The sequence below is a fragment of the Contarinia nasturtii genome, unplaced genomic scaffold (assembly GCF_009176525.2).
Source record: "Contarinia nasturtii isolate CC-2019 unplaced genomic scaffold, AAFC_CNas_1.1 Cnas_scaffold_928, whole genome shotgun sequence".
Taxonomy (NCBI): Eukaryota; Metazoa; Arthropoda; class Insecta; order Diptera; family Cecidomyiidae; genus Contarinia; species Contarinia nasturtii.
In genome coordinates, this window is record NW_022198275.1 from 3,848,837 (window position 1) to 3,920,925 (window position 72,089).

General features: G+C 33.9%; 7 protein-coding genes across 14 annotated transcripts; 4 read left to right on the plus strand and 3 right to left on the minus strand.

Annotated features, from left to right (window-relative positions):
• The first annotated feature begins 20,582 nt into the window (after positions 1–20,582).
• LOC116342949 (transport and Golgi organization protein 2) lies at positions 20,583–23,888 on the plus strand. 3 transcript variants are annotated; one of them, XM_031770779.1, is made up of 4 exons: positions 20,583–20,661; positions 22,830–23,228; positions 23,291–23,608; positions 23,669–23,888. In XM_031770779.1, the coding sequence occupies exons 2-4, from the start codon at positions 22,837–22,839 to the stop codon at positions 23,784–23,786; spliced, it is 828 nt and encodes a 275-aa protein (XP_031626639.1). In that variant the 5' UTR covers positions 20,583–20,661; positions 22,830–22,836; the 3' UTR covers positions 23,787–23,888. The 3 variants fall into 3 exon arrangements, with proteins under 3 accessions (XP_031626639.1, XP_031626640.1, XP_031626638.1); XM_031770780.1 differs by lacking the exon at positions 20,583–20,661 and adding an exon at positions 22,625–22,639; XM_031770778.1 differs by lacking the exon at positions 20,583–20,661 and adding an exon at positions 22,684–22,711.
• Positions 23,889–24,043: 155 nt separating this feature from the next.
• On the plus strand, positions 24,044–24,907 carry LOC116342926. Of its 2 annotated transcripts, none has more exons than XM_031770743.1 (2): positions 24,044–24,547; positions 24,607–24,907. In XM_031770743.1, the coding sequence occupies exons 1-2, from the start codon at positions 24,101–24,103 to the stop codon at positions 24,826–24,828; spliced, it is 669 nt and encodes a 222-aa protein (XP_031626603.1). In that variant the 5' UTR covers positions 24,044–24,100; the 3' UTR covers positions 24,829–24,907. The 2 variants fall into 2 exon arrangements, with proteins under 2 accessions (XP_031626603.1, XP_031626604.1); XM_031770744.1 differs by having other exon boundaries at positions 24,626–24,907.
• Positions 24,832–36,989, minus strand: LOC116342925 (reversion-inducing cysteine-rich protein with Kazal motifs). Of its 5 annotated transcripts, none has more exons than XM_031770742.1 (10): positions 36,961–36,989; positions 34,011–35,508; positions 29,456–29,511; positions 28,421–28,544; positions 28,125–28,336; positions 27,899–28,052; positions 27,444–27,842; positions 26,272–27,378; positions 25,999–26,196; positions 24,832–25,934 (listed from the first exon to the last, which is right to left on the minus strand). In XM_031770742.1, the coding sequence occupies exons 2-10, from the start codon at positions 34,189–34,191 to the stop codon at positions 25,345–25,347; spliced, it is 3,021 nt and encodes a 1,006-aa protein (XP_031626602.1). In that variant the 5' UTR covers positions 34,192–35,508; positions 36,961–36,989; the 3' UTR covers positions 24,832–25,344. The 5 variants fall into 5 exon arrangements, with proteins under 5 accessions (XP_031626602.1, XP_031626599.1, XP_031626601.1 ...); XM_031770739.1 differs by having other exon boundaries at positions 34,011–35,644; positions 36,961–36,984; XM_031770741.1 differs by lacking the exon at positions 36,961–36,989 and adding an exon at positions 36,832–36,949.
• A 1,068-nt stretch (positions 36,990–38,057) lies between these two features.
• Positions 38,058–45,701, plus strand: LOC116343106 (squamous cell carcinoma antigen recognized by T-cells 3-like). The gene is made up of 16 exons (XM_031771003.1): positions 38,058–38,363; positions 38,432–38,607; positions 38,694–38,850; positions 38,918–39,255; positions 39,332–39,890; positions 39,957–40,280; positions 40,386–40,805; positions 40,883–40,985; positions 41,057–41,157; positions 41,234–41,377; positions 43,267–43,358; positions 43,424–43,929; positions 44,002–44,193; positions 44,264–44,736; positions 44,804–45,306; positions 45,381–45,701. Exons 1-16 carry the CDS (start codon positions 38,155–38,157, stop codon positions 45,569–45,571), a joined length of 4,488 nt encoding a protein of 1,495 aa, XP_031626863.1. The 5' UTR covers positions 38,058–38,154; the 3' UTR covers positions 45,572–45,701.
• Positions 41,451–43,050, minus strand: LOC116342772 (something about silencing protein 10). Its single transcript, XM_031770508.1, has 2 exons — positions 42,761–43,050; positions 41,451–42,683 (listed from the first exon to the last, which is right to left on the minus strand). The coding sequence occupies exons 1-2, from the start codon at positions 42,951–42,953 to the stop codon at positions 41,497–41,499; spliced, it is 1,380 nt and encodes a 459-aa protein (XP_031626368.1). The 5' UTR covers positions 42,954–43,050; the 3' UTR covers positions 41,451–41,496.
• On the minus strand, positions 45,616–47,728 carry LOC116342773 (elongation of very long chain fatty acids protein AAEL008004-like). The gene is made up of 7 exons (XM_031770509.1): positions 47,585–47,728; positions 47,297–47,517; positions 47,042–47,232; positions 46,490–46,633; positions 46,315–46,420; positions 46,111–46,247; positions 45,616–45,983 (listed from the first exon to the last, which is right to left on the minus strand). Exons 2-7 carry the CDS (start codon positions 47,355–47,357, stop codon positions 45,813–45,815), a joined length of 810 nt encoding a protein of 269 aa, XP_031626369.1. The 5' UTR covers positions 47,358–47,517; positions 47,585–47,728; the 3' UTR covers positions 45,616–45,812.
• Positions 47,729–49,987: 2,259 nt separating this feature from the next.
• On the plus strand, positions 49,988–51,626 carry LOC116342852. Its single transcript, XM_031770631.1, has 4 exons — positions 49,988–50,118; positions 50,249–50,683; positions 50,749–50,910; positions 50,991–51,626. Exons 1-4 carry the CDS (start codon positions 50,049–50,051, stop codon positions 51,503–51,505), a joined length of 1,182 nt encoding a protein of 393 aa, XP_031626491.1. The 5' UTR covers positions 49,988–50,048; the 3' UTR covers positions 51,506–51,626.
• Positions 51,627–72,089: the final 20,463 nt, after the last annotated feature.

The following is a 72,089-nucleotide window of genomic DNA, read 5'->3' on the forward strand; positions in this document are numbered from 1 at the left end:
ATGAATTTCGGGTGGATAGACACTCTGAGATTTCTTTTTTTTCTCGTTTAAATTCCCTATCACAGAGTTTGATTGTCTCTTTGCATGAATAATTATGAGATGAGGTGAGGTCATGGATTTGTATCACTGTTCATACAATAGGAGAAATTATAATCAATTTTACACTATTGTCTTATCTAAGCGTTCATTTCTTATGTGTGTCTCTCTCTTTCTGTGTATCGAATTTATCAAGTAGACGTCGTATTTGTGACGTTGTTTGGTTGATTAAATTTTATGAATACTGCATCAATTTAAAGGGATTTCTTACAAGGTCCCTTCAAAACCATTCTTCGATGTTTCTATTGATGCGGAAATGGTTTGCATGAAAAATTCAAATTGAATGTTATCCAAAATGCGGTAAAACAACAATTGCGTCCATCGCACCGAAAATAAGTCATAAAAACTTTCTCTATTGTGTCTACGATATGAGTTTTAAAAAAATGCATTGTGATTCAATGTAAAGTCATGCCAAAAACTTTCTGTTATCCGCATAGCCGATGTTGCACCTCAAATTGCAAATACATGCAATACGTGTGTCATAAAAACATTCATTCAATATTCATCTGGTGGTGTTTGGAGAAAAGTTAACCTATGTTTATACCAATATTATTATTTGAAGACAATTCCAACGAAATTCATTAAAAACATACGAATTTAGTAGGCTTCAATCTGTATTTGAATAAGGAAATGAATGAAACAATCAGCATTTAATTAAATATTTGAAGATGAAAAAAAAAACAACAACAACCGATATTCAAATGTGGTGTAGAATGAAGAAAACCAATAGAGAAATGAAACGCCGATCAATCGACCGTATGGTATAATGGTGATTCAGACAACGATAAAAATGTATTGGAAAAAGAACACATGACAAAAGAATACATCGAAAAACAGCTGATTCAGCAAAATGAATGAAATACGGAGTTTGTCACATATTTAATCCATACAAAATACTAATTTGTAACATATGTTTGTTTGTTTATTGAAGAGATACAGCTAAATATAAAAAGAATGGCTCATTGATTCAAATTGAATTGAAAATAAAAATGAACGTTTTGTACGTGGAAGTGTTCACGATGCGATGACATTTACATGTCTAAGGTTTAATAAACTTTTGTCATCCAAAAAGGTGATATATTCAACTTTCATATGCATATATTCATTTGAGATGTTTACTGCACCGCCGGTCTCCGATATCAGACACAGTTGTTTTGACCATTTTCTGCATGTTTTGCAACGAAGCTAAGATTACGAAGAAATTGAACGCGCTATCGTCGCAGTTCATTGACTGTTGTTTTTGGGCAAAATGTTTGATCAAAATTAAGCATTCGTCAAATTTCACATTTTTGTATTCTCTATCTCTTTTTATTTGCAATAAAACACCGTACGAACCGGTTAAATTGCATTTAGCTAATTAACATTTTGTGTCTGTGCTAAATGGTGGAAAGGTGCACATGGGTTCTGAAATGCTCTAATTGTGTCGTTCATTGAGAGAGAAAAAAAAACCACGCCAATTTATATGCAAAAGTGATACCATAACCAAAACTAATGGGAGACGAAAAAACAGACTTTTAAAAAATGCGAAAAACGCCAAAACAAAAACTAAAATGAAATGAGCATGCAGATTGCGGACACAAAAGTCACGACGAGGTGAATGGACTAATTTTTTTTTTCTTAGCTTTGCACATATCTGCTTATCGTACAGTGGACCGATTTAGCGGCCTCTTTTTATGCATCTGTTGCAGATTTATGTGAAGATTATCATATCGAAGTAGCTGATTTTCTTTTGTTATTTCGTTCGATTTGTGTATTTGAGAAATTGCTTGATTTATCGATTAATTTCGAACATTTTCTCTGCAGTGATATGATCATCGAAGGCCGCTGACTGGGTCCACCAAATAAAAACAAAATCGTATAGAGTGCATACATATTTATATGAGACGACGATCACACAGCATTGCTTTATGTATATGTGGTACACTTACACACATACCCACGCCATCTCATATCTTAATCTATGTATCCATATGACTACAGTGACGACGACAGCCGATTGTATCGTTGTATCCATTTCTTATATATGTATGTATATGATAAGTACAAGTATATGTAAATAGAAAGTTCAACGACACGTTATCAAAACGAGCATAAAAAAAGCCAGCAAAATCAACGAGAGATGAATAAAAGAAAATATACAAACATCAGAAACATATTCTTGCACAGATATATCTCATTGTATAAAAGACAGACAATATTAACGTGCAAATGCAACAACATAGTATTTGAAAAGAAGAAAAAAAACCATATGCACGAAAGAATGCAAAACAATAGCGTTGTGATAGTTTTGATAATATACACAAAGAGCATTTAATATCTGAATAATGATCGTTGATAAAATTGTGTGAAAACAATGAGAACCATTTTAGTTCAGCTTGAAAACTGACAATGACTGTTTGTTAAATCATCATTGAAAAATATACACGCAACAATAACAAACAACAATATTGTATATATTTATTTACTATTGTTTTCTTAAATATGTTTGTCATGAGGATACTTGATATCAATATTCTTATTTGAATCGCCATAACTTTTCATAAAACAGATAACCACCATTTGAACGTGAATAAATGCATAAGGCGACAAAATAATCAAAGTGCCAAGAGAAAATTCGAATGATTTTCTGATGTTTTTGTCTATTTTCTCAATAAATAAATAATTTCAATGCGAATCAACAAAATAAACTTGATGAGTAATGAGTAATCTCACAAATTGTATAATGGAAATTTTGAAGGAAAAACCACATTTATGAAATTTAAACATTGACAGAGACCATGTCAAATGAATCATTTTGTTGGGTGAGAATATTTCAATACGCAATTTGTCGAGGCTCACGTTTTAAATGTCAAATTTATTTATGCAATGCAAACCGACACCAGTTATACTCGATGTCGTCGTCGTTGTTTGTTGCGCTTTGATTTAGTCAAAATGAAATTGAATCACCTTACAAGTCATTTATTGCATTTTATATGAAATTTGATGCGATTTCATTGAAAATTTAACGCATTGTGACTTTATCAAATCCGCAACATATTAGCTGCAAACGATCTTTGTTTTAGTAATTATTTGTTTTTGATATACTTATCACCTTGTGTGACAGAAGGTGACGGACTTACAAACAATTCTATCACAATTTGATACGATCGACATCGAAAATACGATATATTCTTTTGAATGGCAAATTTTTATATATGATGTATGCAAATCGATGTGAAAATATTATTATTGGAATTTTTAAATCACAAATGGAATTCCAATTATTTCAAAAACATTCGCGTATCAATATTAAATGTTTTAATTGCAATCACAAACGCATAAACATTCAGTGCATTGTAACCAATAAGCAAAATGAATCATTAATACACGATATTTAATCGAATGGTTCAATGAGAAAAACTATATAAACAAATTAATACAATATGAACGGTTCTAGTGTAGAACGATTTGTGCATTTGAGAATTTGTAAAAGTAAGCAATTCAATTATTAGTATTACATTATAGTTAGCAAATATGCAAGCATTAAATCGAAGAGTTGAGATAGAGAAGAAGTTTTTTTATTTAAAAAAAACCAGACCAACATCCATTCTTAATGATCGTTCGAAAGATTATTCGAATGCAAATATTTATGCCAAATGTGTATGAGTTCGCAGCGGCAACAGGTAAAATAAAACGAACACACATACACATACTTAATTGAGCTGATTGCAGCGCTATTTCAAATGAAATACCATGTGCATTCAGTGCTAGATTTTGCAACATGCGATAAACATCTAACTTATTTTTACGATTTTTCTATTGCAAAAGTCAATGAACTGATTCAAGTAATTGTAATTTTTATGGTTTCCTTTTCGTTTGATCTCTTACACTCTGCTTTACAACAGAGCGTGGCAATAGAAAAAAAACGTGCCATTCGCAGATTTTACATGTACGAAAAAAAGAGCTTCAATTGATGTATTTTGCTTGCATAAAAAGTGCAAGATTATTAACATTTCCACATTTGCTTGAGCAAATAAACGATTTACGATTGTTAGCACAGTTCCGTAGTGTGTTTACATTTTGATGATATGTTTGGCTGCAACCAAAAGTGTTCTCTTCTAAGCAAGTCGCACTACACATTTGAAAGTCATTGAAGTTTTAAAACGCAATTGAAATTTCGCACATAACACATTTTTATTACACATTTGAGTAGGTTTAATTTGTCTTCATTTTTTAATTTAACACCTTTCAAACTATGTCCTCTTATACAAATGCATTTTACTGCTGCTACATGATTAATTCTTTCTCAAACATAGTTTTTGTTATATTTTTTTTTTAAATTAATCACACGTTATTCTTTTTCGTTTCGTTTGCTAAATGAGGCATGAGCTCACTTTGTCAATTTTTTAGCAAATTAAGCAAAGCGGGAAAATACGAGACATTCAATTTTTTACCTTTAATACGTTCTATTGGCGATGACACCTGACATAAATTTCAACATTCGATCGTGTTGTTGTTCATTTTTGTTATATTCACAACGAAAATAAAACAGAATATTGCATTTGTGTTATATATTTGTTCAGCTGGTGAGAACCATTAAATCGGGCGTCATCATTCGACGACATTCAGTCGCTGAACTCCGACGTTTTTGTTCAGAACATTCTTGTGCGCTTGAATGTGCTTTCGTTTGGACGTAAATAAAATAAAATATCTTTTAACTTTTCGTTTTAACTATGTAAAATGTAAATGTCAATTTCTGTGAACTGAGTTTGTTGGCATACAATGAAAGCAACCAAATTTCAACCTAGTTTTGGTCAAGCGACTGAAAATTCGGCTAGAAAGGTGTGCGTACGTGCTACAGCTACCATTGTTGTTGTTGTAGAGCAACGGCTGCGACGTCGGTTGTGTGGCTGTTACTACGAGCGACATTCATGATGTTTTGCAAAGCATTACATATAACTCAGAATCACAGAGTGTATTGCAATCGATTGATCATCCGTATCCCGGTTCCATGGCTGGCAAGAAGAAACGATGTTGAAAATGGAGAGCAAAAAGTAGGTAACTCTGCGAAAGGTTAATAATCTCTAATTGGTTTCTGGGTTCGTTCATTTCTTTCTGTTTTGTGTGTGTGTGTGTGTTTTTTTTTGTCCTCTCAGTTGGAAATGCGGTAAGAGCGTGATAGTCTGGTTTTCATTTCGTTTTTATACTTCGATATATTTCGTACACACCATACACGCTCAGTTCACATAAATACGCATAAAATGCAACGACAAAACAAAAAGACGCTTGCATGAACGATCGTAAGAAACTCTTATTATGAATAGTAAATGTTGATCGTAAAATGCAACGAACGATGCACGATGCTGATGTGTTGTGCCGAACCGAATTCGATTGGTAAAGCATGATGTATTTTTTTTCTTTTCTCCGTGCACATAACATGTATTGTAATAAAGGAAAAGTGCGATAAAAAAATTTCATTTTGAATGAGTACGTTTTTGAATTGTCGTTTTTTATTATGCGATTTAGTTTTGAATCCAAATCGTTTTCCATTTTTTTCATTCGCTGCCCATTTCGGCCCAAAATATGCACTCTGTGAGTGGCTAGCTAGCCAACTGTGAACATGCTCGATAAAGTTGCATGGTACAGCAATCAGAAAGAGAGCCACTTGAAACAAAGGGAAACAACATTAAACACGCATACAAACATAAATACGATTTTGGTTGCTTTAATCGTATGCGGTTACTTCAAAGCTGAACCAATGAATTTACCGTTACTTTTCCAATTGAAACGATGACGAAAATGTTCTTTCTTTTCGCTTCTCTACGCGTGTGTACCGTTTATAACAACAATCATACAAGAAAAAGAAAAAAAAAAGAAGAAAAAAGAGTGTACGCATCTCTCTATTCTATTCGCTTTGCTTTTATGTATGTGGACCTAGAAAGCAAAATCCCTTATGAAAATATGACCAATTTTCTACTTCGATCGTCTATCAAAAGCGATCGTATTTCGTCAAATTTCACAAAACTTTGTAACATACTCAAGTGACTTTGGTCAATTGACGGGTTTCTTTGTACAGAAAAAAGACATTTATAGATAGTTATGTCTGCACCGAGTCATTTTATTTGCATACGGGATGGTTTCTGGAGTGAATTGATGAATTTCTAAAATTTAGGTAGCGATTATGAATGATCTGGGCATTTTTACATGAAATTCTTTCGCCACCAGAACTTTCTAAGTTTAAGAGAGAGAAAAAAAGAATTGAGCCTCACTCGGCTGATTACTTCAAACATAACTACTTTCGGAACCAAAGCACATGAATCACATACCACAATATATACCATAGCTGTTCGTATTCATCAAGAGATATCACATAAATTATGATGTTTTATTGTTGTTTGCAACAATAACATATAACTTATGGGCCATAAGTAATTTGCAATACCTTCGGCAATATTATTCGATACCAAAACATTTTGCAAAATTCATTCGAATTCGATAAAATTTCTGTCAATGTAAAGAAGAGAAAGAGCAGAAATGAATGGTATATCCATAATTTATCCGAACAAATAGCAATAAATAGTTGATTTTAAGTGCTAAATGAAAAATATACGATGATGGATTTTAACCCTCTAATGCATTAATTTTTTTCGACATGAGAACTATTTTTCTATGATTATTTTGGTTTCAAAATTCCTTAAAAAATTAATCAAAATTCAAAAATTTGCTTAGTTTACTCAAAAAATGCTATTGACAAAATTGGAGAACAATCGAATCCATTGTTTAAACTGCTATAAAATTGCTATAAACGAATGAAGAGATAATTTTTTTTTGTCAAATTTCTGTTTTCGCGTACATCTGTGTTTATAATTAAACAACTGCTTTATTTTCACTTGTCAAATGACCGGCAAATGAAAGCCTGAACCCTGCTGAATATATTTTAATTCATAAATAGAATCATTTGTTTTTAATTATATATTTTAGACAATAATTTATACACCCTGCCTAAAGGCAGGGCTATGCACTAGAGGGTTAAAGAGAAAAATTTAACACAACAAGCTATCGTTTGGTCGGTCAATTGACTGTCAGAAAATTGCATTCTAAAAATAGATATATGTATGTAATCCAGATTTTCCAAATACACGTACACACGAATTGGCGTACAGTACAAACGATTTGTCGTTGCTCTGACCACTTTTTCATCATTATATGGTTGTAGTTGTCGTTGTCGGAATCGAGTGCTTAATATATTTACATACATGCTTGATTCTGTTCGTAAAGTATTCAACATGGTCCACATGTAACCGCAACAACATCCAGAGCAACATCAACAGCAACAGCATCACACACAGCATCAAACCGTAAAAATAAGTGAATTGAATCAAGTCAATGAACTTTTTCACATGATCGTCGTCGTCGCCGTCGTCGCATTCGTTTCAGGTAGGCGTCAATGTGTTTGTAAATCAACATATGCACGAATATGTGTCAATGTGTATTTTACATTTTTATGGCGATATTCTTATCTCTTCTTTTTTTCCTTCTTACCGCCTGAACACAAATGCATGAGGAAAATGATGAAATAAACACAACACGTAGTAATATGTAACATATATCGGGCACCAATACTTACGCGACAGCATGAACATTTTGAATTTATCCGTAACAATGGCTTTTAAACAGTTTAAAGAAACCATTGTTTTATCACCAAAAAAGTATTGAGGCTGTGTTCAGAGAGAGAGTATGTAGTTTTCAATTTACATGCAATTCCACGGTACATACTCGTTTATTATTACTTTTTACATCTCTTCTTTCTCTCTCTCTCTCTCTCTTTCTCTCTCGCTCACTGAAATTGTTGAAAGTATACTCTTTCAATCAAACTGTGCCAACCAATTCAACGGCGGAAAAATCAATCTCATTCGTTCGCTCTCTCCCATTCTCCGAAGTATAAAATACACAAAAAACAATAACGACAACACAAAATTATGACTTTTCAACAATTTGGAACAGTTTGCCGATTGATTCGGATTTTTAGCAAATATTTGCTTTCTCAAAACATTTTAAACCAGTTTCCGCCATCATCTATATGGAAAGATGAGAGGGAGAGAGATAGATATACAGAGAGAGACCTGTTAGTAGACTTAGTGGCGCACGCAACATTTCCATTTTAGTTGTGAACTGAGAACCAAATGGTTTTTGTTTTAAATAGTTTTTATTGTTACAAAGAAATGATCTCAAAACATTTTACTCAATATACGGAAAGAAAGACAAGAAAAATCATTCAAAGCGTGATTCGTCTCTATTTGTTTGAATCAAGTTGAGTGTGCTACACGGCACACCACATTCAATTATCGTGTGCGCTAAAAAATCACAGAAGTCGCTGACTTTATGAGTGTGTGCGATTGTGTGTGTGTCTTGATGAATTTAAGTATTAAACGTAATGCAATTTATGCATCGACCGCTTTGCATCATACACAAAGCGAACAACATTCACTGTAAACATCGAATGAATGGAAGCCAAGCAGAAAATAATGACAGTTCCCCTATGATTGTGACCAAGCCTTCTCCGCTATTGACTTACGTTGAGAAAAATGGTGAGATAAATTGATTGCATAATATTACATATACGTTGTATCGTATGCGTACGAGCAAGATAGAGACGTATTCATTTGCAACATCTGAATGGATTTTATGGTTTACGCACGTGTAAATGCCGCTAACGATTCAAAACAATCTTTCAATTTTTGCCACTATTAGATCGCGTAACAAAAAATCACGCGCGCCTCGCCATACACATAAACTCTAAATATATACAAACAACGGCACACATATAGACATTGAGTAGCATGTACTGCGCTCAATTTCATCCAATTGACTCACTTACCGAATGCCGATTCAGGATTTTGCATTTGAGCGTTTAGTTCACGTCGCAACTGTTTTCTATTGATCGAACAATAGATTTGATGCACTGCACATCGCACAGCTTCACACAGCTGGTCGAGGGCATCATAAGAAAGAAATAGATTTTTTTAAACGGATGAAACAAACAATTCGTAACGAGTAATGTTAACAATGAAAGAAGTTTCATATACATGCACTTAATCGCATCAGACGGAAAGAGTGCGAACCAAAATGGAGAGAGAGAAAATGTCGAAAAGTAATGCAAACAAATAGAGAAATGAACTCTGCACAAAGTACAAACTTGTAGCACATAAACGAGTAAGTACATACAGCATCACACGACCGACATTTCGTTATGTTATACATGCACTCTTTTCGATGTGGCCGCTTCTTTCTCTTTTCTTTCCACACTTCGTTTTGTGTACGCTCTCTCAGCGAATACGCTGGCGGTTGTACTTTTCCCAAGCATTGTAACGACATTCCTTCATTTTAACTTTGTCTTATTGTCGTGCCAAAGCTTTATAAATTACAAACTCAAACCGTTGCATTTTAAACATTCATTCAGTCGACGGAATTCAAGAACCATTTTTTTAAAAATAGTTTTACTGTTAAGCTGTGAATTGATCTCAAAATAAAAATTATTCCATGTGAAAACATAATTCTTAGCTCAAACCAAAACATTTTATTTGTTAAATTACATTCGTTGCCTCTTGAATTTTGAGCTTTTTCATTCAAAAACGTTTTTTAAAAAAATCGTTCAAATTGTATACAAAGTTCGAATAGAGTAATGAGAAATTCCTTTCATCAATACGATGTCATTCTATTTAAAAAAAAAAAGCATTAAAAATATGTCTAACGAAGGTTTGTTGCAATCATTTTGCAGTGCATGCACAAACATAAACATGGCACTTGATAACACGATTCCCGTCAATCAAAAAATTTCTTGGCATTGAAATTCATTCCGTCAACACGAGTGTAAATAATAATAATAAATAAATCGGTGGATTATTTATTCGGATGTGAGATGTGTGATTGTCATTGTCATCAATAAATTAGCATTTGTTGTGGGTGCTTCTGCCTGCTTCTGCAAATTGGATTTTATGATTTTCGACGCGACAAATTTAATAGCTTTTATTCTTCAACGAAAAGAATGATTGAATAACCGCTTGTTAACTATTTACGGTGTCTATCAAATCTCTTTCATACACATCAATTTCGTCCTTGGTAGACGAACCCCTATCAATTGTGCCAATAGCCTAATCAATATTTGTGTGCACTATTCTGCAAAAAAAAATGCTTCCCATGCAACTGGAATGCGAATTTATTGCGAACAGGCATACATCCAATGAACTTTCTTATGATTTGCGGCAGGAGAAAAGAAAGAGAAATAAAAGTACTGCAATGAAATCGGAAATAAACGGCGACATCAACAAAAAGACAGTAGAAGTGCATATTTGAATTCACAAAACCGCACGCACATCTGTTTCCACTTTCGTTAAAGTTTTTATTGAGTTCTTTCGACAATGATTTGCAAAAGATCACGTAGTCACGATGTGTGTAGACAAAGTGTTGTCGGGTTTATGACGTCTGTTCTCATGTCGATTGTCGAAAAAAGCAACGAAATGTGCCATTTTTTCTCTTCGTCGTTGCTCAAAAGCTATGAAAAAAAACTGCAGCATTTTATTCAAGAAGCGACTATGGCAGGAGAAAGACGGAGAGGGAGAGAGTAGAGAAAGAAAAGGCTGCTCACTGAAACATATCAATATCATTCCTGGCTTTCTTCACATCGATGTGCAAAGCGAATCGATGATTTGTTCATTTCTTTTCTTTTTTGCTTCACTTATTTGCTCATTGTGACTCAAAGCGATCAGAATATTTTTGAAATCATTGACTAGGGTTTTTGTGAAACCGAAAAAAAAACAATAACATACATTTTTTTTATAATAAAGGAACCAAAAAGCTACATTGCTTTTTATTGCTCGGTTATATGAGTGGTTCTTTTATGCCTAACTGGCGAATAGAAATGCATGCACGGAGCGGACACAAAACATAAGCGTACGCCAAAACAAATGCGATAAATTGTGATTACAACTTGAATATCCTGTTCGATGATTTGACTTTTAGTACGCACAGTGTGGCACATACAGCAAGCACGATTACGAGTATGTCTGTACATATGGTTCAACAAACCTTTTACGAAGAGAAGTTTTACATGTCCATTTGTTTATGCCAGTCGACATTGTTGCCGTTGTAATACAATTTATTCGAGTCAATACGATCAATGCAGGCAAAACATATTCATATTTTCTGTTCGTTTGTTTCGTTTTGTTTTCACATTTTTTGTGCACTCACTCTCTCTCTGCCTCCTTGTGCTGATGCGTCTGTTGCTTTTTAAAATATGAATATTGACAGACGACATTTTTTTATACAATAGGTTCATCGCCGTAAAATAAAATTATATGAAGAAGAATAAAAAAAAAAAGCATCAGCAGAAGCAGCCCCATAGCGTGCGTTGTGCGCACATATATATACTTAAATGCAGTACAAATATCGCGGAGTCATCGGCCGTATCACTTTTTTCGTTCTCTCGGCACTGTTCTCATTGGTGCATACTTCTGGTACAAATGATTGAAATTTATATGCAATATATTGATTCGCATGTCATACATTGACCGGTCGTGCACCGATACACAATTGAATGGGGCAACAAACCTCTTGACTTTTGCAACCAGAGATTTTATTTCGTATTGATTCATTTTTAGCGAATGAAGCCGGAGATGATGGGAGAGTGAAAAGAACACGACGGAAAAAAGTGAAACGATCTTAACGGGAGACATTGAATGAAAGTGAACGATTTGCACTGATTCGCCGAATAAAAACAACAAATATATTTTTATTAGTTTGAATGCAAGGGGCTTATGACTGACTCGAGTCAGTGTCTTATAAAAATACTCCTCACTCATTATTTTTCATAAAAAATGATTGAACGTCTTCACTCTTCCGGCATTAGTACTTAAATTTACATGAGATTGGGCGGTTTCCATGAAGCATTTTAATAAATACGGAAATTGCGACAAATTCATGTTCTGTTCGATGTTTGATTCACAGTTTTTTTAGTTCGATGTAATGTTCTGAATAAGAAATTTTCCTTCAACAAATTGTTACGATTTGACATTCGCTTAAAACCTGTGATTGAGACTTTTTACTGTCTCGAAAATCATAAGGGGACTCGCAAATCACATACAGACTCTTATTGATTAGTATAATTTACATGAGACTCGTGCGATTCACATATGTCATAAGCCCCTTGTTTGAATGAAAGGAATTTTACGTCTCTCGACAACTCATGGGAATTTTTTTTTCATCAAAATCGGGAAGAAACAAAGATGGCTCAGTCTGCCACCAATGATTCAAAGTAGGAAAAACACACACACACACACACAAATATTATCAACCACAGACATGTATGAAATTTAATCGGAATTCCTTTGTCTATGAATAGAACGAGACGATCAAGTGTAAAATTGGTACAACAAAGTTTTTGATACAGAGAAGTTCAAGGGCAAATTTGAATGCACACATACACACACAACACACATTGAACTATCCGATCGTGTTTTGTTCATATTTCTAAGCAACGAGGAAAACAAAGTGTGATAGAGAAAAAAACCAAACACTATTTCCTATTTGTTGGCATTAAACAGACAATCAAATAGAATGTTCTTTTTTAAAACTATAACTCGTTCCATTATCGCTGTATTATGGAAACTCAAATATAGAATTGAAGGTTAACAAATTCCATTTATTGCTTATGGCTCAACGTGCACGTAGCTTTGTAAATGATTTCATTAATTAGAAGCGACCAAACACGATCGTGAGTGATGACGTCTTTGTCAACAAAATTGCATAATTTTCTCGCCCCTAATGTATTCAGATCGGTGTACTATTGTGATCAGGTTTCATTTTTTTATTGATAAGATCACGTCAGGTCTGATTTATTCAATCAAATACAGATGATTACTAAAAATAATTCGAAATGTTGAAAGATGTTATTGTCACCTTTGTCATTTTAAATGTTATTTACGATTTAAAAAAATGTTAAGCCGAAAATGTTAAAAATGCAATGAACTCATTTAAAATTCCACTCGAAAGCCGAAGCAAAAAAATAATTCCATCCACAGACGGTTATTATTTGATTTGCATTTTTAACACATCAATAATAATAATGAGAATTTTATTTGTTACACAAAACAATGTTCACTACACTTCTTGGAATTGTTTTCGAAAATATTTCCGAAATGCACTTTGATAACGTTTTTAACAGGAATTGCAACACCCGAACCTTTTGTCAAATAATTCAATTGATCTGTCAATTTGTTGTTGTGCAATGGAATAAAGAAAATGTTGTTTTTTTAACATTCGATGAGTCACGTATAGTGTTAGTGTAGAGCCGATCAATGTATGACCGATTGTTTATGCCATACAACAGTATATAAATATTCATTATTCTGTTAATTGGTCGTTGTGTTATCACTTGGGGTATGTAGCACCGTATCATTATTCAACGGAGATTTTAACACATATTTTGTTGTTGTTGCTGTATTCGTTGATGTTTAGCAACGAAAATGTCTCGTCGTACTGTCGACAATTTGACGTGACAGCGCAAAGATACCAAGTCCTTGAAAATGATTTATAATTATGTTGATTTTTCGAAAGCTGAATAAATGTACAAACACATTGATTATTTACGGTGTTCCTTTCTCCGTTTATTATATTGATAAAAAGTTTTAAAGCGATCTATACATCAAAGTTCGACGATATGACGATATTTTTCTGTTCCGATTGAAGACATTAATTAATTATTTGTATAAATTTATTTAAATGGTTCCGAGTAAAATAAAATCATGTGTATGTGCCATATTTCGACCGTTTATTATCAGAGCGTTCTATTTTTCTTGTAAAAGTTTATCAAATGTGTTAATTGTAATGGCATTTATAAAATGCATACTTCTCGTATCTCTTTCTCTTTCGATGACTGAAAAATCTGGGTTAAATTCATATTTTTAGTTGAGAAGGTCGGCCATCGGTACCGTTTTATCCGAAATCTCGTTAAAGTTTACGATTAATTTTCTTTCATAATCTACGGATTGGAGTCAATTAACAAAATGAAAAAAAAAAAATCACCAAAAAAATACAATAAAATATACATGTGATATGGTTTATGTTGAAATTTAAGCAGAAAAAGTCAGTCCATTGAGGTTGACCGATAATATTCGTCGTTTTGCTCGCCTTTGGCCCAAATTTTCTTCGATTGCCAACCAAAAATTGAAATTTATCATCGAATTAACGACATCGAACAGAGCCGACAATGAATGGTAATGTTGATTTGAACCGAGATAAACAAAAAGGTGCAAGAATTTCGATAGACATTACTGATACGTGATTAACCTTGAAAACAACGCGTTGATTTCGATTTTTCTCTCTTCACTTTAAATATCACATTGTGGCCGCATTAATGTTCACAAAAGTAAATCTGCAAGCGATCACCTGATCATTGTGAAATTTCAAGCCAATATAATTTAACCGTTGTGATAAGCCAACCAACCTTGATTACACTGCACGCCTCAAACTAGAACAAGCTTTACTGACACTCGAAAAATTGACACACAAAAAAAAATCAGCCGTTATATGTTTATTTTGAAGAATCATCGTCTATATGTGTCTATCGATGGGTGCAACAATTTATCGCGCTCTATAACTCTAAACAGTTTCAAATGTGAATAAACTGTTCGAATTCAAGGCGCTACCGGCTTAGGTGAATATTCTCTTTATATAATCTCCGTATTTGCCAAATACGGAAGGTAATGTTTGTTTTTTTTTTTTTTTTTTTTCATTCATATAATCGAATCGTACTGTATGGCGCGTTGCTTACGCGATCCGTATTATAGGTATGTGACAATATATATAGTATGCTTTCAAATATTTGGAATTATTATCAGTAATTTAGCGGTCATTGATATGAACACTTACACACTGTGATGTGTACGAGGTGAATCCGAATGAAAAAAAAATGTATATAGAGAAAAAACTCGTTTCCAACTGAATGGGACACTTAGATTTAAGAAAGAGTGAGCTGAAGAGCTTATTTTTCAATTTGAAACAATCGAAATCACCATGCTTATAATTGATTCTGACAGTCGCATGTTTTCGCTCGCGTATATGGCCAATGGTACCAGGAATACAGAAGTTGTTCGCGTGACGATTGGATATATGTATTCGATAATATTAAGCGAGACTCAAATTTACATAAAACTGATCAGAAATGCGAATTTTTGTTTCGCCTTTTAAAATACACAGAAAGTGTTAATTAACACGAGCCACACACAAACCACAGATTAATCTTTATTCACATTCAAATTCCTATGAAAAGAGTTCAATGGATGTCGCTGGAATTTCAAATCAAATTACGCGCTTGATTGGCCTTGAAAATGAATTTATCTATGATATAATAAACGAATTTGTCTATTCTATAATTTTCAGCATCATTTCGCACATGCTCGAAACGATTGCTAAATCTATCAATCGATTTGAAATGATAAACAACATTTTGAAAACAAAAATATTCAAATCAAACGATCTATTGCGACACAAACTATTTCAAATCAAGTCATAAAAGTATAGAAATTATTACACAAATGACCAATTGAATGAGAGCCACAATCAATTATAGTAAATAAACAATTCAAATAATACGAACAATTTCATTCAATTTTCTATCAATTTGATCATAATTTCGAACCCTATTTCTTTGTGTATTTATAAGCTAATAAATTGATTTAATATCATTTCAATACTAGATTAAATTTAGCGTTAAGGTCGAACGTGTTTGGACTCAATTGATATCAAAATATTTTTCACATCAATTGAAATCGATTGAGCAAATTAAAAAAGATCTTCGGTGGAAATTTACGGTTGTAGCATTCAGACAATATATTTAGCTGTCGTCATCTGGATATTACAGCTCATCTGGATATCGTCAGCAGATGATACAAAGTGAAAACAATAGAATTGATTGTTATAGGTATATAAGCTTGCTATATACTGGTATTACTATAACAATCACTTCTATTGTTTTCACTTCGCATCATCTGCTGACGGCATCCAGATGAGCTGAAATATCCAGATGACGGCAGCTAAATATATTGTCTGGTAGCATTTCAACATAAGCAACAAATGAATGAAGTTTAAGAATTTTGTTTGTTTGCAATTTGCGTGCAATTTGAATTTCATTGTCAAAATCAAAACACATTAGTTAACCGTAAATTGTGCCTGATAACATATTCATATGTTCTCGCTCATACATTTCAAATGATCGACATTGAACAGAAATTATGACCAAAATTTGTATCAATTTACCATATAACGCACAAAAAGCCATGACATTAGAGAGGTTAAACAATTTAGCTATAATTTTAATGGGCCATTTATAGTAAAATCGGTGACGATTGTCATAATATCGTGAAAGAAAGCGAGATGAATGGAATAAAATCGAAAGTTTTTTCGAATTTAAATTCTCAAACGAAGCGCAAAAAAGAATGCTTGAAAACACACATTCGGCGAGCGAAAAAACAACAACAACAAATCCAATGGGAATTCAGTGTTACTTCTTTCGTGTGTTTTTTTCTCAGAATCTTTTATTGGATATTTCTTTTCGCACAAAATGGCCATTCTCGAATCGGAGTGATCAAATGCGCATTTCAAATGAAAGTAAAATTGATAAAAAAAATTCCCGAAAAACTATAGTCGGAAAAACGCCACAAAATTCATCATTCGAAACGCAACAAAAACACCAAACTACAATATAAGTAATAAGTCACCAGCTGATTCTTGTTCTCTATGAAATATAAACGTTACTTTTTGTCTGTCATTATGCAATAGATTGGCCGAATAAAAAAATGAAGAGAAAACAGTTAGCTAACCAAAAATGGTACATGGCCAATTTTCGGCACCTTTTCTACAGCACTCTTCAAATTCAAGTCGGACTTTTTAATTAAAGTATGTATTTGTATGTATATGTGTGCGATAGTTTGGAATTTTGTCATGCACGAGAACAAAACAATTTTTTAGCTCGCATGCAAATCAACATTTCGACATAGCATATGCACAATTCATGCGAATGGTGATAAGCATACGCGTAGTGTGGCAAATTAACAATAATAAATTGTATTTTAATCGAAGCTTAATGCCAACGTAAAAAGGAGATAGAAAACTACGTCATGATTTATTCAAGTGAAAAATTATTATCGGATGCAAGCTTTGTGAGCATGAAGAATTTGCCGGAGAAAAAAAATGTGAACACCGACTCAACTAAGATAAATGATGAATGTTACAAATTGCGGCTGTTGCTGTTGCTGTTTCGGCTGGATTCACTGAACAATTTCATATTTATTCATTGAATTCAAATAATGCACAAGAAGCGTGATCGAAACGTTTAGTTTTGCAAATTGTTTTATTTAATCTAATGATGATCACCTGGTGTGTTATATGATCTAATCGTTAAGTTGCATTGGAACGCAACAAGCGTATGCACTGGACTGGCAATGCAATAAAAGAATTTTGGAATGTGTGCCGTGCATTTTAATTTGTCTAATTAGTTGGATGGAATTTTAAAAGGATTTCTATTGAGTTCTATTTTACATTCTATGAGAATGCGCCTAGAATCCAATTGTTGTATTTTTCACTCGGTTGGCTGCTAAAAATGACATTTGTCACTTCCAAAACCGAAAGTAATCGATTTCGACACGTATACAATGATTTATTTTAAAAAACAAAAATTCATTAATAAGTTAACATTTATTAATTGGTCATTTGATAAAATGCCACGAAATATTTGTCAGATGATAAAATAACATTGAATATTCTTTCAATTTCGAAATTTCTGTATCACAATGTATTTGCGACGATGATGAAATAATGTAAAAAAATATGAGAAATACACAAACAGAAGACCTTCAGTTTGCAGCAGTTTTTTTTCAGGTCCAGAAAATGAAACGCCACATATATAATGCAAGAATATCATTGATCAAGGGCAAAATGAGTATGCAGAACACTTCTGTTGCGCATTTGGCATGTGTTCTTCCTCATTGTAAATTAATCTTCAGTATCTGGAATGAATGAGCAAATTGACGCAAGTGGATGAGATGTGAAAAAGAGAAATCGACAAGAATCGAAAAAAAACGAAAGGTGTTTGCTTTATAAAATTTTCGGGGGGCATCATGCATAGAATGTTCATTTTTCAGCTCACCATTAATTACAATTGTGAACGAAAGATAACAACATCCAAATACCATATACGTTATGTATAAGAATAACAATAGAATGAAAGGAAACGAATTAAACAAGTGTGAAATCTGCGTCAATTTATTTGCACAACCATCAACTCTAAACATGCTGGCAGAACAACAGAATACGTGATAAATCATTTAGTTTAAATGGAATGTTTGCATAAAGCAGAAGAGTTGTATTTTTGACTTGCACTGACATACAAATAACCCAGAATTCGAACTCGGCAACAACGGCGGCAACAGTACCCAGAACACCTAATGATCGTTTGAAATTAAAAAAAAATACCGCACAAATAATTAGATTTTGAGAAACCAAAAAGAACAGACTAAATTACTGTCGAAATAGAGAATGCATCGTTAGAATAAATTAGAGAATGAACGTGCGATATCTTGATGCCGTGCGATATTATGTTTTTTTCTTTGCAAATTGTGTAGCTATGCCATTATTGCGCATTTGCAAAGGTGAACACGTCCATTTTTTTTGCTTTCGACTTTTGTTAATCATTGTTTTTTCGTTTCATCGCAACACAGCTTCGCTTGATCACTCGTGAACATAATGATCCTTTTCACTTTGCCGATTCTCAGGTTGAAGCTGTTTTGTTTGGCGCTTAATTTATGTGTGTGTGTGAGTTTTTTTCTTAATTTAACAAATCTTCTTCTATTGACCTTTTTCTCGATTAATTTTCTTGATTTGTCATGTATGTGTGAGATTTTTTTTTTGTTTTGATTTAAATCAGGATCAGGTTTGTTTTTATGAATGCATTTTTGTTGGTCCATACGTTTCTATTGCGTCGTTCTAATATATCGAAATAGCTATATTGCATCAGAATAGAAATTTTTCTATTTCAGAACATTCAAAAATTTGTTCGGTTTTGTTGTTGTTGTATTTGATTTGCATGCAAATTGTATTTGATTTGCAATATTTTGTGGATAATGTGTGTTAAAATTATAGTATCCGGCAATAAAAAAAGCACGGTATATATTTGGCGTTTAAGCGATTTGCATTAGATTTGTCGAGTGTGGATTTGAAAGCCAAATGACACAATATAACACACATCGGCATAGACATATAAATGTCGTAAAAATGCATTTTCATTCTAATCGATTGAGATTTTATCACACAGGCCGATTGCTTTTTATGTCGTTGGACGACCATCAACTGTTGCTCGTACGAATGAACACATTCTCAATATGTGTGCCTTATGCCTGCCAGCCAACCGTTGTTGTTGTTGCTGCTATTTTTCGCCTGTTGCTTTGTTTGCAATGCATTTTTGTTTTTGTTTGTGCTTCTGATAACTTCTTTGGGTTTTGTGAGAGTTAAGTTGGTTTCTTTTGTTTTTCGTTGAACATGTGTGAAGGCAGTGAACGTGAGCCGCATGCACTATAAATTATCATTTTAAAAACTTGTTTTCTGACATTTGCCCAATAAAATCGTCTCCAGATAATGCGATTTATTTGATGTGGCATTTTTCCAGTTGTGCACGACCATTTCTGCACTGATTTTATTTTGTATTTCGTAAACGATTTGTCAAGTGGAACATATATATTCGTTGTGCCGATCGGTATTGTACCAAATATCCATTTCCTAATTTGTGAATTCAGAACATGCCGCCGAAAATAAGTGCGCAATCGTTTGTCGATGAATCGCTGTCACAATATCATTATCAAATCATTGTGTCGTTATGGTTTCCATGCGATGACTTTATTTGTACTCTTTTGCATTTGTTCTCGATTCAAATTGACGGTCAATTCAATATGGTTTCAAACGACAAAAAAAAAGAACATCCTTGGAAGGCATTTACGTTTTTATATTATTGGTCACATGCGTCAAAAGCATCCGAATCAATTGAACCCTAACCATTGAACGCCGAAAATGTTGACGATTTGTCACCAATTAGAAGTGATAAAGAGAGAAAAAAATGCACCAGTGCAAAAACCTTGTGATAAGTAAACATTCGAAGTAACGCACGAAATTAGGCATATCAATTTTCAATGAATTGATTGCCTAATTTCAGGAGTCAACTTATCACCCGCAAACTCAATTGATTTATATTTATTTTTGAGTTGTTTCTTCAAATAGGTGGGACACAACAAGTTGTCGATGTGATAATTTCAAATTTATCACTGAAAGTAACAATGGAGTTTATTAACGGATTGTAATCAGAACACAAAAGATACCACGTTATTTATAATCATAAACACAACAATACTGTCTGTTTTATATGGCTTCGCCGCAGTAGTCTTTACTTATCAACTGTATCTTATAGTCACAACATTTTCGTGCAAATTTTTTCCACTATTTTTTTTTTTTGTTTTTGTTCTGGATTTCAAAAGTTGTCACTTTGAGGTAAATTAGCACTTAATTCACACAGGTTTATAAATCACAGAAATTTGGGGTGGCAAAAAAAATGTAAAATTGGAACAACGATTGAGATACTGTAATCCGGGTCCAACTTAGATCGATCAGTAGCACCGATTTTTAGCATACAAACGCGGATCAACTATATATTTGACTGACATCTGTTGATTCGTGTTGATTCAAAAGTGCCAGTCTGCCCATAAAAAAAAAACGTTTTTTTCCTCGTCTTTCCCATCCACACACAAATGCAAACGCAGAAAATTGCTAGACATACGTGGCGCGTGCGCAATGCGTTTTATGCAAACGGTACAATGAATTTAGAGAAGAAACAAAAAGAGAGAGAAAAAAATGAGAATATTAAACATATCACATTGGTGAATGCAAAAAAAAAGAAACCAAGACGACCGATGAAAATGACGAAGAGAAGAGAGCGAAGTGAAAAGAAAAATTCTAGCATATCGATAGACATGTGATGTTGCATTTCGATAATGATAAATTCACATGCAGGTGTGTTAGCAATTTGCGGCAGTGCACATACGGGCACCATAAAAAATAAGAGAGACTCAACATGTAAAATCAATGGAATTGATGAGGAAAAAATGAACAGAAATATAAAAAAATTACGATTCTATATAGTCAGAAGCACACTGACACAGATTCAGTTGGTTGGATGGCGGACACACAACGAAAATTATCATCAAAGACGGCGAAAGAGATCATGAAACACATTTGTTGCAAAGAAAGACACACAAATGGAATGGCAATAACAACAACGCGAACAATGCATCAAAACAGATCACAACGAACGCATAAATAAACAAAGCTCGATTGCGTGACAAATAACCATATTACATATTTTTTTAGGGTCATTTACTTTATATTTATTACACATCTTGTAAATGCAACTTTGTTTTTCGTGCACACGGAACACGGCAACATGCACACATACACATGATGATATTACAAATTATCGCACATCGTTGTCGATCGATTTCCTTCGGCGTCTATAGTTATTTGGCACTCATTCACCATCAACAAATCCATATTCAGAGGCTACTGTGTGCAGTGCTGTGGCTGCTGCTACTGATGTTTGCACTTCAGTAAAATTGTTTCGACAAACTCGTTCATCGACTGGTTTTTCCTTTCTTCTTGTTTATAGTTCATTCCGCTTGAGCACCGTACAGAATGGTGTGAAATGAAGGTGTGTTTCTTGTTACGTTTACAGCATGATAGCATATCGACTCAATGGCCAGATATAGAAGATTGTGTTTGGTTGTTGCGTGCATTTGAGGCAGTTGCTTGCTTACATGATCTCACCACTTGTTCTTTTCCTTATTGACAGCAAAAAAAAAATAGATTTGATGAATCAACAACTTATTTTTAAAATGGAATTGCAATATTGCATGCAATGTGCACAATGGAATGGCATATATTTTTACACACAAACGTGTGTTTTAGATATCTATTTCAATTTGAATGATAACTTGTGCATTATTAATAGACGCTAAAGGTACGCATTAAACCGTTACAAATGATTTCACGCCCATCGAATTGAAAACGAGTCATTCCATTTCAATGTTCATTGATTTCGATATCAGCGAGATTAAGAGCAACCATTTAACCGTTATCAATTTCAAATTCAAGCACCACGTATGAACGCGTATATATGGCTGTCTCACTTGTATATTGCCAAAAACTACAACGAAATATTCGAACAGTTCGTTTGTATCGTGTTCTCTTTCTGTTCCACATCTTGGTTGTCCGTGACATTGTCATATCTCTCGCTCAATACTTTCTGCTACACACATATTTGTCTCCTTCTTGTTCACAATATTTATTATCAAAAAGCCGCAGCTGTACTGCAATCATAAGTTCAATGTTATGAATGTATATGAGGTTTTCTGTCAAATTTTTTACTCAATAAAAACATAAACAAACGTTTTTTTTTCATTGAAGTGACTTTTAGGTTAGTTGCTGACAATTCGTCAATAAAACTATTTAGTACATACGTCGAATTAATCAATCGCGATTTGACTTTGTGAATAAATTCTTGGTTCAAATGAAACAATTTTAAACATGTTTAAACGTTGTGTTCTCTCTCTCTCTCTCTTCTAATTGATAAAATGACCATTCTCATTTATTTCTTTTTCAAATAGGAAAACAATGTGTATTTTATTCTTCATTTTGAATAAATTCCCAAAAGCGGATCAATATAAATTAATTTTGGCTGCTAATCGCGATGAGTACTATGCACGGCCAGCTTCGGTAGCTGAACGCTGGAAAGAATGTGATTTTGTTATTGGCGGTCGTGATTTGGAGCCGGGCCGCGAAGGTGGTACATGGTTGGCAATAAGTACTGGCACCAAGGATAAAACATTCAAATTCGGTTCCTTGTTAAATATTACGGGTGAACCAATTGACGAAAACGCGCTTCACCGCGGCAACTTAGTTGTGGATTACGTGAAAAATCCAATATCAAATGTTGAATACTGTCAAAATCTCATTGATACAGACAAAAAATTCAATTCATTCAATTTAATCACCATTGAAATTGGGTACATTTTGTATACAAATCGTCCACAAATGTGACAGTATTTATTAATTTAATTTTTTGCAGAGCGGAGATAAATCGAACCGTACATTATTCAAATGTGAACAATGTTGTACAAGAATGGCCGTGCAATGAACCGCTCGCGTTTGGAAATAGTTTATCACACGAGCCATATGAGAAAGTGAAAGCCGGCCGAGAGAAATTTCGTGAAATTATTAATCGTGAAAATCAATCAAAGGATGACTTGGTAAATTCTCTCAAGAATTTTCTATGTGACCGTGAAAAACATTGGCCAGATGAAGTACTGAACAGGAGAGTGTCTAAGTGGGCAGACAAATTATCTTCGATATGTGTACGGCATGACGGTGCCAACTACGGAACAAGGTGAAATTGGTATTTTATTCTATTTCGAATCAATTGTATTCTAATTAAATACTGTTGCAGAACGCGAACCATAATATTAATCGATGGAAATAATAAAGTTGATTTCTATGAAGAGACGATGACATCAACCAATCCAGACGATGCTTGGACTCGCACTCATATTCAAACTGAATTTTGAAAACAATTCCATTTTTCTTCAATTCCAATTTTTTTCTATTCATTTGTACTCATGTTTGTGCCTAAAATTATTGTGATTAAATGTTTAATGTCTGAATAACAAGACTTTTGTGTTCAAACTTGAAAATATTTTATTAATAGGGATTTTGAACAACTAAATTTAGCGTCGTGCTGCCATCTAATAGTAAGCTTTCAATTTAGTCTGTGTGTCGTGTGCCTGCTGTTTCTGTTTGTTGTTTTTTTTTTTTTTTAAATATAAAGCAACCTCAATGAAGGTGTCAAATTGAAAACAAAAATTGTTTAGGAAATTTATTTATGTCTTCTGCACTTCAAGCGATGGATAAAGCGAGATTATTGGCAGTGTTGAAACAATCAAAGAAGCGAATGGAAAAAGGCAATGAAGATTTTGTGAAGGCAATTGACGAAAGGATTCAACACGAAACAAAATTTCGATCGGCGATTCGTTCATTGGAACAAGCGACGACATCGACGTTAGATGTGTTGACACTTCACGAAGAACTGGAACCAAGCGAAAAAGACGCTCAATCAATTATAAATTTGAAGAAAGAGGTCAAATTGGTGGCCGATATGCAATTGAAGCTGAGCAAAGAAGTGAATTTATCCAGGAAACGGAAACAAAAACTGGAAGAAATTTCACGTGAATTTAAGCGAATTTTGGGCAACGAGACACGTGAAACTGTCATTGAAATTATGGATTCGCCACCACGTGAAAATGTCAACGATACAAGTAGTCATCCAAAAGTAAAGAATTATATGACATTCACCGAAGAATATTCACTGTTAATTTAAATCGAATCAAGAATTTTTATTGTATTTCAGAGCGCACCGAAGACATCAATTGTGGCGCCGACTCAACGAAACAAAGCACAAACACCACCGATGGCAACAGGCTTTCAAATGTTGAAACAAAGGGCCAGCAATATGTTAGCAATGAAGAACAATACCGAATCACCAGTAACAAAGGATGTTCGAAACCGATTGCCTACAACCCAATGACTGAACCTACGGATGAAATTAATTGACAATGTTTCAAAAAAGACTTTTATTTTTAAAGAATTGTTTCCAATAAAATTGTGAATGATACGGTTTTTCTAAAATTAAGATTCGCCAAATCATTTGTCATTTTCAATTGTTAGTTTTTTCTGGAAAGGAAATGCACATGCACACAATATCTTTGGGGTAAACATCAAACACTATCTAAAAGAGACGCTATTCATCGATATAAAATGAATATTTAGCTTATTTATCACAGGTATGGTACACTGTCATTATATACTTAACTATAAAAGTTTAAATATCGATAAAAATTTATGCTAACTTGAACAAACCTAACAAACATATAAATTCCGAAGATCTCGCAATGTATTTGTTTTTTCTATAAAATGCGCGATGATACTTCGACGAAACTACTTGATATTGACACTTTGAATTCACGTATTTTTTTCCTAGCAAACTAGAAATTTGACGATATTTTTTTAAAATTGTTTTTGGCACATTTTGGTACGAAATTAAGTTTTAGCTACAAATTATGACATTTTTTAAATTAAGTAAATTCTATTAATGACTATCGATACAAGTAAAATAGTAATGTATGGATAACATGTGCTAGCCGAATTAAATTGTAAGTCTAAATCTTCTGGTCGTACAACATTGGCCACAGTTAATGAGCTTAATGCAAGATCGCTTGTGATGCGATGACTCTGAGTATCGATTAATGTGGCTATTTTTTCGGCCTCTCGAATACATGCCTCATGTTGTAATTGAGATAAATTCGCTCCGGGTGTGGTGTGAACGATGACAAAAATGTCTGCTTCAATCGTTAAATAGCCGCTGATTCGACAATGGACGACTTGAATAAGATTATCCAATGCCCGTAAAATGCCTTTTAACGAAAGCATATCAGTATTTTTTCCTTTTAATGCGATCAGTGCTCGATCTATTTGCTTTCGAGAATAGATGATTCGTACAGCGCCACCGCATACGGGACAACACGATCCAGGCGGAATGATTGCGCCTTCGGCACATTTCATATTGAAGTTACATCTAACCGAGGCACATCGGGGGCCCAATGTATTTGTAAGAAGGCCAATTTCTCTACATTCACCCTCATAGTCGGCTACAACGTAATCTGAAATTGATTTGTTTTTGTTTGAAATTTTAAAAGAGAGAGAAAAAAATTAATAGAAACTAACCGCTCCATGCTTCGCATTCACTTCTATAGCTGACACCGTTTATTCCGCAAACTGGCACTTTACGACAGCTATCAAGGCATCTTCCTGTATATGCGAGCGTCGCCTTTGCTTTCACCAAGTGAATCATCGACGCATATGTTTGACCTTCGACACTGCACACAGGTTTATCACCATTTCGACAATTTGAAGTGACATTAACTGGAAAAATTAACGGAGAATTATGTTTCATGAACAACAAAAAAAATATATACATACATAATAGAAAATACTTACTACACTGATATTGGCGGCATGGTCGATGCATCACCGATAAACAGACTTGTCTGCTTTCAATGCATTGTGAGTATGCGGGACATTTTGCATCACGACACGGATTACTATCCCTACATGCTCGAAATTCGATATCGGCCACTTGCAAACCGGCACATTTTGATACACATTCCGATGGATATGTATAACCGTTTCGTCCACAAACTGGAACATGATGTGGCGCACAGTTACATGGCAAACTTGTGTATTCAGAAATGCCAAGAACGCGACATTGCTTTTTTGTGCACGTTATGTCTCCAGCGAAACAGCTGCAAATGTTACACTCCACATTGAATTGGCCATGTTCAATTTGTCGATCGCCCGATTTACATGAATCATATGACATACACGGCATTGCCTGACAATCTTCCAATCTACCATTGGCCATACAACGACACACTTTGAAACATCCTTTGTGCTTCATTGATACCGGAATGCGTGCATATGAACCAACTGGAACCAGGTACGATGATGTTTCGCCCAATGGACAACCAGGAACACAACGAAACGGTGTCGATGCCGATATGCTATGATGATCTCTCTTATTATCTGATATACACACTTCGGTCGCATTGCACGAATGACCGCGACAAGGTAAAATGATTTGATGATTTGCCGGCCAACCATTCTGCGGTGAATCGCTTGGTTCCAAATATGGTTTTATTGAAATGCACGGCGAAGACGATGTATTTTCCGAATCAACTGAGAATTTTGCACAAACTGATTCGGGCGTGTGTCGCGTTTCCATTCGTGTCCAATCGATGCATTTCGTAAGCAAATTGTAACAATCTTCACGACAAATTTGTGTTGTATGTTTTGTTCGTGAGCATGGTTTAATTTGGAGCATGCACGCAATGGCACGCCATGCTTCTGGTTCACATTTTTCGATGTCTTTGATTGGCAAAATCAGACCGGGCAATGTTAATGCTTGATTATCTCGCCACAGTACTGTATTACCTTGAGCCGCAGCATCGGCATTCGAATTACAACTTCGAAATAATTCGGTGGGGCGATTGTTGAAATTTGTGCAGTATGAAAGTGAATCGCAGCCAAGTTCGCATGGCTCATCAACTGTAAAATAATGTGAATCAATAGAAATTCATTTGATTATATTTTTTTCTCTTCAAAGTGCTTACCTTCGTCCAAGCATTGCCTTAGCGAAAATTCACTCCACTCGGAATAACAGTCCATATCAAAATCACTCCTCGTTTCCGTCCAATCATTTGAAAATGTTTGAGAGCAAAGACGACGACACTTTGGCGATAATGCTTTGTTGCAACAATGCAATTTTGCCGAATCGATACCAATTTGATTGATCTGTGATACCAATGCACCATCCGGTGAAGGTGAATGCGATGAATGATGATTGCCGGATAGAAAACATTGCCACAATGGTTCGTAATGTGGTAACGGCGGCCCACATCCACCCTTTGAGAGTGTATCGATGATTTCCTGCATTGTTTCACCGATTTCCAAAATTTGTTTGCATGTCTCGCGACAAATTGGCGATCGAGAATGGCCACAGCAAGGCATATCTAGATATGAAAAAGAATTTTCATTTTGGTTTCCCCCGAATTTTATGATCACTTACATTGCTTGGGATTTTCTACCGGTGTCACATCCATAATTTCTCTCACGCAGTTCAACACCTTCAAATTGGTATTATTGTCATTACAAGCATGTTCTACCAACTGTCGTTGTTCTTTTGTGGCCGATTTTTCACTTTGAAATATGTCACGACATGCCTTCGAAAAAATACAATATTCGTTCAATGATCAACATTTTAAAAGAAAGAGATAAATGTTTCTATTACTTACTTGTAAACATTCTGATGTTCTTGCATTTCCACAGCAATTGTCGCCGACCTCTTGACGTTCAAAGCAATCGAACAATGTTTGCTCATCACTTCGCCGGCAACTAGATAATGTATCTTGAATGCTCATCGATGTGGCGCATGTATTTTCACAATTCACTGTTATTGCATGTTTACAACATAATCTACCCGACCACGATTCACCACGATTCACAGCTGTAAAAATATCGCCACAAAATTATCATTAACAACTTGATCAAACTTATTTACAGTCACAAATCAAATTAAACAAAAAATTACCATGTAAAGTTTGGTTCATGCAGTGCCAAAAATCAGTTTGAATTGATGGACAATTACGGCGTAAATCCGATAATTTGGTATCTTTTCCAATAAGACTTGCCGACGCTAATTGCACCAAAGATAACTGAAATGATTCATTACAAATATATTTGAATTTATGCCCATTTTTGTTCGTTTTAAAATGTGTACGCGTCTTATCTTATTAACTTGTATTTGAAAAAAATACGAAAGAAAAAAAAATGAATGAAGTCATTCAATGAACTGATATTCAGCGACGAGAATCGACGAAAAATTCATTCTCCGAAATTACTAAAAGGAAATGGAATCTAGAACCAAAACTGAATGAATTAGTCAGGTTACTTATTGTGCTCCAAACCACACAAAGAAGAATCGATCGATATTATCTTTGGAATATAAGATCGTATCAACTATCAATCGATTTCGATCGACTTTTGTTGTGACAATAAACCATTGAATGCAATTATGGGAACAATGCAAATATTGTTCACACACCATTTCTCGATTTATTGTTTTTTTACTGTCTTTCAATAATTTCCAATTCACTATAATGCTTTGACAATTTGTTGCTGTGAACAAAAAGCGCAGTCCTGCAATTTGATACTTTTTTCTCCATCTGCGTTACAAAGGAAGACAAGTAATAAAAGAAAACTATTTGAAAAAAGACAAGCAGCGAGCAATAAGTGTTTATCCTATTCCAGATGAGGTTTTCAGGAAACCTCTTTGCTCAAAATCCAAATACTCAAACCGAAAAGTGATATTGACAGAAGTGCGATTTGCTTTGACGAAACAAAAAACCGAACACATGTGAACAAGAGAGGCACGAATGATTGACAAGGTTTGGCCTTCTAAAATGTGGTTTTGTTTTGGTTCAGAAAACGTTTCCATCATTTTTTTTTTTTATTTCCAATAAATACGTATGAAAAAATCAAACGAACAAAAAATGCTAGTTCCGCATAAAATAATCTCGTCGTTAATTACCGTAGACGCTATATCGACTGTTCAAAAATAACTTACATTTTCGCAAGACGAACGACACGATCCAAATGAAATGCTACAACAGCTGAACAGATCTGAAAGGAAATAAAATTAAAAAAAGGTGTGGATTTAGACATGACAAATCAAAATTGTTTCAGTTTCAAAGTATGTATAATTAGAAATGTTTTGAAACTTGATTGCTTCGAATAAAACTGTAGTTTTTGCACCAAAAACGATGAAAAGTGGAGTAGTTTTTTGAAAAAACAAAAATTCACTGAAAGGCAATGACTTGATTTACGTATATGTCGAGATTATGCAAAAATTTCAGTAAAATCTGTTTGCGATATACTCAAAGGATTTATGAGCATGTGTTGTGTGGCGTTATCGATGCACTTGCAAATAAAATGCTTTTCAATGTGCATCACCGCGCATTTGTGGCATTTGTGTTGTGATTCCATTTTTAAAATAGAAGAAAAAACCAGAACAACGACGACATTAACAGCAACAACATTGGCTTGCGGCTGAATTTTCAACGTGGAGATTGAAAATGGCACGACGCACGCGCTTGTCACTCTCAATCACTTGGTATTACACGTTTTTCTCATATTAATTGCGAAGATTTTTTTTTTCTCTTTGCGAAAAGGAATTCTGCGGAGCAACTAAGATATATTGGTTCCATGTGTCTCAATTCTTCCAACTGGTTACTCTCGATGGCAGTGATTTATCGTCGCGTGAAAAGCGAAAGAAAAAACACGAAAAATGTTGTTGGTTTCGCGAAAAAAAAATGAATGCGAGCAATGAGCGAATTAAAAGTGTCGCTAAAATTAGAGTGGAAAATAGGAAAAGAAATGTCCATTTGAATGATTATTCCCGTCTGTTACGATCATGAAACATCTTCTACGATCATTGAAAATACACACGCATGCACTTTTCATCATTTAAAGTAACTAAAAGATCAAACACATTTAAACAATTCCTTTTGAATTTGCATTTTAATGACTTCCAATGACTCTCTAATGCTCGACTAATTCGCTCGAGCTATTTTTGAAATGTCTATGTGAATGTGAATAGACTATTGAAATGATGCGATTTAGTCGTTTTCCTGGATAAATGTATCATTTATGCCTGCATTGGCATCTGTCATCGGCACGGCGCGTTTCTTCAAATATTTAAAGATTAGTTCTCTATTTATTTTCATATAGACATGTTTTTTTCACGTTTAAAAACAAACATTGTCTTTAAAAACACACCACCATACAAATCGTTACAAATCAAACAATTCTCATGTTTCGAAAGAATCAAATTAGTGAAGTCATTTCAAACAAACACTGTCACAGCAGATGACAACAGGATCAAAATACAAATATAATTAATGTTTGTTTTTCCACCGTTGCTTTGATCAACATCTTGTCAAATGATGACAGCAAAACGAATGTTCCCATTCCGATTGCTGGACGCAATCACATGCGATAAACAACACGTAAAAAATGTGTTTGCTTTTCCGTTTTCAAGTATATCTACAATGGATAAAATTGGCAAAGACTTCAAAGCGACCAAAGATTCTCAGCCATAATTACATATTACAGTGTAACTTCAAAGGCACACATGAATCAATGTGGCGTTTTTAGTTTTGCCAGCGCTCAAATGGATGTGGTTTTTTCGAATATTACGCAAAATTTCAAGTTTATTCATTTCAAAGCAGAAATGTGTGTAAAAAGGTATTCTTTAAGCAACAACAAAAAAATCTAGTAAAAAGATCAATAAACTGACGATATAACGAACGATCGGCTGTGAATTCACAATTTTATGAGCAAAATTTTGATATTTTGTCACCAAAATCACCGCTAATAATCTTGTTGATTGAAGAAAATTCGTATCGAATTTCACACAGTTTTAAACAGAAATAAAAAACCAATCACATTTGATCTTTTGCATTTTTCTCTACGGAAGAAATATGATACATACTTAAAACGTTACTTGGCCAAGCATAAGTATCGATCGCCCGCCGACCGGTCATTTTCTTGTTTCAAGCGATTTAGAAACAGTTACACAATAAATGTTTACTATAAATTTAACGACAAATCGCAAAAAAAGAGTCATAACAACATGTGTTGCATATGAGTGTGGCCTTTGCCACATCGTCTTCGATCATTTTTCATTTTATTACGAGTCAAATTACTTGAGCATCATTTTTAGCGTCATGTTCACAAACTGCTTGCGCTGATAACAATCAAACACACAATCCATCGATTGTGCGTGATTCTCTTATTATTCCGTTGAGAGTGCGAGTCCCCCGCCTTACAATATCTGCTTTATGTATTCATCTTTATTCTTCTCGCTGTCGTTGGTTCAATTTGCCTTTTTTGTCTTTCTTTTTATCCACCATCAACAATATTGTGGTCTTAATTTTACAAGTGACTGCTTTTTTTCTCCGTGCGTTCGTGTTGTGTTTATTAAAACGACCAATTTGACAATAATAATTTTGTTTAGTATTTTTGTACGATGTAAAATGTATATTTCTTTTTTCATCTTCAAGTGAATGTTCAATTCACAAACAGTTTACATTTTTTTCTCTTTCTCTCGCTCTTTCCACTTCAGTCTATTCTCGTTTTGGTCGTTGGTTCTTCTAAATGCATAAATTTGTATAAATAATTATTCAATGATGTGGTAAACGACCGCTGCTACGTGACGAATATTATTAAGTGGCATTAATTTGACATTTGCTCATTTATATTTTTTCGAATTTTTCACTTCGGATCATGGATTTACGATTGAATTCCTCTTCGTCGACATCGAGTCTTTGTTTGCTCAAATCTTGAATGTTTGCCTTTTGCCGTATTCAATGCGTCAAGTGTGTCGATTTAGTTGAAATTTCAAAATCGGAAGAGCAACACCGATTTAAATTCATTGCGCAAAGACTAAAAGGACGGAAATCCATTTTAAGACATGACTATGGAGTAATAGACTTTGATGATCGGAAATGCATACCGCAAAAAAAAATGGAAAACAAACATCATCAACGATTCTTGTCAATAAAATACATACACCATTTGTTGTTATACTTGCACCAGACAGTGTAGTCTCATGAGATTCATTAATTGGATTCAATTGAAATCAAACGATAAACTAAAGCTACAACATTCTTTTGAAGCACAAATTTGCAGCAATTTATGTGCATTTAAGAATCAAACTCTAAAAAATGATTCTATTACATGCACATCTTTCATGCTTAAAAAGAAATGATCCCTTTCAGAAATATACGCATTCGCAACGTCAGTTAATTTGTGATACGTAAAACAATGTCCATCCAGACAATTTTTATTGATAATAATTGAGGGTATGAGGGCATTTTCGTTTTGTTTTGTTTCGTGCATTGCGTTGAAACGGGATGCACATCGTTATGCTGCATTCAATGCTGAACTGACAAGTTGCTTCGATAAAACGTCGAAAAAAAAAACATTCATTGTAGAACATTTTCAATAATATTTATTCATTTAGAATGTTTCTTTTGAAATAAAACTGTGTCATCTGCCATTATCGTCCACTGCGAGCCATTGTATTTCCCAAGCCCATTATGTTTTTGTCATTAATTCATGCGTTCATCTTAAATTTTTTACAACTTATTATGTTATGAATATTCCGCACGATACCATATCTATTATATGCAAACAATGACACAGTGAATTTCAAAGTAGACCCCGGTGATGTATTCTATGTGCCATACATTTCACTAAATTCAACAATTATGTGAACCCGTTTAATAAAGAATAATTGCTGCAATCGATTTTGGTTCCGTTTTTTTTTAAATATTCATTTGTGTCCTCTACAACCAAAACCAGCGCATCGGGTTCCTTTCATCGCACCGCATAGTTTAAATTGGTCATACTACCTTTGTCATAAGTAATAATTTACCTTTTTATTTAAATAGGTATTTATGTCAATTCATCCACTTATTGTCTATCGATTTCCGTTCCCCCCCTCACCGATAAAACGCAGTTAAAATGATACACCGATTTCGAAGTGAACTGCACGGTGACCGCAATTTACGCTTACATCAAACTAACAACCGAAATTACAGATATATGTGAGTCATTTTAATTGTTCGTTTAAAGAAAAATGCACGCTATCACAATGTGATAAAAGATTCTGGTGACAGTAAAATTGACGAAATGGAATAGACGACATGTTTCGGTTTCAAACAACTTATGCGGCAAACGGAAGCATATTAAAAATGTATCAACCATTCAGTAACGATGGTCATTTTCGCTTTATATTTGAACTGTCGGGACGGTTTTGCTGGAGCACCATAAATGGAAAGAGACTATCACAAGTGGGAAAACGATAGTCGATAAAATATGTGCCGCAAAATTATCGGCTATTATTCATCAATCATTTTTTTTATAAGCCGATATATGGGATGCATGACACTTTTGAATTTTACATTGATTTAATTTTAAATGCACATTTACAATTGGGACACAACTTTGGTGGAAGCAATTTTACCAATTGCGATAATCTTATGTGGTTTTATTCAATTTTTATGTACTTATTGTTTTGGAATATTGAATTTAGATTTTGAACAAATGTGACTTACCCGGTGGTTGGTTGGAATTAATTTGGCTGGAATTTGAGTTTGACTCGTGCTGATTATCATTTGCATCATCATCCAATTGATAATCTCTATATGCATAATGGCCGTTGATTAAGTAACACACAATGAGCAATTGAAATTTGAGCACAACCATTTTCAAGTTTGAACGATTTATCCACATCATATTTAAACACTTTTTTTTATATTTTAGTTTCCAAAAAAAAATGAAGATTCACATCAAGAATCTCGAATTGCAAAACGAAATCGACCTCTTCACTGCCAAGTAGTTTGATTGCCTCTTGAACTCAATAACGAAAAAAAGTTGTGATGTTTATGAATGACAGGACCATAAAAAACATCATATTTCACAAACCATCACTTGATACATATGACGGTTGATGAGCATCCGACCGATTTTAAAAAGTCAATTTCACACCATATGAATCCATTTCATGTGCACATCTTGCGATGCGAAAGAATGTTTGATGTGGTTTGCGATAACAAAAAAAGATCCGGACACCAAAAAGAAAATAAATACACCACACTGGATACTGTACTGCCACTCATTCTCTTTTTCTCTATTCACTGTTTTTTTTATATTTGATTTTATTTAGTGCGTTCCGATTTATTTATCATTCGCAATTCACTTAACGATGTTTATAGATGCAATTTACATACAAAATATTCCACCGACCAGAGAAATTAACTGCTTAATTTTTATTAATGATCAGTTTCACACCAAGTTGACTGTATATATTCCTTTGCCACACACTTCTGCTCGTCAATTCGTTTTGAGCGGCATTACAGGCATTGAGTCTTTCTCTCTCTTTTTCACTCCTTTCTCTCGCTCAATAAAGTGTTTCGATGTAAATTTTGTGCCGGTTGCGCATATAAATGGCAACTTGATCGTATTCACTACAAGATAATATAATAAATTTCGATTGCGACCGCGTATTATTTAGCATACAAAATTGACGTTTGCGCACCACAATCTCACTGTCCGTGTAGATGTTGTTGTTGCCGGTGGTGGTGTGTGTCGCTCTCAAATTGCATGCATAGAATTAACGATTATTATTATGTGCGTTAGTTGATGATTGTATATATAGATGTTGTTTACTCATTGGTCTTTTTTTTATTTGATTTTTTGGTGTGCAATAATTTTTTTTCTTGTTTCGTGTGCGTTAAGTGTCCATTGAATCGATTTGAAGTGATTCTGATTACATTATTATTCTGTACGATGTTTTTAACTCAAAGACTGTTGCTTGTCGCCATACTATGTGATTATTATTGATTCCAATTAGAGGCAAAGTGTTCGTTTTCTTAAGATCGGGCGATTTTATGGGTTTCTTTGATCGCTGTTATTGCCTATTTCACTACGTTTCTATTTACTTGCTCTTTTTGACCGTGTGTTTTTTTACTCTCGCTCACCATTCGTTAAACATTGAATATCGGTTGTTCCAATGCTGTCTGGCGTTAACGCACAGCTCAATTTTTCATTGATCTAAAATGCACTAGACCCAATAGAATTTTATGTTCTCACTTATGTTATAAATCGTAATTCTATTTCGTTTTGTTTTTATTGACACTTAAATTTTTTTTTATTTTTGTCATTGATATGTTAGTGTATTTGTCAGTTGCTACATTTAAATTGCACTTTACAATGTGAGATCGAGAGGAAATTTGGTTGACAATTTTTTTTTATGTTTCAGATTGAGTCAACTGCCTAGCATTAAGTGACACAAAGAAATGGAATTTTTCATTTTTGTATGTGTGTTTAATAGTGCTATCAAAACATTGATCTCATACGCTATTCTGAGCAGACGTTACAACTGATTCATATGCAAAACATTCAGAAGCAAAATGCCATTAAAATTGTATTTTATACGACTCTTCGACCCGTTCACTCATTAAATTGCCCAGTATTTCTTTTTTTATTCATGTCATCAGACTAAATGCGCGAATATACGAATACAAAACATGATGAAAAACTTACATCTTACATCAAACAACCGAAATACACACATAATAAAAATAGCTCCATTTCACAAACGCTTACTTTCCCCACAACCATTTTTATCGCATGTGATCAGTATTCGCGAATTGATACGGCGTGTTGACGAATGAACTGTACAAAAACAACTTGAAAAAAATCTTACTTTATTTATAAATAAAATTGATTTTGTCGCCTATCAATTTATGATTTCTTTTTGCATTTTTGAACATTTTCAAACACCCACACATGGCATCGATACACACAGGAAAATGCAATTTGATCTTCGCCTCACCAGACGCAATCAATCTACGTAATCGTTTTAATCTAGATTCAACGCTACAAGCAATTATGTATAATTGAGCTACCGTGGCTACAACCACGAGATTGGCGTATGCCTTTAATCAATGTGTAAAGTATTTCAATAATAATCTGAAAAATTGCCTAATTGTATAATTAATTTATCGGGCGTTTTCAATCAAACATTTTACTCCTTCGTTTTAAATTGGAAATTTCCGTGCCATATTTTTGAAATGTTTGTTTTCTTGGTAAGATAGCTTTTGGTAGAAAAATATTTCATGTGTTGATCACTTTCAACTGACAGCCGAGATAAAAATCACTTTCTGACGAAAAGGAAATGCATGTTTTGCTTCACGCTGTAAAGATTTGTCTTTTTTTTTCTCTTTCCAATTGATCTCATGCGTCGAGAATTATTATCGGAAATTAAGTTAAGCGTTTATTACGAATTTAATGTCAGGAAAATACTCAAAGTCAATATGTCATAATTATTTAAATACAAAAAAAAACTTTCAAATGATGTATAATTAATCGTACTTTTTGCGTGTCAAAAATTATTTAAGTGTAGAAATCAGAGTATGATAATAAATTTTATGTATCGTAAAAGTAAAATCCATCAAACGATTAACTGAACGAAAATAATTTTTAAATAAAAAAAACTCTAACTAAAATGTTTTAAGCGCGCCGCACTACATCTTACACCCATAACGTTCACTGAGCGACTGTTTATATTAAGCGATGTGCACTATGGAATACACACTGAACTGTGTGTGACCAATCGACTCGGCAAATGTGTGAATGAAAGCACGAAGTGCGGCGACACAATCAACGCTCAGTCATCATCAGATATTTAGCATTATATAGGCATAGCTTTTGTTGAATCCAATATGCGGTGTTCATGTCACTTAAATGCTATTCCCGTCCATACATTTATGCATAATAAAATATACAGAGTTTTGTGGATTCTTTACAGTTTTATTGGATGGTTTTTTTTCCATTTCTTGCGCTTCGTTCCATTTTCGAATGAAGTGATGTGATAGTTTTCTGATGAAACGCTTAAACTTCTGCAATATCACAAACAAAATTTGAATTATTGTCACAGTAGTTCGAAGTTGCTGGTCTCATTGCTATTGACACGCGTAACGCAATCAACGTTTATTGAATTATGTTGTAGGCGGTGAGTTATGAATAATTTGATGGTTTTAGTAACATACTTTGCAATTTGCTCAATCGATATAGTATTTTATTCAATATTCAAATGCATTTCAATTTTTTATAAATTCATACATTTTAACATGCCTTGCTAACGGAATCGCATCAATGACATAAAGTATCATTTTGTAGTCTCTTTTAGGTGAGAATGTACTGCGACTATTGATGCATAATTTAGGTGATTCTTTTATTCAACATGTGAATTGATTGAATTGAAACTGAAAATAAGTCAAATATGCAAAAATATAGTCAACTTTACCTTGTCGAGAGTAAACAAAACAGATTTCTATGTATCGTTTTGTTATTCACTTTAAACATGTTCGATTGATTCCCTAATCTTTTTTACAGTTTTTCAATCATTTTTCCAATAATTCGAGTTTATTTTACTTCATACGAGAACAATATGTGTAATTTTCTTAAACAATAAAATCAAACTCCCAATTCAAATTGAATTCCAATTCGACGTTGCAATGTCATTTCTCACCACCTAGTGTAAAATTGGCGCTAGTATCTTTTCTAATGTCAAAACATACAAGCGCATGTATTGCATAGTATTTATAACTCCGGCAAGTTTCTTGTCAAAATAAACGATTTAGAATCGTTTGGTGTATTTCATTTGATTTTATACATTTAAAAAAAAAAGTGAGAATGTCCGATCAGGAAGATCTAAGCGACCAAGAAATGGATGTTGATGATCAAGACACGGACGAAGTAGATGAAGATTTATCACCGGACAGCGGTGATTCAGACATCGACGCAGAAGTGCAGCTGTATGAAAACTATGCCAAAATTCTAAGTCAAATCTCGACCGCAAGCTACGTTTACGACTATTACGTTGAATTGGTCACGGTGGCACAGTAAGTTTTTCAGATATAATGAAAAATATAAACAAAAAAAAATATTAAAATTTAATTGTCAATTTCAGTCAACTTAACGATTTGGATAAAATACGTGAAAGTAGCGAGCTGTTCAGCACACAATTCCCGTTGGCACCAGAGATTTGGACGAAATGGCTACAAATTGAATTGACCATAGCAACCAGTGAAAATGAGCTGAAACGCGTAGAAGGTCTATTTAAACGGGCTCTCGGCGATTACTTTTGTAAGATGACCTCATTTTTTTTTTTTTAATTTAATTTTCAAAATAATTTTTTCGTTGGAATAATGTTGTTGAATATCTCTTTTTAGCTGTCACAGTTGGTGGTCTGCACGCACAATTGGCGGTGAAAATGTTGAATCCACAGGAAACATGGGATGAAATACTTGCTACATATACTTTGGATTGCATGGAAGGTAGTACATTTTTTAAAGATTGGCGAAATTACTACATCAAACATGTGCCAGAGTGAGTATAATTTATTGGATATTTCTTTTATTATTTCATCGTTATAATACCCTTTGTACGATTTTAGGTCACCCGAAAAAGTGAAGAAATTACTGGAAGTGTTCACATACGAATTGTCAATACCATTGGCCGGTATACAAGAAGCATATGCGGAATTTTGTGAATTTGTTGACAAATACAACGAGGAAGTGGAATGGGAAAAAATCAACGAGACATACCACAAATCGAAGGATAATTTGTATGAAATTCTCACATTCGAACAACAATTGGTGGATCTAGATGATAAAGAACACCATAAAAGAGCATCGATCTATTTGGATTATATTGACAAGTGTAAAAGTTTTAAGAGTGATCGCATGGTTCAGATTCTGTACGAGCGAATGGTTACTGCATGTTGTTTGAGTGGTAAGCTTTTGAGTTTTTGCATAAAAATTGTAATATTATTGATAAATTTTAATGAAAAAAAAACGGTTTATTATAGCTTCAACTTGGATCAAATATGTGAAATATCTCAAAAATCGTGAGACTGTTCCGGATGTAAGTGAAAAATCTCTGATTTTCAAACAAACAGCATTGGATGTTCTGACTCGTGCATTGCGCAATTGCACATGGAGTGCTGAATTGTACGTCGAAAAGATGCGATTGTCGGAGAAAGCAGGCATCGCAAAGAGTGATGTCACTGAAATTGCACAACAAGCATTCGAAGCAACAAATAATGATGTCAAAGGTCATTTGAATGTATGGATGGAATATTTATCATTCATCAATCGAAATACAAATGTCACCGATGAAAAAGAAGTGGAAATTTTACGAAAAACGATGGAATTGGGCCAGAACTCATTGGCCACGCGAGAAGCCGACGCACACAATGAATTTGATCAACTTTGCGCTCGCATCGAATATGGAGCATTGAAAAATGGCGATAAAGGCTTTCAATATTATGACTTAGCCATAAAGAATAACTTAAATCAAAATAAAGCAACTTTGTGGATTGACTTTGCTCATTTGGAATTGAATAGAGGCGTTGATGCCGCACGAAAGTAATACAATTTTTTTTTAATGACTGTAAACGAATTCTCTATTAAAATGTATGTATGTATTTTCAGAATTTACCGTCGAGCCATCAAAGTTAAGAATATCGATGATTTTGACGCCGTGATGTCAGCATGGAAAATTTTTGAATACGCATACGGTACATTGGATCAAATCTGCGATTGCAATGAAATGTGTGCGAAAATTATTGAAAATTACAATAAACACTATGCCATCAAGGCAAAGGTGCAAAAACGTAAACCAGAAACGGAGAATGACTCAAAGGTTGTCCAAAAGAAACAGAAAACATTCGATGACAGAGCACCAAAACCAGTTAAAAAAGTGGAGGTCAAAAAACCAGAACCCAAACAACCAGAGATCAAACAGCAAGAGATGGGGTATACTTACTTTAAAAATTACTATTCCATTATTGAAGAATTACGTTCCATTACATATTGATTAATTTCCATTATTTCCATTCTTTTCTTTGTGATTAACCCTAGGCAAGAGAACAAGCCAGACTTCGGTGAAAAGGATGATGTGTCGATTTTCTTGAGTAACTTGGCATTTGATATCTCCAAAGAGCAGATCATTGCTGCTTTCCCAGAATTGAATATCAAGGATGTTACTATGGTGATTGGACCTGGTGGTCGTAGCAAAGGTTATGGATATGCTGAGCTCGGAAATCCATCGGAAGTGGAAAAAGCAATCAAATTTGATCGCCGCCCCATCGGTGGCCGTCCGGTATTCATTAAAAAGGTTTTGCGCGACAAAAACATACGCAGCACATTTAAATACTCTGAAGGAAAAGAATCGAATAAAATCTTCATCAAGGGCCTACCATTCAATACTACTCAAGACGAATTACAAATTCTCTTTGGCACTTTTGGAAAAATTAAAGACACTCGATTGGTTACTAAAAAGTAAGTCTGACATTTGGAACACTTCTCTATTTTGACGTAATATCATTCATTTTTCCTTTCTTTTTTTCATTTTACAGAGATGGTAAATTCAAAGGTATTGCTTTCATCGACTTTGAATCAGACACGGCCGCCAACAAAGCCGTCGAAACTATGAATTCGTTCGACTTGAGAGGTTTTACGGTAAGAATAGATCTTTTTTGGTCTACAAATAGTTCGGAATTATTAATGAAATTATAATTTTCCTATTACAGATCATTGTAGCCATATCCGATCCACCACCAAAATCTACAGATAACGCACGACCAATGAATTTCAATTCAAATACTTTACCAAGTTTAAGAGGGCCAAGAAGGTTAGATTCTATTTTTTCAATATTTACTTACTCACCATTCCATTTTCAAACTAATTTCTTCTATTTTGGTAAACAGTGATGCTAAGCCGCGCCTTACCTTTATTCCAACGTCAGTGCAACGTAATGTCGCGAAGCCATCAACTTCATCAAATGGAACCACTGGAACTGAGCCAACTACATCAAAATCAAACGATTACTTCCGTCAATTATTAAATAAAAAGTAACACCAGCCAATATCTTCATTAATAAATCGATACGAAATTTATTAAAAAACAATAAATCGAAATGCGTTGAAAATGCATAAAAAATATTAAACAAAAAACTAAATATACAATAGTTTTATTTGATTTTGATGCCCTTCTTGACACGAGCCGATATACCAAATTTCTCTCCGTCGTATCGTTTGATTTCCTTGCGCGGTGTACGATGAGCACCCTTGCGTCGAATAAGCGCTTTTCGGAACTTGTTGCGATGTTTGACACGTGGATTTCGTAATTCTTTCTTTCGATATGGCGTGAGACCTTTGTTTTTGGCAATTTGGTATGTAATTTGTCGCCGTTCTTCATCTTCTCCGTCCATGTCTTCGTTGTTTTCATCCTCTTCTCCCTTCTCTCCTTCCGAATCCGATTCCATCAACTTTAATTTTTGTTTGAAATCCAAATCGTCATCCTTTTCAATTGGTTCCTCATCATCCGACTCCATCTCACTATCCGAATCGTTACCATTCTCAAGATCTTGTACAAATCGAAGTTTCTTTTTCTCTTTCTTCTCGGCTGGTACTTCATCCATACCGATGTTAAATTCAACTCCATCTTTAATGGCCTGTTGAATCTGTTCTAATTGTGGTTTCACAACTGTTGTGTATTTTTCATCGATTTGCAAAAGTAACTGTCTTATTTTGAACAATCGCTTCACAATTGGATGATTTTGAACGGGAATACGTTTTGCTTTTAAAATCAAATAGAAACTAACATTCGTGCAATAATTCAATATTAATTGATTTTGATTTGTGATAAATTCAATCAACGGATGACTTTCAATGGAATTCTCTTTGAAATACGCTAAAAGTGGCTCCAACAATTTTATACTTTCGGCAAGTCGTTGCCGAAAATCTTGCACTAAACCCTCAAATTCGGGCGATTCCTTTTTAAATAGTTGCTCTCTTTGTCGTTGCGACAATTGTGATAAATCTTTTTGCAAGTATATTTCATCGGATTTCTTTTTCTTGTCGTCGCTCTCTTTTGGCTCGGTCGTACCAAAAACATCCAACGTGAAATCGGATTCTTCCAATTGCTTAGCGAGACGCTGTTGAATGGCAAGTGCTTCAGTTTCTTCTTGTTCAGCAAGCTCTTGTTCGCGTTGATTAAAGCTCGAATAGTCGGGGTCGACAAAGTCGGTTGAATGGTAGACACGACGATTTTTACCCCAGGCATGAACATCGGGAATTTCATCGTCATCGTCACCATCCTCTATGTCACTCTCTGCACCAAAATTTTCATTCAAATCATCATCATCGTCGTCGTAGTCTGAAAATAATAACGACACATGAATCATTTTAATTTTGAACATTAAGCATTTTCGCTATTTTTCTTCTTGTACCAACCTTGCTCTTCATCACTATCTTCTTGTGGTTTAAATGCCAAAATTTCTTGCTGTGCATCGGTGTTCCGCTGTCGCCCTTTACGCACTTTTTTTAACAAATTTTTTTCACGTTCCGTGTATTCATTCTCGGAATCGGATGGCTCGTAAAAGTCACCAACATCACCTTTATGTTTTAGTAATATTTTATTTGCCATTTTTCGTGTATGAAACACCGGTAAACAATTAAATATTTAGAAAAAACTTCTATTTCATGTGTTTAACTTGAAAACCGCGTGCTAATGTGTTAACATACACAAAATACTCGTTGTGACATTTCTATTCTGACATGTTTATTTGACATTTAACAATGACAAGTTTACACTTCGACCGATAGATTGCACTGACGCAGCTGTCAAATATACATCAAATACATGTGTGTATTTTAACACATGTAGTTTGTCGTGACTCTCTTTTTCTTTGATAGAAAAACAACGTTGTTTTGCGTTTATTTTAATTTTCCGGGAAAAAAATGGCAATTAGCGAGCAAAAACGATTGTTTATTGGAAATCTTCCGCCTGATATTCAAGAGCATGAACTGAAACAAGAGTTTGCATACTACGGTAAGTAGAAATTGTTCCACCGTGTAAAGTGTTTACAATCACAAAAAAAAATACTTTTTTCGCAGGTGCCGTCAATAAAGTTGAAATCAAGACGAAGAAAACGCCGGATTCAGATGAAGTACAGACTACATTCGCTTTTATCACAATTGGACTTGATGATCGTACGCTGCGTCAATGCTTGCAAGAGTTTAAAGAGCAAAAATATCGTGGCCGACAGTTGCAAGTTACAGTTGCCCGTGAGAATTTTTTGGAAAAATTGAAGCGAGAACGAGAAGAGGCCGCACAATTTAAAGAAAAAAAAAATGAATCGACACAAATTCAAGTGGAAACAGTAAAAGCAGTGCTTCCAACACTTTCAACAGGAGATTCATCTAGTTCCGAGAGTAGTAGTTCGGATGAGAGCAGCGAAGATGAGAGTCCATCGCAACAAAATAAATCGATCGCCCAACAAAATGGCTCCAAAAAGTTTAAATCATCGTCAGAAAGCAGTGATAGTGAGTCGGATTCAAATAAAAATGAAGACAATCTTGTTTTGAAAAAAAAGTCGAAAATGTTCGTTGAAAATGGAAAGGTAACCGATTTATATTATACATACAAAATCTTACAATACTTTTATGAACATTTTTTGTTTCAAATTTATTAGATAAAAATCGATCGTTCAGTTTCGAGTGGAGAAGCAATTCATATTATTGAATCGAAGGCGCAAAAGACCAACAAAAGGGAATTGGATGAAAAATCGAAGAAAGCAGATCAAAAACGAATGGAATCATTGAATAAGATGAAAAATTCATACAATGAACAGAAATTGGCCATCAAGAAGGCATTGGCTGGAGTTGTTAGTATTTGAATTTGATGATTGCCAATCGCTTATTTATATTTATTTTTAAATCCAATTCTCCTTTTAGGATTCCGGCAAGAAAAGCAACAAGATTGTGTTTGAAGATGATGATGATGATGAAACTCCCATTTCGAGTCAGTCAACAAAATCGATAAACCAAACAAAGTCAAAGGAAAATAAATCAATGGAAAAGAAGCGAAATCTGTTTGACGATGCGGACGACAGCGATAATGAACAGGGCTACGAGGGTAATTTCGAAATAAAACATCAATTCGAGGGAAAAAAAGGCGAGAAACTAAGGAGACTGCAGGATCGTTTCCAAGGTGATAGTCGTTTCAAAATGGATTCCAAGTTCTTGGAAGGTGAAAGCGATGAAAGTGAAAATGACGAAGCAACTGCAAAACAGAATGGAGAAGAAGCGACCACAAAAAGCAGCGATGACATCGAAACGAATGAGTTTGATGAACGTCAATGGCAATTAAATATTTTAGAAAGTGTCATCGGTAAGAAGGTGGCTAGCAAAACGTCAAAGGAGAAAAAGTTAGTATAACAAACCACTTGAATTTTTAACGAAATTTGCAGCAATTCAAAATTAATTTAATTCCAGAGCACCACCATCTATGTTACGATTCGATCCAACTCGTGCCGAACACACAAAGTTCATTGAGCCAAAAGTAAAGAAGCGAAAATCAAAAGCAATCGCCGAACCCGAATCGAAACGACTGAAGACTGAAGATGAATATGTTGAAAAAGAAACGGAAAAAAGTGAGCCAATTGTTTCGATGGAACATTTCTACGAAGTCAGGGGTGATCTTAAAAAATCGTTGGGTTCTGGCGGATTTAGTTTATTGAGTATGTTCAACAGACCAGCGGAGAATACAGATGCAACAACAACGACGACGCCAAGCAAACCATACGAGGAAAAATTGATTGCCAAAAATGGCGTAAAATTCTTAGCAGATTTCGATCCATTTAAATACGATTCATCCGGCGACGAAGCAGATAATGATAAAAAGGAAAGCACCACTGTTCCGAAGCCGGATGGTGAGAAATCAGGCCTAAAATATGAATCATTTTTCACATTGAGTTCAGCTGATGAACGTGTATCAGGTATTTTTTTGTTTATTTTATTGCGATTCAAGTCGACTTGAAAATTCAATTTTTTTACGAAAATCACTTTTCAGAGGGTATGACTTTCTTCGCTGCACCTGAACCGATCGAAAATCAAGAGACCAATACAGCAGATTATGATGATGCACAAAGACAGGAACTAAAGAACATAGTTAAACGAAAAATTAAAAAATCCATACAAAATGCATTGCCACGAAATGCCAAACCGAATAAACGATTTAAGAGGTTCGCCAAAAATCTGTAAAAGTTTATTCTAATCAATTGTTTTTAAAATCAAACGAACGTTTGTTAAGTATTTTGATGGATATTCATTTATTGCATAGGTCATTAGTGGTACATTGTATAATGAAATAATTAAATCGCTATTTTCTATATATGTAACGTGTTTTTCTCATTTCTTTTTCTTCATCATACCAATTTCATCGAAATAAAAATCAAAATACACGTTAAAAGAGGATATCATAAATTATCTCCATCAGGTGTATTCATTGTGCCTTCTTCGATTTTCGCACGTACGCCTTGATGTAAAAGTCCAAAAATAGTATAAACATAAACAAGTTTTGTATGACGCCAATCAATGAAATGGCTTTTGGCCATTGACATTCAAAGAAAAATATCGGGTTCAAGAAGTGAATGACCAAAACACCAAACTGTATCTGCAATTGTATATCAATTCACGCAATATAAATCAATTCCATTAAACATGACCATTCATTTTATGCATGTGTTAAGGTTGTATTTGCATTTAAAATGCATCCGCCGTTTCGAAACGGTCTAACTCACCAGTTGAATTTGTGTTATATGCTTTTTCCACCATAGTGAATTTTTCAGTTCGGGTCGATAGGACGTCAAGAGATAGTATGAGTACATAATGACATGGACATATGAATTAATAACGCCAAGCAGGGTACCATGGCTGCCTGTAAAACGTATAAATAAATAAATGTGATTTGCACAATTTTTATGCGTATTTCATTTGCAATTTACCGCTGAGAAATTTAAAGTATATAAACGTTGCTATGACCATTCCACCGTGGTGATACACATGCAGAAATGTTATTTGATTATTCTTTTTTCGAAGAACGAAAAACACCTGAAAATGTAAATCAATGAATTTTGTGTGAATGACATGAACGCAATTTGACGCTTCACAACTGATTACCGTATCGAGTAAATCGATGATCTTTGACATATAGTATAAATACGTTGCAAGAATTATTTGCTGCATTTCGTACGAGTCGTTTGTTGTATCATTCGCCCCACATGATATACTTATTGTTTGTCGCCAGTACGCATAATATGCCGCCTAAATGAGTAAAATCATTTTCGAGTTGAGCTATTTTAAATAAATGCCAAACACTTTGCAGAAATGGGACATAAATGCGCCCTTTTAAAAATGTAACTACGCGTACATATTGTAAACAACAACGTATTATATTGCGGTTAAAGAAATAACAGATTGTTTCAAAACTGCGTCGAATTTATGTCCCAGTTTTGCAAGTATAAAGTCTAATGGTTAGAGGTTTTGTTTATCTAAACTAAACGGTTTGGCTAAATTGACCTATTTTTGGTATTACACCGTGATTGTCTACTGTACTTTGGTACCATTCATTTTGAATACAAAATCAATGTCATCGCCAATTTAAATTAAATCAAGTGTCAATATTTTCATTAGTTCGGTTTGATTGTGGAATTTATCAATCTGATTACTTACATATGAGCCGATGGCAAGATTGAAGATGATTTGAGTGAAATTGTAAACTTTAATGACATTAGTGAGATCATATGGTGGTCGCTTTGACATAAATCGTTGTCCCCAATTGGTCACAAAATACACATAGAGTGCCGTCAACCCAAAGATAAGCATGGGCGATGAAGTTAGCGGATATTTGTCAACTCGTGGATCTGTTTGTATATAATATTTACGATAAAACCACTCAACAAACGTTAAACTCACTGTATTGCTTACCCTGATAGTCATGGAATAGCCAATGGTATGAGCTATAAAATGAACGCAGCACAAGTGCCATTTCTGTGAATTTGTTTTTCTCTTCTATTTAAAGTTCTATCTGTTTTTATCTTTCCGATATATTTTTTTTCGTTATTCGTCAATTTTTCTTGTTCATTAATCTCTTTTACACGGCTTCAAAATAACTTTCTATCATCGCTTCTGTTTTTATGGTTTATAAACTTGGTTTAAAGAAAAAAATTCAATTGAGTCGAATCTTCTGAGAAGTACACTATAAAATATAAATACCCTGGGAAAGCCACAATTTTTTTTTATGGATCGAGTTTCCCGGTTCTTTTTTGTAACTTCACAATTTTCAATTTATCACAAAGTGTCTTTCTGGATTATTCACAATGTGCCCTTCCGGTCGATGCGACGGACACAACTGAAATGATATTTATGTACGCACTGGATTTTGAATTGCGAAGTAGATTCATGGTGGTTTTTTTGTTCGCGATTCGTGTATTAGTTTCTTTAATTTTATGCCGGTAAAATGCACAAATAAAGTGAAACTTTTCAATTGCGATGGTCAAGGTGGTGTTAGTGCAAACCAAAGACCGTTGACCATGGAAACAATATATATATATGTCTATTGTTATTAGATATGCGAGTATCTTGGTTCGAATATATTAAGCTGTCCATTTTAATTAAAATGTTTCATAGAAAATGTTCTAATTTTGGTAGCAATTCAAATTAAAATAGCAAAGATTAAAAAAGGTAAACATATTCAGTTGAATTCGTACAAAAATGCTCTAGATACATTTTAACGAAGCATGGAAAAAGGTTTAAAAATAGAAAATGTTATTCGAATGTCCAAAAAAAGAGGTCAGCAATGTCCTCATGATTACATCATCAATTTCTATCAAAATGCGCGTATTCGAATTTCGGTAGATATATCGGTCGTGCATAATGCAAACGGTCGAAATGAACACACGAATAAACGTCATTCCCGTATTTATATTATTATTATTAGCAAACACACAGAGATACAGTAAAACCAGGACCAAAAACAAAGTCAATGATCGACCATTTCCGCTATTTGGAGCTGCTGCTATTCGTAAGTTTTACTGTATTTACGTACAGTAATAAAAAAATGTGAAGCGCACCACACAAACAATAAACCAAACATATTCAAATTCCTTTTGTTTATGTTTCCATTTCCATGTTTTATTCTCTTTGCCAACATTTGGCATCGCACAAAAAATGCACTTGGTTAAAAGTTCAACTCATTGTTTTATATTATTTTAGTTTTTTCATTTGTATTTTTGATGTCTTTTTTTACGTGTTTTTTTTTTTTTGAATTCATATGCGTAACTCTATCTCTCAATGCATTCTTTTCGCAGATGAAAATTGGTATGAAATTTGTTGAAGCAAAATAAAGAGAGACAAAGGGAGACATGCACAAGAATGCATTACCAAAATGAAAATATTGCATCATGGTCCCGTGACGCTGATATAGAACATCAATGAATAAACTTAATTTACTCGGGACTCATTTTTCATTTTATTTTTAATTGCATGGATTAATTTATACACCTGCAGATTATTTTCCGGCTGATATGACGCAAGAAAAAAAAGAGAATTTATGAATAAAAAGAAGAAAAAACTCGCACACACATGGCGTAAATAAATATAAAATCAAGGCCATAAACGAAAAATGAACCAAATTCTTTTTTTCTTCAAATTTTATTACACGTGAATCAAACAAATATTTTGTGAATAACGGTGGAGCAAAAAAAAAACAACACCATTCGAAATATATTAAATTGAGTCATGAGCATGAAGATGAGTTGCATGTATCTACTGTAAAATAGTACGAATTAATTCTATCGTCAGCATTTTTTTCTTTGAGTGAAATGTAAATCAATGTGTTTTATTGCTTTAATAAATCCAAATATTGCATAATAGTAAACAAATGGCGTGGATGAGATACTAATATTTTACAAAATATATGGTAAAAAGTGTGAAGTAATTCATCGTTGAAATACCAAACATGATGATAAGCATTGAACGCCTCAAGGAAGAGTTAGCCAATGACCCTTGACTTACCAACAACAAAACAACAACATTTCGATTGAATTGCCATTATCGGTTGACATGAGCTAATGAGTTAATCGAATGTGTGCATGGTCATTTGGAGATTTTCACAGTCCGAGAACAGCATGGAATCTATAGATTATGTCAAAGAACTCAGTTTAACTGTAAACCAAGTCGTGCATAGTAATGAGTCATTAATGAGTTTGTCTCAGGTATACGATTTCTTTCTTTCCATTTCTTTATTTTGTGATAGCCAATTTTGTCGTTTTCAGTCTCTAATTAAATTTAATTACCCATCACAAATGGACACAGACACGCTAACCACGGCCCATCGAAGCTGATAATTGAATCGCTTTGCTTACGATGTGGAGAATTTGATGCCCTTCGGCATAGCCTGTTATATGAATTTACGCTCCGCTTTTTTTCCGGATTCTTATCGTTCACATTATCTTTTATGAGACAATCTTGTTGCTTTTACTCATCATAACACATACACATTTAAGTATAAAACAGTCACACAAAGAAGAATACGAGAGAGAAAGAGAGAGAGCGAGAGAGAGAGAGGAAAAAAAATTGTTAACATCGGAGATTTGAATTTCTCAGTCGTATCGTAGCTGCGTTGCATGAAAGACGGAGCTCAGTGTCGCATGTAACTTGAAACGAAGTAAATTTGAAAATGACTAGAAAATCGTTTGTACTTGGTGTAAGTGTTTGTATTTTGTTCGGTTTGTGTTCAACAGCTGCAGGTATGTTTAATAAAATTATTTGTCTACAAAATGAATATATAGATGAAATCTTATCTTATCTCTATTCAAAGGCGAAGAAAAAACAATTCCTAACTAACAAATGTGTTTCCATTTTAAATTTACAAAACAGCAAACAGTTGCCGTGTTGAAATTACAAAGCAAATACCAAAAAATGAGCCAGTTTATTTGCTTGAAAAATCAGACGGTCATTTGAGCCTATTTGAGCCAGACGGCAATAGTATCGAAATTTCATCGAATGACAAATTGATTCTGTATTGCCCGGGCAGGCGAAACACATTGATCCATTCAAATGATAATTCAGCCGAATTAGCGTGCACCAGTAATTTTCGCAGCGAATTACATCAATTGAACTGTACGAAGCAAATAGCAGGCGACTTGGAAACAACAACAAAAACATGTCACCTGAACACCCATCAAGGTTTAATTTATCGTGCTGGTTTTGCATTTGATCGTAAATTTGTGGAAACATATGAAATATGCTACGATAGTGCACGGGCGTCAGTACTTTATACGCATCATCAAATCAACGGCAAATCGATTAATTGTAAGTGCATCAATTTTGAAGAACTTCAATGTTTGTATATTCATTTCGATTTCGATACGCTTCAGATAATATAAAAGAAAGTGATCGCAGGAGTTTCAAAGCAAACGGCATACCAAAGCTGGCTAAAGTTGAAGTGAGCTACCGAAAGCAAACACAAATTAATCACTTCAAAAGTAAGCTGGGAACTGGACAACGCTACTTCACAAACAGTTCTTTTCTATCGCGAGGTAATATTATCTTATGTGTACAGTATAGTAAAATTACTATTATTATTATTAATTTTTTAAAATCTATTTTCTATCATGAGGTCACTTAACACCGGATGCTGATTTTGTTTTCAGTTCGGCTCAATTCGCTACATACTTTTTTGCCAATGTTTGTCCTCAGTTTCAATCGATTAACGGGGCCAACTGGAATCGCGTTGAAAATGTTGCTCGCAACTTAGCCGAACAAGAGAAAACTACCTTAAATATTTACACCGGTGTTTATGGTCAACTGGCATTGGCAAGTAGTAGTGGTGACTCAGTGCCATTATATTTGAGCGAAACTAATCAAATCGAAGTGCCGGAATATTTATGGAAAATTGTACACAATTCAAGAACAAATGCGGCCATTGTTTTTATAACGTCAAATAATCCATTTGCAAAGCAATCGGATGTACGCCACTTGTGTTCGGACGTCTGTCAAGAAGGCGGCATTTCATTTACGCAAACTGCACGACGCGGTTTCACCTATTGCTGCACTTATGAAGATTTTGCCCGACGAGTGGCGATACAACGTCCATTGACAGCAGACCGTTTACTTAAACTTCATAGTAAATAATATGAAATATGTCGTACGAACATTTATTACGGTTCACATATATCAACATTTAATGTACTAGTAGTATACATATATGTGGATTTTATATCAACCAAAAAAAATATAGATTATTTCTTGAAAATGCTGTTGTTTTAAATGGTTTTTCTATCGCCCAGATTTTCTCAAATAGTTATTTAGCGAAAATCTATTAATCTCCAAAATAAATTCAGTTGGTAAGAAGCTTTACTGGTATTTTACCATGATTTTTCACGCTCCATTCAATCATTTTTAGGGTATTTGTCTTATCTGAAGCGCATTATGGCATTAAAGTGTGCTCACTAGAAAAATCATGATCTCGTTATGTGTGTACTTTTCAGACAGAAAAATCGTCTTTAAAAATTCAATTACACCGCAAAGTTTTTAAGAATTTCTGTAAGGATTTCCTGTTCAATGTTGTATAAAGTAATAATTCGTGTGTATAAAGCAACCAACCATGAAAAAAAATACACAAAATAAAAAAATCAACGATGAGGGTGGAGAGCAAAAAAATGTTAATTATAAATTACGCCATCATTTTCAAGCTGAAAAATATTGTCGTTTCATAAGCGGTTGCGCTTCTAAGAACATAGACTTGTTGGAATTTATGACGCTTGTTGAAGTTCATTAAAAACAAGCTCTAATAGAGCAACTTATATCGTAAATGAATGTGAAAAACAAGTGTATGAAAAACCATGGCACATATTTACCATTAAAAACGACATTCTCACGCGCGCTAAAATACTCCACATAAAATTAAATGTTAATTAGAATTTTTTAATTACAACAAACGCGCGTGCAGATAAAATTGCAATGAAAAATATCATCATGCCTCTGAAATTCGACGTCTATTTCGCAAGACGCTCACTATATTATTTATTTGACTTGATGGCGCCTTTCAATAGTGCAAAAAATACAACAATCGCTTTTTCATAGAACCCATTTATCTTTTTCTTTCTAAACTCTCCCTTTCTTTCCCTCTTCATCTCGTTCCGAGAAAAAATTGTGTGTGCACTGCATCATGTATTGTATATAGGGATTAATTAAAGTGAATTATTGTTGTTGATTGGTGACATTCCTTGTCAAGAGCACTGACCTATGAAAAAACGACATTTGCGGTTCAAAAAAAATGTGTTCATGGCATTTACTCGGAGATAAATGTCATTGTTAATTGAGAGAAATTTTATATGAAAAGTCAAATTAGGGAAAGTGTTTTTACATTGAATTAATGTTCGATATTCGTAATGAGATATAGTAGATTGCCAAACATCAATCTGTTCTGAACGAGAATACCGAGAGGAGAATGGAAAATAAATTCTTTATAATTGCATTTTTGGAAGTTAATCATCAAAAATCTGCAGATAATAATCCAAAATACATAAAATTGTTTTCAAATATTACATTTTAGAAAATTCGACACTTTTATTGCTTTTTCCATAGTACAAGAAACACGTATGAAATTATCAAAATCACAGGATCATGTCTTAATTAAATGTGGGCATTTTGAATAATATATGAATTGAAATGGAAAACATGTTCTTTAGGCAATTTTATGATGATGAATGATAATAGAAAAAAATGAAACAATTGTTGAACATAGTAAAATTTTGATGTTGTATCCAGGTAAGCAATGTAAATCCACAAATGTATTATTATTTCTCATCCGCATCGGTTTGAAATTGAATGGCCCGAAGAGTCCATCATTTTACCATTGTAATTTAAAAGGTTCATCCAATTTTGTAGAATAATTTCTTTGAAGCCGTTTCGGAAGTATACTGTGTGGTCCAAAAAGAAAAACAAATGATTTTCCTGAAATGTTTATTTATGTCAAATTTCTTTTTCTTTACGCAAACAACAGCATAAAAAACACATCAGACATTTATAGCAAATGCTTGGAAATTTTGTGAATTCAATCATAAAAATGGTTCAAAGTAAAAATATGTTTGATTGTACGTGATGGATACTTCGGTATTCACAGTCTTACGTCAGCCGCAACCGGCCGCAACCCATTTACTTTTGGACTTGCTATTTTTTTCAACTGAGTGATTTGTTGTGGTCGCATTGTTTCGAATGATGAATACCGGTGACTTCTTAATCATTTCAAATGTACAAAACGAATGTTTTTGGTTTTATTTTGATTTTTGTTGGCAAACTTGCTTGCTTTGATTTGATTCAGTTTTTATCGAGCACTCTGTTAATTTTAAGGAGATTGAGTTTATCGCTTAAAAAATCCAAAGAATTTCAATGATAAATCTTTTAGAAAATCTCCACCGCTGTCTAGTCAAAACTATATCTTTTCAATCCTCCATTCACTCTACTCAGCTATTGTGAAGCTGAAAAATTATTACGAATAAAAACTTTTCTCATCATGGAATGTCAGAGAAATGAAATGAAGCAAATTATATAACATTTTTCTTCCAACTACGATTGGACTTAAGAATGAAAAATTTGGAAGGGACAATCCACAATCATGGCCAGTAAAATTGCACACAGAGAGAAAATAATACGTTACACTGAATCAAATAATGATTTCTTTAAGTCCAGATCAAAAAGTAATTGCCCACTTTTCTAATTCTGTAAAAAGGTTGAAAGGAATTACGTTTAATTACAGTCAAAACAAATGTAAAGAATTTACTTTGAACATTTGTAATTGTGGCAAAGCTATTCAAGTAGAACGCGTGCTGTTCAAGATTGTGGTTTTTTATATTTGAACCGCTTTCATATGCTATTATGTTCATTTGGAACAAATTTATTCTGCGGTTTTGGTCATGCTTATTTACAAGCAAATGTCATTTTGAACTATCAAAATACCTATCATTTTAGTTGAATTAAGTCAAATGAAGAATTTTAAACTACCGCATACATTTGCATACATATTATCATGGGTTCCGCCCTATGCAAAGAAAAAGTGCTGGAAAGTTTCTACAGAAGTTACATTTAACTGTATTTTATGGTACAATAGAAACTTTCTTCGTGCAATTAAACCAGCGTTTTTTTTTATTGCATAAAAAGACTGTTCAGGTTAAATACTATACTACGTAGTAAGTGTATATTGGACTTACCTCAATAATGCGTTGATTGAGTAGAACAAATTTCATGGTAAATTTTTTAGCCAATTAAGCACCATTTTTTGTTCATGCAAAGAAAAAAAAAAGGTTAATCTCTCCCTAAAGACCTGAATATGCATCATTACCGCATTTTTTGCTTGTCAAATTCAATTAACACAGATTCCAATTCAATGAGCATATGCGTCATTTGTATCACACAAATGAAAATCGAAATATGCCAAATAAATGAGCGAACACTAATAATAATTGAATTGATTTTAATAAATGTGTTGTCGATGATTATGCCCATGTTGAGTGTGTGTGTGTCTGTGGCGATTTTTTTTAACCAGAAAATTGAAAATCCAAAATAATTTTATCCATTTTAATAACATTGTATCGAAAGTGTGCTGATGATAAATCATTGAACGAGATTATTGTTAATTCATTTATCAATTGGCATTCAGAGCTATCGCAAGCACAGTTTTTCCGCTTTTAATACTTTTGCGGAATAATTATAGATTTCATTTTCTTTTCAAGTGGGTGCATGCGAGCGTGTCTATTTTGATGCTGTCATTTGAGAAAAAAAAATGAAAATGAAATTATCACAATCGTTGAGTGCTTATTGTGCAATCATTTGCTTGGATTCATATTCATTCCGATGGATTTATATCGCACGCCGGAACATGTACCAATCAATCGATTTTGAGAGCTGTTATTCGAAAATAATAGAGATAATCGAGCCTATTTTTCGCTGTATTATTCACACACTACGATCATTTGTAAATATTTGTCATTACTTAGTATCACAATATAGGAAGCACCGCTGAACCATTGTCACAATATGTCCAAGTGAAATGATAATAATGTTATCAATTTATCAATATTTTAATATGCTAATGAGCAAAATAGCCAATGGGGTGGTGGATAGATCGTTTGGCTGAAACGAAACTTCATAAAACAATGTTGTATAAAATATGGTTGATGCAGTTTTTTATCGTTGGTAATTATCAAAAATAACAACCACGGAACAGGAAACCGAATCACATTCAAATGCTCAAATATATTTATAGCACTTGAATGCAGGCAACACTCATTGAAAATCATATGCGGATATTTAGGTCAAATGCATTTTGTATAAAACCACGCACACGTTCATTTTAAAATACAGCTACATCAGTTGTGGCAACATTCGAAAATCAATACGCCAACCGTTTTTTTCTTGTTTAAATGCGAACGTATTCCTCGGCAGTGCTAAAAGTTCGTTATACCATATCACAACCGCAGGTCATACAAACAAAATTGCTCGAGAGCTTGCACTTGTTAAAAATCAATTTAAGTTTAACTCACGTACTCGCATAAAAAGCTGGCTTTTCACTGTTTTTCAATGGTGCAACTCTATTCGCTCGCACAGACGCTCGAAATATTAAATTATCGTCTGCCAAATTTCTCCCATTCAACTCATCAAAAATGCTCAACTTTTATATGCAACTTCTCACTCGTCTTGCTCGTCTTTTTATCGATAATCGTGAAAATTACCAATAAAAATGGCAATATGAACAGCCTCCCTCTCAAACATCAAAACCAAATATTACAGACATTCACTTGAAATCGCAATTCGGCAGAAGTTTTTCCATTGTTGTATTCCATCGACGATTGTTTAGGTATTGATCGAGTTAAGAGCAATAGTACTTATGTTACCTTTCATTCGTGAACAACAACAATAATAGCAGCAACCGCCGACACAAAAACCTCTCGAGCAGTGAAATACACAAAAAAAAACTATAAAAAGCACTCACGTACACACTTCGACCATATCGATTTTACATCTCGTCAGTTGTTTTTTTTTTCACTTGCTTCTGCGGACCCATATACCGGCGGTAATTGCATTTACCCAGAGAGGTAACAGAGAAAGATTCAATTTCAAATTTCATGAATAATAATAAGCCCAAAATAAAGAGACCACTTGATACTCGTGCACTTCTCAGCCATCTCGAATTGGAACATCAGCCATGGTGTTTTACATAATTTCTCGCATTACAAACACACAAACATTGTAACCGATAACGAATAACTAGAATTCATGTTATAATTAGCTTTCACATTCTATATTCTTCTTCACATCGACACAACCATTTTGCAACGAAATCAAAGCAAAGAAATAAATTTACAAAAAAAATAGAAAACTTTTTAATATTTTCTATTACATACTATAATGCATTTCGAGTGGCCAGTTTACATTCAATTCATACCAAAACAATATTCTACTCTCAAGCGCCACCACACGAATGTTGTGTGTTGCATTCGGGCGGTTTTTTTGCACAAAAAAACTTTACATTTAAGCATTCACTCGAAAAGTTTTGGCAAAATGTGGAAAAATATTCGAAAATTGAAATCAAACACCGACATTTATTTTCTAACCACTTTTAAACCAATTCAAATAAAGTTTACTCCATTGAATTTCTATTGCTGGCAAATTATTAAAATCAATTGAAAATTCATAATTTCTCATATTCATGCAACTTCAATTATATTATTGTTGTAAATGCACGATTCACAAATGATTTTTTTTTATTATATTTGAGTACATGCATGCCATGTAAATGATTGAGATTTTTCAGCGCCTTATTCCATTCAAACTTTTTCAAAAAATTCAAATGTACTTAATGGTGAATGTTCGATGCCAAATTGGAAAATGCTTTTATATTTCCATTTCAATTACATTTTACACATATTTTTTCAAATGAATGTAGTGATAGATTCACCGTGATTAAAGTGCGTACTAATGGAAACCAAATAGTCGAATAAATAGAAAATCTTCGTTTGCCGCAAGCTCTAAATTTGAATTATATTGGTAAACGCAATTTGTATAAAATGTGTAAGCTCTTAATTCGCCGAACAGCTTAATGCTGACGAATAACAAAGCACAGTTGATTCCCTGTGATCCACAATCCTACGCGCAAAATTATATGATCCGCTTGTAATCATTCAGTCGCTCTAATGCCAATGGGCGACTGTATGTATTTATTTAATTGAATCGGCTAAAAATATCGATGAAAAGTGGCACGCGAAATCTCGATTTGGTCCGGTGAATCACGAAGAATATCCTTTTTTGTTCATTAAATCAGTCCAAGATTGGGATTAAGGTTATCTTCAATTCAAATCGTATCAAACGTTGAGAGTATTACAATCAATGTAGAATAGGGTGTTTCCACATGAAAAATATTAAAAAGTGGCTATTATCATTTTGAAGAGCGTTAAATTCTGTATAAGATGATTTGATTTTTGATGCTGATTGGTCGCCGATGTCACTTCCTGGATCAAAAACACATTTGTAAATTGATTCCATGTTGCATTCACGCCAAAATCTGTAATTGATGAAATTATAAGATTGAACTAAATTAAAAACATAAAAAATAATTTTAATATAAAAATAATTGCTTAAATATTAATAAAAGTAACACAAAAACTCACAATTTTACCACAATAAACCAAAACAATGCAAAATCGCCAATTCATTTGACACATAACCTGTCATTTGTCATGCGTGAGCGAATCACGCTTCAAATGTCACTCTGTCAAATGAATTGGCGATTTTGCATTGTTTTGGTTTATTGTGGTAAAATTGTTAGTTTTTGTGTTACTTTTTTAATATTCAAGCAATAATATTGATATTAAAATTATTTTTTATGTTTTTTAATTAAGTTCAATCTTATAATTTCATTAATTACAGATTCTGGCGTGAATGCGACATGAAATCAATTTACAAATGTGTTTTTAGTTCAGGAAGTGACATCGGCGACCAATCAGCATCGAAAATCACATAATCTTATACAGAATTTTACGCTCTTCAAAATGATACTAGCCACTTTTTAATATTTTCCATGTGGAAACACCCTAATGTAGAAGCACAATTGAAAATGTGCAAATGAATTATCCCGAAGCCATAATAAAAATGCAAAAAACAGCAATAACTCTTGTTTCTTTTTCACATTCCAGACGATATATCTGTGCCCGTCGAGTAAATGATCCGAGAAATAGTGGGCATAAAGAGTATTTTAAACTTAAGTCATGCCATCAATGCCAAATGTTAAGAGGGTAGAAAATCGAAATGTAAATTCATTTTTTTGTCCGTTGCAGACAAAACGAAAAATAGAGTAAGTAAAGAATATTCTAGCAACCGACAAGAGCCGTAGATTTGATTTGATATGTGTCTGTCTGTGTGTTTGTATCTGCGTCATGCGACGGTTCAAGTTAAGAAATGAGTTAAAATTAAAAGACATCGACCATTTTTGTGGGTTTTTGGTGTTTTGTCTGTGATAACCGAAAGAGGATAAACATCCTTGGCTATTTTCGTATATTATTTTGCGGCCGTAGCTCGCGTGTTGTATCAAAATAATTATTCTCGTATTTTCGACGCAGCTACGTCGTTGCATATATTTGTACATCAAGATTTCGACCCGTGCTTTAAATTATATGAAAGATATTGGCACGAAAACAAATGTGAGTGTTTTGTTTTCACCAAGAAATTTAAGATGTTGCATTTGCCGTTAATTTATCACTAAGTTCATGACACACACATGCACGCTGTGTATAAACACCAGGCATAGATCAATTTTCGAGAGTTATATGTACATCGTATATGTATCATATGTCGACGATCCTAATGAGACAGTGTTTCAGTCGTGTCGCCTTTTTCACGAAAATGTTGTCGATTAAATTATGCCTTTTTTTATTTGATTCTTCGAAATGATTTCGCCTTTGTTGTGGTGTGTGTGATGTAAAATGGTACGAATATTAAATTACGCCAGACGCCTCATGCTTTCTTTGACCCTCAAAATCGTTGATAATACCAAATGCATTTTTTTTCCATCTTAGTCAACTGAGCCCATGACCTTTTCTCAAACATTGCCCATTTCCCTCAATATTATTTGCTATGGTTATGGTACACTTGTTTCTTTTACTTTCGTAGCACACCTTTTTTGTTCCGATGTATGTAATACGTCAAAAGAAACCAAAGAACGACCAGTGAGACATTGACGCTGTGAAGGACATTCGATTATAGTTTCGTTTGCATTGCATTCTGTATGCATTACATGGCGTCAGACACGTCAATAGATAAAAAAAAAATTGTGTCGTTCATCACTCATTTACTCATCGTACATTTTTCATTGTCCACATAAAAGCATTGCTCTACTTACGCACACTTATAATTTCGTCTTTTCAACCATCGGTCCATCAAAGAAAATGGCAAATCCGTTTGGATCGGATTTAATTTTATGAAATGAATGAAGACAGTTTCGATGTGAATGGAGAAATTGCCGAAAGACAAAGAGAACTTCTCTTACCGCAAAATGCTTTAAGAAACACATTGAATATGAGATAAGCGTTGGCATTTTATGTCGCTTCAAACGACTTGTAAGTGTAAAGTGTGAGGTCTGATGAGATTTGCACAATCTTATTCGTTGTGTGCTGTTGGTGTAGCTTTGCAAACAAAATGAATTCCTTTGAAGTTAATAGTTATTTTACAGACTCCACAGAATGGTTCTCATTACAGAAACTAAAATTGGCGTGAAACAACGAGATAAATGAGCATTATCTTTCATTTCATGTCCGTTTTCAGTGTAAAACTTCGTGTTTTAAATAAGGACTGACACATTGAAATGAAATGCGATTTGTGTGTGTGCTGAAAATTAAATTGGCCATCTCAATTTCATTACACCAAAATCTCTTGCCATTTTCTTCATCCTATCTCAACCCAAATGCAATGAAAAATGTCGCATTTTCACACAAATTACAAAACATTTAAATGAATACTTCACTTTTTTTTTCGTTCTGTGCATTGTGCCCGCATTGTCCGTTTCTTTTTCATTTCGTCATAAAATTCGAATTTGATAAACTAAACTTTTAAAAGCTTTCAAGATCGTTGTGGGTTTGTTGATGATGATAAAGGGAATTTATGGTTACATCTTGGAGATATGTTTTTTTTTCACGCATTCAACCGAGCTCGTATTTAATTTATAAATTTCCACCATTCGAAATGACAAATAAACTGGATATAATCTACTATAAAAACTATTTTTTATCGAAATATCATCGTACTCAATGCACTATGGGAATTATGAAGAGATGAGATTCACTTTCAATTTTAATGCTTTCATAATAATCCGACCTAAATTCACTCAAGGATTTAAAGCAATACGATTTTAACGGGATTTCATTTTCGTCGTTTCACTTAATTTTCATTTTCATTGTACCTCTTTGCTGCAACTGTTTTTCTGTGAATGCACAGCGAATTATTAATTATCGTTAAAGTACTAATGCATAATGGAAATGGCCTGAAGGAAATATAAATTAATATCACTTCACTTTATTGCGGTCTTGACAGTTTTTGTGTGAATGTGTGTGTGTGTGTGCGGGTGAGCACCATTGTGCATTCACAATATCCAGATCTGCTTGAATTTGGAAAAGAGAGAGGCACACGCACGTATCGAGAGAGAGAGAGAGAGAGAGAGAGAAAAGAAGGAATGAGTCCAAAAAAGAAAACTGAATTGTTCTGTATGCACCGAACAGTTCTTTGAATTTGAAACCATGAATGAGAATAAATGATGCGCATGTGGTGTTTGAATTCAAAAAGTCTGGCTTTTAAATTAATCGTTTTTGTATATGAATGACAATGTTTCTATTTATCATTGTTGGATTTTTTGTCCGAAAATTTATTGTTGCCTTTTTTCAATAATAAAACAATCTGTATGTAAAGTGGCAATATTAAGCAATTGCTTGAACGTAGTTTTCGTCTCGATTGCCGAATCGAAATGAATGGCTTTGTCGAAGTCATCTAACTTCTCACTATTCAGCTCAAATCATGTCAAAATGAATTCAAGAAGTCAACGTTTTTCCCTTTCACTTTTACTTCGTGTCGCAGTTTCCATTTTGATCCGGTTTTACACCTTTACAGAAGAAACTTTATCGCCATTGCTCTGCTTCAAATTGCTTTTAAATATAATAATACATCCATTTATATAGCGATTGAAAATCCACAAAATCCTGTCAACTTACCGTTGGACTCTTCTTCTCTCTCACATTTTCTTCGCCAATTTTCGAGCTGGCAATGACACTGACACAAAACAATGGCAAAAAAGTTGTACAAAAACAAAAAAAAGACCACAATCGAAAAGGATAAACCTTGAACAATTCGATTTATTTTTATTGTCTCTCGTTGTCATTGCGACGATGTATTAAGAAAATGTGAACAAAATCGGTTCAAAGCATAAGAAAAATGCATTGAACGTGAGAAAGTGAAAGAAAAAAGACACACACACACTGGGAATTGGATAATATTCCATAAATGCAGAAATGTCATTGTCTTCTACATTGAATTATTTGATCCTTTTTCATTGACTCATTCAGTCTCAGTTGATGCTTCGAGCAAACACACACACACATAAATAAAGTATAAACAGAAAAAAAGTATATGAGCATAGATAGTAAATTTGATGATGAATAATAAGAAGTAAAAAAATGACAAAATTGTGCAGGCGCCCGTAGACAAGACGAACGTGATGAATAAAAGAAAATACCCAAAAACTGAATGTAAAAAAAAGAAGAAATTATGACTTAGATGTCACCGTAGCAGATGATGGTGAACATCGAAGCAGAAGCACCGACAACTGATTGCAACTCTAGACAACGAACGGTAATTTTTTTATATCGACGTCTGCATACACCGTTTGGTTGAGCAAACAAAAATTCACTCTCGTCAAAGATAATTTGTTTGTAACATTCTCCAGGTATTTTCTACTTGAATGTATGTACACTAAAAAGATTCAAACTTTGTAAAGTTCCACAAGTAAAATATTTACCAAATGGCGCGTCGTTGTCTAAACGATTATTTCCACTATTCTAATACTAGCATAGCGACGTTATTTACTATAGTTTCGCGTCTGCAATTTTATATTTTCACTTGATGCTACACGGGATTTTTTCTTCGAAAATGAATATTGTTTGTAGTAAAAAAGATGCTTTTTTCATATTGACTTTTTTAGCGAAAACAAATAAGTGAATTAGAAATGAGACATATCAATTCAATTTAGCTTTTGTATGTCTATGTTCAATTTTGACTTGATGAGACTTGTTTTATTTTGATTGTTATTCATAGCATTCAATATTTTGGTGAATTGAACATCAAAATAATTTGAATTAAAAAGAAGAGTCGAACCTTTTTTTACACCGTTATGTTCGGTGTAAATAATAATGAAAAAAGCAACAGATACTCCGAAATGAGCAAGATGCAGAAAAAACGATTCGAGTGTTATTTGTGAATTGAGGACAAGAAAATAAAAAATCAGACCAATCGGTGAAAAATATGCTACAAGCATATGAGCTCTAATAAAATGCATAACATATTCAAAATATGATTGCATGTATTGCTCACGTACACTGGTTCGTCGATGCGTGAATATACATTCTCCATCACCGTTTTATTTACTCTCTGTCCTTCTCTCTCTCTCTCACACACACACACACACTTTTTTCTCTTGAAGATTGCTGTTTTCTCATTTTCCTTCTTGTTGCTTTTGATATTTACATATTTTAATGAGATTTTCCTGCTCGTATTTTTATAAGGAACGCGCAGTTCGCAGAAAATTTAATAACAAATTTTTATGATGAGAAATGTTGAAGTCAAGGAAATCATGAATGTGCCCAAAAACCTGCATGAATGGAATCACTGTATGCACCAATCACACTATCAAATCAGTAAATACTTCATTAAATCAGATATTTGGCGTAAGTCAAGTTGAATGCACTGATTGCAACCTGCTGTCAAGTTGAATTTTTACATCTTTAATGGTGTTCACTTTTGTTCGGGCCAAATAATACAAATCTATGCCAGCTCATTGAACTATTTCGGAAAATTTCCATATTCTATTTTGAATTTACTGTTATACAATGCTATGTACTTATTTTTCAATGATATTCCAGAGTGGCACTACACTATCAATTATCATAAAATATACGAAGTCTTTCTATTTATTTTTCTCTACTCATTTTGTTCAATAGTCTCAGTTATTCTGATTAAAAGTTTGTTTCAAGTTGTAAAGCAAATATTTCTATCATCATATAATTTGATCGAATTGGGCGTTTCATTCAACTCATATATCTTTTTTATCATAATAAAGAAATAAAATACGATTCAAGGTACATAAATATGCACGTACTACGTAGTAAATATTACTATTATGACCTGCTCATCTGGGAGGCACATTCTATTTAGGTACATCCGCTACATTAGTATATGCGACAATATTTGCAATTTTCTCAGAAATTTTCCCTCTCAATATTTGTTCAATAATAATTTCCCTTGGGCTTTTGGTTTTGTGTAATAATAAATGCAAATAATTGCAAAATGATTGCATTACATATCAAATCAGGTACTATGAAATCTGGGAAAATTGGTCTATTCGCACATTATATTATTCGATGTTTCTGGATTAAAATTGATGTGTGTTCGAAAATATTCACATAATGCGGCTTAATATTTCAACATTGCGTATTTTACCAATGTGGCGGCAGATTGATTAAATATTTCACTCTGCATATTTTAGTAATTGAATGCATTTTGTGAATATTTTTTGATTGAGATCCCAACCCCCCAGTATCAAATGGTGCAAAAGTCAGAGAAGAAGAATATGCTATGATTATGTGGATGTTTTATGACTTCGTTCCAAATTACACACTTTCAAGCTCTTAGTGTATATATTTTTTCAATGTTACTAATTGTGAGCGGCTTTCGCCAAGCAAGTATCATTTTCAATCTTATTCATACGTTGATATTATAAAATTCATTTCAGCAATGTTCTTGTGTAAATAGCGGTAAATAGCCAAGTTCTCAAATGGACCCACACAATAAATACAATATATATAATCAAATGAAAATGTAAGTACTTCTTTACCCATTGCATTCATTCGAAATTCATTTGCGATTGCTATTAACCTCCTGCCCGTCTGGTTCTTTGGTGCGATGATTAAGAACAGATTAGATAGTTTATAAAATGCCTTGTTTGGAATGATAATTTGAATTGGGTGATTGTATCAAACTTGGTTGAGTGCAAAACTTGTTTATCATTTTCAGCACATATTGAAGACCTTGAAAACTTATGTCAAAATAGCTCCATATGTTGAAGGAAATAGTTTAACAACAGAAAATACCATTTGTCGAGATGTATTATTATGTTGAAAATTAAATTGCGGTTGGTATCATGACCTACATTTTAACTTTCTTCTTGAAATTTATAAATTTAATATGATTCTCACATTCCGTTCCATTGCATTAGTTACTTGTTGTATCATATATAATCTCATTCCATGAGAAAGAAATGGATTATGTCCTCTTAATATTTTAATTTGTGGGTTTTCTTCAGCATGTTTCACCCATTCGTGTTAAGCAAAGTTTATTTATTTCTAAAGTATAAATATCTGTTTTGAAAGCGATCAGCTGTCAAAAAAAAAAGATACAAACGGCTGATAGTAAAAGTGGTAAATTCAGTATACACTCCACTTTTTTTTAACTGGAAGCGTAATTGATAGATTGAATCAATTGTTGGCGTCTACCATTCTGAATGTTAATTCCTCGCAAACCCAGTATGGAAATTATTCATCTGATAAAAAAAACAACGGCAAATTTTCGACAAAAAAGGGCAACCTTCGAATTGTCCATCTCGATTTGAGTTTCATCGTCAAGCACTTGCCATTATAATTGCCTTGTTTTGGCACCAATGTATCCAATTTCAAATTCCACCCGGATAATTTGATTTCTGTAATTAAGCGTCCAGATGAATGAATATGGGTATTCGTTTTCCGAGTGCTTTCGTTGAGTACATACCAAAGTTGAACATACGACCAAATTCGATTATCCGTTGCGAAAACAAAATAAAATCCATTGCGCTCGTTTCGATTTTTATCTCTCGCTTGTGCCCGATTTTTGTTTTATATCGTCGACGGACACAGCAATTTCATTCCAAACATAACTGACTGACTAAATGAAATTAGTGCCCAGTTGTATTTTCGTAGTTCACATTTTTTTTATCCAATTTATTTGTTTGATTTTAGTTTCGAATTCGTTAGCAACACTTCCTTGCTTGCTCGACTATCTTATCTTTCACTTTGGCCATCGCTCGCTAAGTAATTTTCGTATGTGAATGGTAATGGTTGCTCAGATTTGGGAATAATTCAATCATCCATTAAGAGATCAAACGTACAACCAACATGAACAAAACGAATGATGGACGAAAAACCGAAAGCAAGAAAGAAAGCGAGAAAGTTTCTTGTGAGATAGCATAAGCCATTTTCGGTTAATCACACTACTGTGCATCGAATGACGCACAGCATTGGTATACCAAATGTTGAATGCAGTAACTGAATGGCCCGCAAATAAAATGCGTTATGAAAATCGTCTGTCGAATATGAGCCAGAAAACTTTCGCCCTCGCAATATCACAAAATCCTATTAATTTAAAGAAAATCTACCAACAACGCAACGCAGACACTTATCAACGAATAACATTGACCTCATGTTATGAATAAATCCGGTGTTTCGCTGGAAAATAGTTCAAGAAAGTATATGTGTAATTTTACAAGCAAAAAAAAAACTCCTTTCAAGTTGAAAATTTGATAAAGTAAGCGATAAACTTTAACCCAGCTGCTCAAAGCTGCAAATGTGACCAATTTGTATTCAAAATAAGCGTCACACTGCTTCCACTCAATGCTGCCGAATAAAGCTGGGCCTGTTCGGGTAACCTGAGTCAGGTTCACACACCGATGATTTTCAATTTTCACCCAAAAAGATAAACCGACAAAACATTCACCTTTGTCTATCTTTGTTTTATCGTCTATGTTAATGAAACTATGAAAAATGATCCGAAAAAGTAAAACACACATCCAAAAACAAAAACTATCAAAACCAAAAACTAGACTTTGTTAAATGCTCTGTCCATGAAAAAATACCATGATTAAAAGTTTAAATGTCTCGGCTTAAGAGAAAACAAGAGAAGTGATGCAAAAACACAGGAAAGTCGAAGAGCCTCTGTGTGTATACCTTAATAATGGATTTGAGTGCAACATATCGTTCAACCATAATATGCGAAGGCGAAGTGACCTACTTAGCGCTTGCAGCCATTGTACACAGAATATAATATCAAACGCTTGAATATGGCCTTTCTTTTCTCTGTCGGCCATAAACGATAATTTTCATCGTCAAGAATTACACCAGGGTACAGCAAGACCAACACTCTGGTCGCACTATCGTTCATCCGCTTTTACTGGCTCAAGTCTTCCTTGAGCGGATATTAAATGGCAAGTTTATCTAAAGTTAGCCAACTCTCACATATTTGCTATCAGATCGCTTTTCATTAAAGCTTCGCTCTGGATCCGGGCTCACACTTTTAATACCAAAGAAAAGAAAAAAGAGTCGGCTTGCGTTTTTACAACACTCAACAAAATGCAAATTTCAAATAAAGTCAAACATTAGACAAGTTTATCTGTTGCATTTTAATCTAAAGGCGAAAACTAGATGAGCTTAGTTTTTAGTTTGCTTTCATTCCATTTCATTCCCGTTTTTTGTTACATATACCATTTTCTATATATTCATTGTATTCTGACGCTAGATATTTGATGTGCAAACTTCGAAATGAAAGAACTATACAAGAAGTATGACCTGAGAGCATGAACCGACACCCTGAACACAGCAAAAATAAAACAAAAATGTAAAAAAAGGTTTGGAAGTTGCTTTGAATAGAAAAGCAACATATCATATGAAGTATTTGCTAAAAGAGATAGAGTGCGGAGGTCATTTTCAGCGACTACTGGTGATTTTGAAGCATATTGCTACGCACGTGGCTACCAACAATAAGAGTTAAATTAAAAATTATTTCATATGCGTACTTCTGTATATGTATATACTCTAAACCTTTCATCATTTAATATCAAATGTCTTGAACAAAGATGAAATGAGAAAAAAAGTGTCGATGAAGACTAAAAATAACTTTTGCTCAGATGGATGTAACATTAATGTGAAAAGATCATTATGAAATTTCAACGAATAGGACCCACTTACACGTCATTTTATGTGTGAACTTCTGTTAAAGTTAAAGGAAAAGCCCATTCAAAAATATCTTTTGTACTCCGAATTTATATAAACGGATAATGTCAGGCATTGGTGTTGACCTTCTTTGAAATCGAGAAAAGCTTAAAGTACACATTCAATAATGATCATAGTTTTTGCAGCCCACCGACATATGCTTTTACCATTTGGAACGACGCATTTAGAAATACTTTCCCAAAAACTCATCAGACGGAAAACTTTGAGGATTAATCCGAATATACACCTCTTTCTGGTTGGCAAATATGTACCAGTCAGATGTGACCTCGACTCTGGTCGTCGCCAAAACCAAGCCGAACGTATAAGCAAACAGTCAAACTGCGATTTTCAAATTCACACACACACACACGTAGAACACAAATATAGTTCGTTGTCTCGTGTTAGAAACAATTCAAACTCGTTAACTAACTCGAAAATACAAAAAAAGTGAGTTTATTAAACTCTCGTTGGATCATAAAGTTTTGTAATATTTAACAGTTTTATCATTATGATATATTATGCGTTGATTTATTTATTCCAATAAACACACTTCGTGAGAAATTCGATATATCAAATGAGGCCATGGCGGATCAATTAATCAAAATGTTTGTTTTGCTCATAATAAATTTCGCTGGTTTGATTCATTTTATCCCGATACAACAATAGGTAGACAACAGCATTTATTCTCAATTGTTTTCAATCATAATAATGCAAACAGTGTATGGGAAAAAAGTGTTTTTATTTGTTGAAACACATAATATGAACGGCGCAATAGTTTGATGTAAATTATTTTATCAATCGATGAGAAATTTCATTTGAATTGATTATTATTAAAATGACAAATCAACAACGTACTGCTTTGATTTGTACACACATCAAATAATTTAATTAAAAGCAAATCAAATTATATGTTTGCGGTCAGTTCGTGATTATGGCTCTGTGTGATACAATGTCTGCACCATTCAATTCTTTTCAATGTGTAATTGTCATTAAAGGAAAATTCGAAACTAAAACAAACGTGCCACAACTCAATCCCCCAATGCATAGGTTGAATGGATAATAACAATTTGTGATTTTATCACACTGTATATAGTCTCATATTCTATTCAGTTGCCATTGTTCTAAAATGTAATTTTTAAATGGGCACAAAAAATGCGATTCCATCTGATTTTGATGTTATAAAGTTTACTTTGTGTTTATGCAAAGTATAAAATTCAATCGAATTTTATGCCCTTCCAATCTCCAATGTGCATTTGTGTCTTTATGCGTTCTGTTCATGTTAACACAATTGAGATTGGTGCGCATTTACTGATGAATTTGATTGTCTATCTTCATCTATTTCAGAGTGTTTACGTTTAACCTTTTATTTTAAGTTCTTTCTTTCGCTCTGCATGTACATGGATTTGTTTGTCGTCCTCTTTTTCTTTCTTTTTTCCCTCATTTTTTATTGCATTTTTATGTTCAAGTACAATTTTATAATAAAAAATAAAAGCCATAGCATAAACGCTGTTTTTCAACCCTTTTTTTCGACATTCGCTTTCACACTATTCGCCGCGACACACAAACATGATCACTATCTGCTTTGATTTCGTTCACATTGTGCGAAATTCGTTTAGGTTGGTTCGATGGAACAGAGCTTTGTTGGAGCTTAAGCGGAAGAAAATCAACTACCAATCGCATGCCCCGAACCAGCATTCACAACGAATTCGGTTTCTCCATTGCTGTTTCTCTCTATCTCCGAACACATCTCTCACCATCACGTTCAATGAAAACACTCTATGCTATATCTCCCCCACTTTTATCATTTCAGAGGATACCGCATGCAAAATTCTCCGACACACATAAAATGCTAGATATTCTTCTTCATTCTTTTGGCTGTCTTCGCCATTCATTTGTTTTTATTTAGATTTTATTGCCGGGCATTTGATGTTGTTGGCGTTAGTTTTACATTGCTGTTGGCTACACCATGCTGTCTTTCTTGCTTTGATTTCCTTTTTTTCGCATGCACTTTTAACGAATGTAGTGTTTGTCGTCTTTATACGTTTGTAAGTATGCTTTTTTGCTCTTCTCTTTTTTTTTCTTCTTCTTCTTGCTTTCCTTATTTCTATTAAATTTATTCATTGGATCGTCAAAAGTCTAAATAGCAATAAGCGCTGTGCTTTCCTTACGATTACCACGAACAAACGTTATCGTAATAAAAATGGAAAACGTAGAAGATTGCTCGAAATGACAAGCGAAATGCCAGCGCACAAATTCACAGTGCACATATAAACACACATTTACACAAGAACTGAAAATAAACTCAAGAGGCGGCTGCCACATATCAAATGCATTCCAGTTAAACCATAAACACGATGGTGCCACAACATACACTCCAAATAATAAATAAACAAATAATATGAGAATGTGAATGTGAACGTAAACATTCAACGAAATTGCTGATTGCTTTTCTTTTCAAATGACAACACACAAATGCACACGGAATCACATAAATAAAATATGCTAAGAGGATCCGTTTGCGTTTTGAGTCGATTGTGGGTTTGTGTGTGTGTGTGTATTGAAAAATGCACAAAACCACTTTTATGTATGACTGCAAATTGTGCCATTCAGTCGCTCGCTCTTGACTGTTTCGCTGAAGCGATTGTGTGCAAATATAAATTGTGTGCCGCAAACACAAACATTACCACACAAGCAATGTGAATGTCGGTGGAAGAGAAAATGAGCTCGTTTCAAATGGCAAGGAAAATGCCAAAAGCGGCATGACCATCAAAGACTCATACATTTAGCGATTGTTCAAAAATGATAAAAAAAATGTGGCATTTTAACTTTGGCTTTAAATGGCAACGCTGTCTTAGCACTCACTTTGCTTCGGGCAAATATGTATACATGCAGTTTGGTGCAATCGATCGGATTTTCCTTAAACTTTGTGCAAAAGAAATGAGACGAAAATAATCAATTTTGAAGTTTCAAATAAAGTGCACAATTTTGGATTCATTTCATTTTTGGAGCTCTTGCGTTCATTTCCATTGTTATCTCTCACCATTGCACTCTCTCATTTTGGCATTTTATTTTGCTTCATTTGCTAAATTGTGCACTAAATTTATTATAATTTGTACTCGTTAGGCTGAAGAGAGTGTTGAGTGTTTGTTTGTTTGAATGAAAATGATGCAAACAAACACTTCATATTTGGAACGTAACGAACTCATAACTTACGATATTGTTCAGGCTGAAAGAGAAAAATAAGATGGCAGCTAGCATTTAAAGTTTTAATGAAATTAAACTTGTTTGAATTTGAATGTGTGCGAGATGATTTTTTTACTCTAGAGTTTGTAAGCTCTTTTACGTAGAATTTAAAATAAAACTGCAAATGAACTGTAAACCAGACTCTAACGATAACATTCTTTCTCATTCTCCTCTGCTCTTCTCCGTGTGCCTTTCAGTTGCTTATGGTTTGAGCGTCGCTCTCTATTGCACTACATTGAATACATTCCATTCGTTAATGGGCCGCAATAAAATGTCTTTTAAATGTTTCAGGCCTTACTTCAGTTATACATTCCATTTTTGTTGGCTGCTTGGATTCTACAATTCAAAAGCATTTCCTTTTATTAATGTTGACCTCCTATAAAATGTGAAACATAACAACGGCCATAGATTGTTTTGGTGTAAGTTTTGTGTTAAGATTACCATTCATAGAGCGCTCTTAAGTTTTTAACTTCATAACAAAAACGACGACAGTTTTATTCAACTTTCAAACTAACAAAAAAAAATGATGCAAGCGATTCTTTTGAGCAAAAATTAAATAATGTAATTTTAATGAAGGAATGAAAGGCGAGAAACTTTTGCACAACGTTACATCATTTAGTGCATATAATTAAATATGTCGTTCGTCGTCGAACTTTTATTTGTGTTCGTTGCAAATTGTAGGAGTTTGCAACGTGCTTTCAATCTCTTGAATTACTGAATACCTGTAAGTCTTCGTTTTGGTAATATTTTATGAGATACACTTTCGGTGCGAATAAAAATGAAATAATGACATGGACGAGCATGCGGACGAGAAAACTGTAAAAATGTGATACTGATAATGTTTTTGTTGAAATCTTTCATTTATACTCAGAGAAATTGAATAGAGCAAACTGTGTGGTAAACATGGTAGAATGAAATTTTAACCAGATCGAAAACCATTTCAGTGTAAATATGATCCGAGGATGGTCGGAGAACGGTCGGCGTCGGAACGAGTTTTTCATCGGATTTTTTCGGAGTTCGGTATTGATCGGATACTAAATAATCAGTGAAAAATAGGAAGCTTAGAAATTCCTTCCAAGACTCATTGAGTGAGTGAAATACCAAATAGTATAAATTAACGAAATACAAACCATTGCAGCTTATGAACA

Coding starts and splice junctions, on each gene's coding strand:
- LOC116342773 (XM_031770509.1), bottom strand. CDS start 47,357: ATGGCACTTGTGCTGCGTTCATTTTATAGCTCATACCATTGGCTATTC. Junction 47,233..47,296: donor GCTATTCCATGACTATCAGG/GTAAGCAATACA, acceptor ATATACAAACAG/ATCCACGAGTTGACAAATAT. Junction 46,634..47,041: donor ATCTTGCCATCGGCTCATAT/GTAAGTAATCAG, acceptor TTACTCATTTAG/GCGGCATATTATGCGTACTG.
- LOC116343106 (XM_031771003.1), top strand. CDS start 38,155: ATGTCCGATCAGGAAGATCTAAGCGACCAAGAAATGGATGTTGATGAT. Junction 39,256..39,331: donor TACTGCATGTTGTTTGAGTG/GTAAGCTTTTGA, acceptor GGTTTATTATAG/CTTCAACTTGGATCAAATAT. Junction 43,359..43,423: donor ACAAGAGTTTGCATACTACG/GTAAGTAGAAAT, acceptor CTTTTTTCGCAG/GTGCCGTCAATAAAGTTGAA.
- LOC116342772 (XM_031770508.1), bottom strand. CDS start 42,953: ATGGCAAATAAAATATTACTAAAACATAAAGGTGATGTTGGTGACTTT. Junction 42,684..42,760: donor AGATAGTGATGAAGAGCAAG/GTTGGTACAAGA, acceptor TATTATTTTCAG/ACTACGACGACGATGATGAT.
- LOC116342925 (XM_031770742.1), bottom strand. CDS start 34,191: ATGATGTGGATAAATCGTTCAAACTTGAAAATGGTTGTGCTCAAATTT. Junction 28,337..28,420: donor CATGAACCAAACTTTACATG/GTAATTTTTTGT, acceptor ATATTTTTACAG/CTGTGAATCGTGGTGAATCG. Junction 25,935..25,998: donor TGAATGCGAAGCATGGAGCG/GTTAGTTTCTAT, acceptor AATCAATTTCAG/ATTACGTTGTAGCCGACTAT.
- LOC116342926 (XM_031770743.1), top strand. CDS start 24,101: ATGTCTTCTGCACTTCAAGCGATGGATAAAGCGAGATTATTGGCAGTG. Junction 24,548..24,606: donor ATACAAGTAGTCATCCAAAA/GTAAAGAATTAT, acceptor AATCGAATCAAG/AATTTTTATTGTATTTCAGA.
- LOC116342949 (XM_031770779.1), top strand. CDS start 22,837: ATGTGTATTTTATTCTTCATTTTGAATAAATTCCCAAAAGCGGATCAA. Junction 23,229..23,290: donor TTAATCACCATTGAAATTGG/GTACATTTTGTA, acceptor AATTTTTTGCAG/AGCGGAGATAAATCGAACCG. Junction 23,609..23,668: donor GGTGCCAACTACGGAACAAG/GTGAAATTGGTA, acceptor ATACTGTTGCAG/AACGCGAACCATAATATTAA.
- LOC116342852 (XM_031770631.1), top strand. CDS start 50,049: ATGACTAGAAAATCGTTTGTACTTGGTGTAAGTGTTTGTATTTTGTTC. Junction 50,119..50,248: donor TTTGTGTTCAACAGCTGCAG/GTATGTTTAATA, acceptor TTTACAAAACAG/CAAACAGTTGCCGTGTTGAA. Junction 50,684..50,748: donor CAACGGCAAATCGATTAATT/GTAAGTGCATCA, acceptor GATACGCTTCAG/ATAATATAAAAGAAAGTGAT.